The sequence below is a fragment of the Lactuca virosa genome, chromosome 7, assembly GCF_052849685.1.
Source record: "Lactuca virosa cultivar CGN04683 chromosome 7, Lactuca_virosa_CGN04683_v6, whole genome shotgun sequence".
NCBI classification, from domain to species: Eukaryota; Viridiplantae; Streptophyta; class Magnoliopsida; order Asterales; family Asteraceae; genus Lactuca; species Lactuca virosa.
In genome coordinates, this window is record NC_136432.1 from 212955171 (window position 1) to 213027259 (window position 72089).

Genomic DNA, 72089 nt, shown 5'->3' on the forward strand with positions numbered 1-72089 from the left:
AGTAATGTATGCAAACTATATTCAAAATAGTTTATTAAATGTTTGAATGTATCGGTTGTACTTTGATTATAATCACTTGTTATTCTTTATATTTTATATGTCCAAATCCATTTGTAAACTGATGTGTGTCAAAATATTAAGATAAAATGTCATATATTGCAATAACATATAATCACATAAAGATATACACCTTGCTAAACATGTTACAAGGTGAAATGAAATTGACAGCAACTTTTCGTTGAATACAGTTTCTGTTACTGTTCTTAGAAAATTTATAGAAACATCATCAAAGCTCCAAATCCAAATCCACAAATTATGAGAGTTTGGAATATGAGTCTAGTTTGTTCATAAATTTTATCATGATTTTTAGTGATCTCTAATAGAGGTCAAAATGTCCATAATCACAGGCTGGTCCAGGTTTGCCTCTGAAATGATAGGCAGTTTTGTAAAAATCACCATAAATTGTAGAAACATCATATGGAGATGTGAAAGTAGCCATTTTAAAGCTAAGAGTTTGAACTGCTTGCACCTGGAACAGTTTTGAAAACTAAAATATTTAAGTTGACCAAAACAGTCCGTGATTAAAGTCCATCTTTTCTGATGTAATCTGTTAGAAAAAGTTTAATTGTGTTCTTGATGATTTTACTTGTATTCCCCCCTTAAAACTTAAGAAAACATGTAAATGTAGGGGTATGAACTCACCTTATGTGATTTCAGTAGATGAAAGTGAGATAGAGAAAGTGTTCAACCCAAGAACACTAAGAAGATGTCTTGATGATTCGAGAATCTAACACCGAATAAGATGGAATTTGTGTAAGATATCAATGATTTGAGTAGAATGGAGTTTAATAATTATGTGAATGATGAAGATACTTACTAATTGAAGGAAGAAATCCCTGGAGAAAGCCTTGAAGTTCTTGAAGTTGAGAGAAAAGATGAGAGAATTTTGGAGAGTGTCCTTTGGTTGCTAAGTGTAGAATGAAAGAACTTTATGGAGAATGAGGAGAGAGGATCAATCCTCCAGCTCTTAGAACGTGGGAAGAGCTGGAGATTGGGTGTAAAGGTCCACTAAGGTGACAAGGAGTAGTGGGAAAGAGTGGATGATCATAGAGTGAGGTGGTGGTGGCTTGCTTTTGTCATAAAATAAGGAAAAGCAAATATTCCCTCAATAATTAGTCCAACCACCAATTCTTTTAATACATTTTTATAAAAACCCTGGAGATTTATATATTTTGGGGCCTTAGTTTATAAAATAAAGTTTTGGGTGAAAATCCCACGTTAAAATAATGAAAAACGGAGTTAAAACGAAGTCGTAGTCGAAAAACCGGTAAAAAGGGGCCGTCTTTGGGAGAGATTTGGGAGAGATTTCAAATAGAAAGAGATAGAGTGAAAACGATTTAGAGAGGTTTCGTTTGTGATTAATTTGAGTATCCGGCTTCACAACGCAAGGTTCGTAAACCCCGTTAAACCGTGTTTTAGTGTCGTACACAATCCCGATGATTGTGCAATAGTGTTTTATCGCTTTGGTTCGTTGTTTAGCACTGTTAAGGCTAAGGAAAATCAAACACATGAACTTTCCAAATGATGATTTCTCATTAAAATAGCGAATTGTATAGTGATTACATAACGTAAACCCTAACATACAAGGGTTATTGGAGTTGACCGGTTTGACTTGTTGACTTTGTTTGACTTTGACTTGACCGAAATTTGACGGTTGTCACATCATCCCCCCGTTAGAAGGAATTTCGTCCCGAAATTTTCATTTTGACTGGGATTTCAAGAGTTTGGGAAGAGATGTGGATACTTTTGTTTCATCTGATCCTCGCGTTCCCAGGTGAATTCGGGTCCTCGTTTAGCGTTCCAACGGACCTTCACGATGGGAATACGACTTTGTTTCGTTCGTTTGATTTCCCGATCCATGATTTCGACTGGTTCCTCCACGAAGTGGAGATTTTCGTTAACTTCGATTTCGTCGAGTGGTATTACGTGTGTCTCATTAGACAAACACTTCTTTAGGTTCGACACGTGAAATGTGGGATGTACTTTGTCGAGTTCCTGAGGTAATCGAAGTTTGTATGCTACTGGCCCAATCCTAGCAAGGATTTCGAATGGCCCGATGTACCTTGGATTTAGTTTCCCGCGTTTGCCGAATCGTATCATTCCTTTCCAAGGGGAAACTTTTAGTAGTACACGATCACCCACCTGGAATTCCAAGGGTTTGCGTCGTTTGTCTGCGTAACTCTTTTGCCGATCGTGAGACGCTTTCAGTCTTTCTCGAATTTGAACGATCTTTTCTGTGGTTTCCCTTATGATTTCAGGGCCAGTGAGGGTGCTATTAGAGACTTGCCCTCTAGCTAGCTGTGTATCCCCCACCTCAGCCCAACACAAGGGTGATCTGCATTTGCGACCGTAAAGAGCTTCGAATGGAGCCACTTTGATGCTAGTATGATAGCTGTTAATGTAGGAGAATTTGATAAGCGGTAGATGGGTATCCCATGCTTTACCGAAGTCTATCACACAAGCTCTTAACATGTCTTCCAACGTGTGAATGGTTCGTTCGCTCTGTCCGTCGGTTTGTGGGTGGTAGGCCGTACTCATGTCAAGCCTAGTTCCCAATGATTTTTGTAGAGACTGCCAAAACCGTGAGGTAAATCTACTATCTCTATCAGAGATAATGGATATCGGCACACCATGGAGTCGTACAATCTCTTTGATGTACGTTCTAGTCAGCTTCTCCATCTTGTCGATTTCTTTTATCGGTAGGAAGTGTGCTGATTTGGTCAATCTGTCTACGATTACCCATATGGTGTCAAGCCCGCCCGATGTCTTAGGCAGCTTGGTTATGAAGTCCATGGTTATTCGTTCCCACTTCCACTAAGGTATATCCGGCTGTTGTAATAGCCCGGATGGTTTCTGGTATTCGATTTTGACCTTGGCGCAAGTCAGACACTTGCTCACATAGGTAGCAATCTCAGCTTTCATGTTCGGCCACCAGTATAATTTCTTGAGGTCCAGATACATCTTATCCGACCCGGGATGGATGGAGTATCGAGTCTTGTGTGCTTCATTCATGACGACGTCTCGGAGTCCACCGAACTTCGGTGTCCAAATCCGGTTCATGATATAACGTGCTCCATCATCCTTGACTTCTAAGTTTTTATCCATTCCCCTTAATGTCTCTCCTGCCACCTTTTCTGGTTTCAAAGCTTCCAGTTGAGCTTCCTTGATTTGTATGGTCAGGTGGGAATGGATTGTCATTGTTAAGGATTTTACTCGGCGGCCCGAGTACTCCTTCCTGCTTAGAGCATCGGCCACTACATTGGCCTTGCCCAGATGATAACGAATTTCGCACTCGTAGTCATTCAGCAACTCTACCCATCTCCTCTGTCGCATGTTGAGCTCTTTCTGATGGAGGATATGCTGAAGACTTTTGTGATCAGTGAAGATAGTGCATTTCGTGCCGTAGAGGTAGTGTCTCCAGATCTTCAAAGCGAATACTACTGCTCCTAATTCCAGGTCGTGGGTAGTATAATTAACCTCGTGCGTCTTAAGCTGTCTTGATGTATACACGATAACTTTTCCTCTCTGCATGAGCACACATCTGAGGCCTTGATTCGAAGCATCACAGTACACTACGAAGTCTTCGGTTCCCTCTGGGAGAGACAAGATCGGTGCGCTGCATAGGGCTTGTTTTAACGTTTAGAAAGCAGTTTCTTGTTTATTTTCCCACTTGAATATCACACCTTTCTGCGTCAAGGTGGTGAGTGGTTTCGCAATCTTGGAGAAGTTTTGTATAAATCTTCGGTAGTAGCCAGCAAGCCCAAGGAATTGTCGAATTTCGGTTGGCGTCTTGGGTGCTGACCAATTCTCGATTGCCTTGATCTTGGAGGGATCCACATGTATGCCTTTCTCACTTACCACATGGCCAAGGAAATCCACTTCTCTAATCCAGAATTCACACTTAGAGAACTTAGCATAAAGCTTCTCCGCTCTTAGTGTCTCTAGCACTTGGCGTAGATGTAGGCGATGCTCTTCTTCGCTTCGCGAGTAGATCAAGATATCGTCGATGAATACGATTACAAACTTGTCTAGGTAGGGTCGACACACTCTATTCATTAGGTCCATGAATACTGCAGGTGCGTTTGTTAATCCGAAGGACATCACCACAAACTCGTAGTGCCCATAGCGAGTTCTGAATGCAGTTTTGGGGATATCTTCTTCTTGAACTCGTAGCTGATGGTAACCTGACCTTAGGTCGATCTTTGAGAAGAAATTTGCTCCTTGGAGTTGGTCGAAAAGGTCGTCGATTCGGGGTAGAGGATATCGGTTCTTGATGGTGAGTTTGTTTAGTTCCCGATAGTCGATGCACATGCGAAAGGATCCGTCCTTCTTCTTTACAAAAAGGACTGGTGCTCCCCAAGGTGAGAAGCTTGGTCTGATGAACCCTTTGCTCAAAAGCTCGTTCAACTGACTGGACAACTCTTGCATTTCTGTTGGTGCGAGGCGGTATGGAGCTCTGGCTACGGGGGTAGCTCCGGGTATTAAGTCAATTCTGAAATCGACTTGTCGTGCGAGTGGTACACCAGGAAGATCTTCTGGGAACACATCTGGGAAGTTATACACTTCGGGGATGTCTTTGATGTCTTTCACGTCTTGTTTCTTGTCTACTACGTGGGCCAAGAAGGCGTGGTACTCCTTCCGGAGATACTTTTGGGCTTTGATGCATGAGATGATTTGTAAATTCGCACTAGGTTTGTCACCATAGATGAGAAGGGTTTCGTCATTTGGTAGATTGAGGCGAACGGCCCTTTCGTAACATAGAATGTCGGCACGGTGAGGAACTAACCAATCCATCCCGATGATTACGTCGAAGCTTTTTATGGTGACCGGCATCAGGTCAATTTTAAATGTATGGTTGTCTAGAGTGAGAGTACACTCTGAGTATATATCGCTAGTGCGTTCTACTTTCCCATTTTGCCATTTCTACTACATAAGTATCCTTTAGTGCTTGGGGATTTTATTCAAGTAATTGTTTATATTGGGGGCTCACGAAACTCCTCTCCGCTCCACTATCGAATAGTACGCATGCATAAGAGTTATTGAGGAGAAACGTACCGGTAACCACCGCGGGATCCTCAACTGCTTCCCCATGTCCTATTGCCAGAATTCTTCCTACTCCACCAGCATTAGGGGCTTGTGCTTTGGGGCAGTTTCTTTTGAAGTGACCGGCGTCTCCACTGTTGTAGCAGGTTCGGGTTGCCCCCGTACTGGCGACTTGGTTGATTGGTCGAGCCGGCACTTTACAGAAACGAGCAGTGTGCCCCTTCATGTCACAGTTGTTACAGTGCATCTCCCTACAAGCACCATTGCGGTGAAAGTTGCACTTGTTGCACTTAGGTAGGGTTCCAGCATATGGCTTCGGTGGTGCTGGAGTGGTAGCAGTAGTGGCAGCGTGGACAACAACAGTTTGTTGCTTCTTAGCGGGGTCCTGTGCTGGTTGGCTCTTCTTTTGGTTCCAGAACTTCCTTTTGTTGCTTCCCCCTTTTGATTGATCAGTGGTGGTGGTTGTAGTATTATGACCGGCTCGGTGGTCAACAAGTTGTTGTGCCAGCTCCCTGGCACTGTCAAAAGTAGTTGGCCTTGAAGCCAGGACACTACTTTGCACTTGGGGAGACAGTCCCCAAAGGTATCGCTCCACCTTTTTCTCCTCCGGAGTAACCATTGTTGGGCAGAGGAGAGCCAAGTCATTGAATCGGGTGGTGTAGGTTTCAAGGTCGAAGCCCGTCATCCTGAGGTTCCAAAGTTCTTGTTCCAGCTTTTGAATTTCACCTCTCGGGCAGTACTCCTTCATCATCAAGGTTTTTAGTTCTGCCCAGGATATGGAGCTAGCCACTTCGAGAGTAAGTGAATTAATCCGACAGTTCCACCAAGTAAGGGCCCGGCCGGTGAAAGTGAAGGCTGCGAACTTAACTTTGCTCGCTTCGGGGCAAGAGCACACTTGAAAGACTACTTCAGTCTTTTCAAACCATTGCATTAAAGTGATGACTCCCCCGCTCCCATTGAAGTTGTCGGGTTTGCCATTGGTGAAGTCTTTGTAGGAACACTCTCTTGTACGCCACGTACTGTCTCCGTGGTTAGAGTTTGTAGCACCCGATCCAGAACCACCAGCTCCGTTTGTCCCTATCTGCGATATTGCGGCCGCTACGGCTGCTGTTACTGCAGCCTGGAACATCGCAGGATCAAACTGTGGAGGCAGCGGCGGAGGAGGTGTTGCTGTGTTGCCGGAAGGTCTTGGTCTTCTCCTTGGCGGCATGGTTCTGTCATAAGTCATAAACCAATGTACTTTTAGTAAAAGTATATTTATAGGAAGAGAAATCTTTTATACATAAAGTATATTATTACGTTGTTTTCCGGTATGTTTACGATACATACGATTTTATACTTTTAATTGACCCAATACATTGGGTTATGAGGTAAAATGAAAGTATAAAATATTTTATTTGAGTTTCCTTGTTTCCAAGTATATGACTGTTTGTAAAAGTTTTACATATACTAATTTAGTCGGGACATAATTAATATATTATATTTTAAAATGATCTTTATCGGTTACTTAATTAGTTGCAAAGTGCATACCAGTCATATGTGATTAAGATATAATAGTCCTTCGAATAGATGACCCTAACTCCAAGACCACAACCAAACAAGGACAGGAAGTGAAACAAAGATACATAAATTCTAAGTCTATAGCATCTTAGTTACATATGACCTTAGCGCATCCACTTAGCAGCTATTGATCTATAAATAAAGACCTATTTAATTCTCAGATAATTTATTATAGTAACACAAAATACTCCTATAGTATTTGTAAATGTTTAGTTTTGAGTTCTTAAAGTATCCTTTTGTAGTGTGTTATTAGGTTTGTTAGATTTGTTGTCCATCCTGACCATCCCCCGGTATATGCAAGTCAATTCCCGGACAGATATAGTTGATCAGGCTATATCCTTCCCAGATTTAATCCACATATACTAAGGCATACTCAAAATGTTCAACTCTTCTTCTTTTGCTTTATGTTTTCGCTAGTTATGATACCATGCGAGCATGTAATGTATGTATGTATACTTTAATCAACAAAATCATTTATTTTCTAAGAGTATATTTATTTGAAAAATGCACAAATCAGAGACTATTAGTCCCAATTGTGTTTATAGTTTGTATATCTTATGTGGTTTGATATACTTAATTTACTATAAACTGTGCTCTGATACCAATCTGTCACACCCCCAAACCAAGGATGGCAGAAACGTCCGGGGGTGGAGGACTTCATGTATAGTATCATAACAACAATTGTAATAGTAATTGAAGCAAACACAACCAACATATATATAATTGAAAAAGTGACATCATTGTATGAATTACATGTTTACGAATCAATTACAATATGTTGACAAAATATGAAATAGTAGACGCATTAGCGCCCCATCCTCAAAAGCACTTGGTTACCTGTTTAATGATTTCCTGAGAATACAAGTTGTTTGAAAAAGTGTCAACACAAAGGTTGGTGAGTTCATAAGTTTTTGTTTGGTATTATTAAAAGCCATTCGTTTGTAAAAGTAGTATTTGTGTTAGAAAATCCAATATTTTCCTTAATGTGTAAATGTAGTCTTAAAACCCAAAGACCGAAATGTACAAGTAATTTGTCATATTTATAGTAAAACAATACAAGTTTAAATCGACATAAACTCGTTAAATTTTAATGAAGTTCCCATAAATTCCAATGTTTATTAATACTTTATGTGAGTTTATTATAACCATACTATGACCAAGGTTGCCTAAAACGACGTTCTTCAGGCGTCAGAAATGTTATGACATTTGTCACCCCAGACCTATCGGTCTAACTGTTGCATGCAGTTTAGGTGTGGGTTTGTCAAACCCAATATAGATCTATACACAACTATCACGCTCTCCCTCAAGGAGACTCTGGTTACAATACAGGACTTAATGGTAATTTGAAGTAAATGTCTCACAAAGTCATTAACGGAATTACGTGTTATGAAAACTTGGTACCGTATGGCCGTACCTTGCTTAATGAAAATATCCTTTGTATAAATGTACCCTTTTTAAATGTATGTGTTATGTAATGTATCATAAACTATACCTATTATAGTTTATCAACCAAGGGTAGTACGTAGTAATGTATGCAAACTATATTCAAAATAGTTTATTAAATGTTTGAATGTATCGGTTGTACTTTGATTATAATCACTTGTTATTCTTTATATTTTATATGTCCAAATCCATTTGTAAACTGATGTGTGTCAAAATATTAAGATAAAATGTCATATATTGCAATAACATATAATCACATAAAGATATACACCTTGCTCAACATGTTACAAGGTGAAATGAAATTGACAGCAACTTTTCGTTGAATACAGTTTCTGTTACTGTTCTTAGAAAATTTATAGAAAAATCATCAAAGCTCCAAATCCAAATCCACAAATTATGAGAGTTTGGAATATGAGTCTAGTTTGTTCATAAAGTTTATCATGATTTTTAGTGATCTCTAATAGAGGTCAAAATGTCCATAATCACAGGCTGGTCTAGGTTTGCCTCTGAAATGATAGGCAGTTTTGTAAAAATCACCATAAATTGTAGAAACATCATATGGAGATGTGCAAGTAGCCATTTTAAAGCTAAGAGTTTGAACTGCTTGCACCTGGAACAGTTTTGAAAACTAAAATATTTAAGTTGACCAAAACAGTCCGTGATTAAAGTCCATCTTTTCTGATGTAATCTGTTAGAAAAAGTTTAATTGTGTTCTTGATGATTTTACTTGTATTCCCCCCTTAAAACTTAAGAAAACATGTAAATGTAGGGGTATGAACTCACCTTATGTGATTTCAGTAGATGAAAGTGAGATAGAGAAAGTGTTCAACCCAAGAACACTAAGAAGATGTCTTGATGATTCGAGAATCTAACACCGAATAAGATGGAATTTGTGTAAGATATCAATGATTTGAGTAGAATGGAGTTTAATAATTATGTGAATGATGAAGATACTTACTAATTGAAGGAAGAAATCCCTGGAGAAAGCCTTGAAGTTCTTGAAGTTGAGAGAAAAGATGAGAGAATTTTGGAGAGTGTCCTTTGGTTGCTAAGTGTAGAATGAAAGAACTTTATGGAGAATGAGGAGAGAGGATCAATCCTCCAGCTCTTAGAACGTGGGAAGAGCTGGAGATTGGGTGTAAAGGTCCACTAAGGTGACAAGGAGTAGTGGGAAAGAGTGGATGATCATAGAGTGAGGTGGTGGTGGCTTGCTTTTGTCATAAAATAAGGAAAAGCAAATATTCCCTCAATAATTAGTCCAACCACCAATTCTTTTAATACATTTTTATAAAAACCCTGTAGATTTATATATTTTGGGGCCTTAGTTTATAAAATAAAGTTTTGGGTGAAAATCCCACGTTAAAATAATGAAAAACGGAGTTAAAACGAAGTCGTAGTCGAAAAACCGGTAAAAAGGGGCCGTCTTTGGGAGAGATTTGGGAGAGATTTCAAATAGAAAGAGATAGAGTGAAAACGATTTAGAGAGGTTTCGTTTGTGATTAATTTGAGTGTCCGGCTTCACAACGCAAGGTTCGTAAACCCCGTTAAACCGTTTTAGTGTCGTACACAATCCCGATGATTGTGCAATAGTGTTTTATCACTTTGGTTCGTTGTTTAGCACTGTTAAGGCTAAGGAAAATCAAACACATGAACTTTCCAAATGATGATTTCTCATTAAAATAGCGAATTGTATAGTGATTACATAACGTAAACCCTAACATACAAAGGTTATTGGAGTTGACCGGTTTGACTTGTTGACTTTGTTTGACTTTGACTTGACCGAAATTTGACGGTTGTCACATTCACCACTATGTTTCGTGATGAGTACGTTCCCCCTGTGGAGAGGGAATGAATGGCTCATGAGTTTTTGACCCTTAAGCATGGTACTGATTCTGTTACTGTGATTACCCGGAAGTTTCATGAGAGGGCGATGTTTTGCCCTGAGCAGGTGTCTACCGAGCAGACACGCATGAGCCGATATCTGAGCGTTCTGAGGAGAGATATTCGGGAGTTCGTGGCGAACTTGACATACCGGACATTTGCCGAACTTCAGGCAAATGCTCGGAAGAGGGAGATTGAGCTAGAGACTCAGGCCAGGGAGGAGGCGGAGTCTCAGGGGAGGGATCGGCGGCCGGCACAGTCTCAGCCGGCAGCCAAGCGGGCAAAGCCCGCTGATTCGAGATCTGGGGGTCCGAAGGGCCGCGCTTGTGGGAAGTACGGCAAGAGCCACGAGGGAGTGTGCAGAGCTGGGGTGTGTTACAAGTGCGGAAAGGAGGGGCATTATGCGAGGGATTGACCCAAGGGATTCACGGTTTGCTTTCATTGAAACCAGACCGGCCATCAGAAGGCCGAGTGCCCACAGCTACTGCAGGGATCAGCGCAGGGATCTGCACCTACTGCTCGAGCTACTGAGATCCGGCCAGCGAAGGCCGAGGCACCAAAGGCTCGCGGGAGAGCCTTCCAGTTGACAGCGGAGGAGGTCCGCACAACGCCCGATGTCGTGGCTGGTATGTATTCTTTCATTTATCTATGCTGAGTATGAGATATTGTGCTTATATTATGATATGCGTAGGTACTTTTCTTGTGAGTTTTGTACCTGCTTTGGTGTTATTTGACTCGGGTGCGAGTCGGTCATTTGTGTCGTTAGCGTTTAGTCAGCACCTTAGTATCCAGCGGGGGGCGTTGAGTCGACCTCTACGAGTTTCCATAGATGACGAGAGAGAGGTGTATGCCACTGATGTGATTCGAGGATGTGTACTCGAGATCTTCGACGTTGAGTTTCCGATTGATTTGGTCCCGATTGCGATGGGAGAGGTGTGTGTAATAGTTGGCATGGATTGGTTGAGCCGTTTTGGGGCTGTTATAGACTGCGAGCGATAGTTGGTGACGATACGAGACCCTAGTGGGGGAGTTCTTACGGTGTACGGCGAGGGTACCCATTCAGGGTCAGCATTCTGTTCGGCTGCTAGAGCGAGGCAGAGTCTACAGTAGGGCTGTAGTGGGTTTGTGGCCTACGTGATGGACACACGAGTAGCAGCGGAGAGGCCTAGTTCTGTTGATGATGTGCCGATAGTGCGAGAGTTCCCGGACGTTTTTCCAGAAGAGTTCCCGGGTGTGCCTCCCGAGAGGCAGGTGGAGTTTCGCATCGATTTGGTTCCGGGAGCGGCGCCTACCGCCAAGGCGCCCTATCGCCTTGCGCCACCTGAGATGCAGGAGTTATCCTCACAGCTTCAGGAGCTGTTGGGGAAATGATTCATTAGGCCGAGTAGCTCACCGTGGGGAGCGCCGATCCTTTTTGTCAAGAAAAAGGATGGTTCACACCGGATGTGCATTGATTACCGGGAGTTGAACAAGTTAACGGTCAAGAACTGTTACCCGCTACCGAGGATCGATGATTTGTTCGATTAGTTGCAGGGAGCGTCTTGGTTTTCCAAGATCGATCTGAGGTCGGGATATCATCAGATGAGAGTGCGTGATGAGGATATCCAGAAGACGGCGTTCAGGACTCGTTATGGGCACTACGAGTTCGTGGTGATGCCTTTTGGGCTCACCAATGCACCGGCGGCGTTCATGGATCTCATGAACAGGGTGTGCAGACCGATGTTGGATCGTTCAGTGATCGTGTTCATTGATGATATATTGGTGTATTCGAGATCCAGAGATCAGCATGAGGAGCATTTGAGGGAGGTCCTCGGAGTTCTGAGATCGGAGAGGCTTTACGCCAAATTCTCCAAGTGTGATTTCTGGTTACGAGAGGTCCAGTTCCTGGGGCATCTCGTTAACCAGAATGGGATATTGGTCGATCCGGCCAAGATTGAGGCTGTGATGAGCTGGGAGGTGCCGAGATCCCCCACCGAGATCAGGAGTTTTCTGGGGTTGGCCGGTTATTATAGGAGATTTATTAAAGATTTCTCCAAGATTGTTGTTCCTCTCACCAGGTTGACCCGGAAGGGCGTGGCTTTCAGTTGGGGCCCAGAGCAGCAGGCCTCATTCGAAACACTTCGCCAGAGATTATGCGAAGCCCTAGTGTTAGCCCTTCCGGGGGGGATGGAGGATTTTGTGGTGTATTGTGACACATCGATATCGGGGTTGGGTGCAGTGCTTATGCAGAGGGGTCGTGTGATAGCATATGCATCGAGGCAGCTGAAGCCTGATGAGACGAGGTATCCCACCCACGATCTAGAGTTGGGGGCGGTAGTGTTCGCCCTCAAGATCTGTCGTCACTATATGTATGGGGTTCGGTGTACCATATACACGGACCACAAGAGCTTGAAGTATTTGATGGATCAGCCCAACCTGAATATGCGCCAGAGGAGATGGTTGGATGTGGTAAAGGATTACGATTGTGAGATCATGTACCACCCGGGTAAAGCTAATGTTGTAGCTGATGCCCTGAGCCGTAAGGCAGAGAGTGCCCCGATTCGAGACATTTGTATGCGGTTGACGGTGATGACTCCGGTGTTGGACACCATTCGGGAGGCCCAGGCAGAGGCTGTGAGACCGGAGAACCTCAAGAGAGAGCGGGTGATTGGGCTGGTATCTGAGTTCGTCACCGATAGCCGAGGGCTTATGACCTTTCAGGGTCGGATTTGGGTGCCATATGCAGGCAGGACACGTACCACCTTGATGGAGGAGGCGCACAGATCGAGGTTCTCGATTCATCCCGGGGCCACTAAGATGTATTTGGATCTAAAGAAAGATTATTGGTGGCCCTGTATGAAGAGGGATGTAGCATGGTTTGTTGAGAGGTGCTTGACCTGTCCCAGGGTTAAGGCCGAGCACCAGCGTCCGCATGGCAAGTTGCAGCCACTTGAGGTTCCCCAATGGAAGTGGGAACAAATTTCTATGGATTTCATCACCAAATTGCCAAGGACCGCGAGGGGTGTCGATGCAATTTGGGTGATCGTCGACCGGCTGATGAAGAGTGCGCATTTTCTTGCTATTAGTGAGAGCTCTTCTGCTGAGAGGCTGGCAGAATTGTATGTGAGAGAGGTGGTATCGCGGCATGGAGTACCGATCTCGATCGTGTCGGATCGAGATGTGCGTTTCACTTCCAGGTTCTGGAAGAAATTCCATGAGGAGTTGGGTACGAGGCTGCATTTCAGTACCGCATACCACCCACAGACGGACGGTCAGAGCGAGCGGACGATTCAGACGCTCGAGGACATGCTTACGGCATGTGTGTTGGACTTCGGAGGAATTTAGGACACATACCTACCATTGGCTGAGTTTTCCTATAACAACAGCCACCATTCGAGTATTGGTATGCCTCCCTTTGAGTTGTTGTATGGGAGGAGGTGTCGGACTCCCATTTGCTGGGGAGAGGTAGGACAGCGCGTAATGGGCAACACTGAGATAGTGCTTCAGACGACCGAGCAGATACAGCAGGTTAGACAAAGGTTGTTGACAGCTCAGAGCCGCCAGAAGAGTTATGCAGATAGGCGACGATCCGAGCTGGAGTTGCAGGTGGGAGACTTCGTACTCCTGAAGGTGTCTCCTTGGAAAGGAGTGATTCGATGCAGGAAGAGGGGTAAGCTGGGGCCCCGGTACATTGGGCCGTTCAGGGTGACTGCGAGGGTGGGCAGGGTAGCGTATCGGTTGGAGCTACCTGCGGAGTTGAGCCAGATTCATGATACCTTCCACGTGTCTCAGTTGAGGAAGTGTATAGCCGACGAGTCGGCGGTGGTGCCGCTGGAGGATATTCAGGTGGATGCGAGCCTAAATTATGCTGAGAGGCCAATCGCGATCCGGGATCGGAAGATCAAGGTTCTGAGGAACAAGGAGGTGCCCCTGGTTCAAGTCCAGTGGCAGCATCGGAAAGGGTCCGAGCTGACTTGGGAGCCGGAGTTGGAGATGCGGGAGCAGCATCCAGAGTTGTTTGCGGAGCAAGACTTCGAGGACGAAGTCTGATTCTAGTGGGGGATAATTGTAACATCCGGATTTCCAGGTATTATGTTTGATCATGTTTTCTTTTTGTAAAAGAGAGGGACTCGGCGAGTCGACGCTTGGACTCGTCGAGTAGGATCGCGTTTGCTGACTGGATTAATGAGCAGACTCGACGAGTCGGAAAGGGGGGACTCGACGAGTCCACGCTGTAGGTTAAAACCCTAAATCCTCGGGCCTGAGCCCTATTTAAAGGACCTTATAGCCCTCTTGTGCGGCTACCTGTCCTGAGAGAGTGCCCCTTGAGAGCTTGAGTGAGTTGAGAGAGTGATAAGGCCATATTGATCGATTTTGGTGTGATTTAGCAAAGGAGAAGTTGTTTCCAGCAAGAGGAGGTCAAGGGAGCTGTGGATCTAGGGTTTTCAAGTTCAGATCTACACTATTGAGGTATCAAATTGAACTTCCTTCCTGTTTTGGGTTAAGATCTATGATCTAGGGTTTTCTATAACCTTTTAGGGCTTGAAAAGTTGAGTTTATGGTCCCTTGCTGTGTTAGACCTCGGATTTGGACCCATAGAGGTCCAGAGAGCCTTCCCCATTCTGTTTTATGTTGGTTTATGGAGGAAAGGAGACTAGGTTGCCATTTTAGAAGCTATTTCACCAAGGAAAGCCTTGGGTGCTTTGCATGTGAGTCAAGTTTCGACCTTTACGTGGTTATTGGTCGTGGAGAAGTCAGATCTATAGTTTAGAGAAGCAAATCGGACCTCAGAAGGTCATTTGAGAGTTGTTATGGGAGCAACTCGCCGAGTCCATAAGTGGACTCGACGAGTCGAGTCGAGGTTGCCCCGCGATTCGTTGCAGAGTAACCTGGCGAGTAGAGGAGGGACTCGACGTGCCAAGTGAGGCTTGGAAGGATTCAGGGGACCCGCATGGACTCGTCGAGTCGCCCATGTGCACTCGACGAGTCGGGTCAAAGTCTGACCGTTGACTTTCGTTGACTTTTAGGGTTTTGGTCAACATTTGGACTTTTGGGTCAAGGATGGGTAAAATGATCTTCTACCCTTCTGAGGGATTGTAGAAGGGGATTTAATCTAGCCTTTAAGAGCCATTATTTATTTGAGGATATTGTGTATGTGATTAGGCGGGGGGCTAGATCAGTATATTCGTGTGAGAGATCATCCGAGCTATCCGAGGTGAGTCTTCTCACTATACATTACCTAGAGTGGTATCTATGTGTAGACCGGAGGGTCTTGTGTGCTATGTGTATGTATGAGATTATGTGCATTGTGATATATGTATGCTATGTGTTGTATGAACCGGACCGAAGGGTCCAACGATATAGACCGGACCGAAGGGTCCAACGATATAGACCAGACCGAAGGGTCCAACGAGCTATGACCGGACCAGAGGGTCCAACGAGCTACGGGACTGGAGGGTTCCGCTGAGACACATCGACCGGAGGGTCGCACTGTAGCCTTGAGTGGCGTATGTGTTGTATGTGGTATTTTGGGGAACTCACTAAGCATTTATGCTTACCGTGTTGTGTGTTATGTGTTTCAGGTACCAGTGAGGATCGCGGGAAGGCGTCGACATGATCAGTACACACTCATAGAGATTATGTTGAGATTCTGGGAATTGTTTTGTGATGATGACATTGGATACATTATGTTTAAATATTGTTTTATGATTAAAAGTACGATTTAAAAATGAAAAATTGTTTTGGAAATTTATGTTGTTACAAGTTAGGTTAGAGTTTGTGACGCGAATTTGAGTTAAACTACCACTTATACTAGAAAATTTAGATTTTAATCCATTTAGTTCTTTTTCATAGTTTGTGATGGGAATTTGTAAGGAAACAAGAATAGATTGTACCTTCTTGATCAACTCATCACATTCGTTGATCTGCTCACTAACAGGTTTCGCTGCAAAACACATGTCTTCTCGCTCCTTTGCTTCATCCAGTCCCCCATCAGTGGCATAGCCTCTCATTTGTGACACCCCAGAAGTCACCATTAGACACTTTCTTGCAACGTCCTCTTCTTTCACCAACAAAGTCCTGCCATGAGTGGGCTTCCTCACTTCTTCATCTTCTGAATCAGTGGACCACACTTCAACTCCTCCGAACTCATCGTCAATAATATTTCCCTATACAATAAGAGCATTCATAGTGTTATTAGATCCAGATTTCTTCTTCTTGATTTCTTCCAATCGTCGTGTGAGGTTCGCTTCCTCGTCCTCATCTTCATTCTTTTCTGACATCTTTCTCAGCATACAATCTTTGGCGAAGTGATTTTTCCCTCCGCAGTAGTGACAATTAATGCCCGAGTCACCACCAAGTTTTACTTCCTTCTTTGGTTCTTCAGTCTGAGAAACACTCTTCAGTTCCTCCTTTGCTTTCTCGGCACTGTAGCTACCTTCCCAGTTTCGGTTCTTATTTGTTGGGAACCTTCTTTTGATGAACTTCTTAGGATTTGACACCATCAAAGCATACTCTTCACTTGTTAGATCATAATCAGAAAGATCCAAATCTTCTTCTTCTTCAGTAGCATTCTTTCCTTTGGAGATTAGGGCCAAGGAACCCATGCCAGAGACCACATTCGTTTCTTTAGTCACGGCACTCTCACGTGACTTTAATATTCCCACCAGTTTTGCTAGGGAATAAGTCTTGAATTGTTCATGTGCCTTCACAGTAGACACCACAGCCATCCATTCGGGTCTAAGGCCATTCATGAATGTCACCTTCTGTTCAATGACTTTCCTTTTAATCCCATGCTTTATCATCTTACTAAGGAGATGATTGAAGCGACCGAAGGCTTGAATAAGCTTCTCTTCCGGCTTCTGCTTGAAGTCACCAAATTCTGAGAGCAACAATGTTTGGATTGAATGCTCAAGATCTTCATCCATAGAATACAATTCCTTCAACCTGTCCCATATTTCTTTTTCCGTTGTGCATGAGCTTACTAATCGAAACGTGCCCGATTGTAAAGAAAACCTAATCATTCTTAAAGCTTTGATGTTGTACTGAAACTTTTCCTTCTCATCTTGGGGAATATCTTTCACATCACTGACGAGTTGATTGTACTCCTTTTGAGTTGTAACAATTCTTGAAGTGCTTGAGTGAGCGAATGGACCTACAGTAATCGCCTCCCAGATCAAGTATCCATTGTCTTCTGAGCCAATCACGTAGTCTTCAAAGTGATGCGTCTAGACCTCATAATCCTGAGTGTACAGTATAGGAATCCTTGTCGTCGATCCTATGCTGTTGGAGATATTGATTGGGTTGGACTGAGAATCATCCATGGACATGACGATATTTGTTCAAAAACCTGCTTAAGATCAGACTTGTAAATAACGTTAGGGTAAGATCGAATATTTAAAGTACTACGTCAATAGCAAATGACGGCTCTAACAATATCAATCAAAGTGGAAAACCCTAAGATCTTCTTCAACAGAAGAGATGTGTATGAATTACACAGTCTCCTGCTCTGATACCAATTGATGAGTTGAAAAACTCTTAGATCGATTAGATCTTCAACAGGCTAAACAATAAAAGCAAGCAAACACAATAAACACGATATAGAATCAAGTAATGCTTAATGATTCAAATGTAGTCACGCCTCAGCAGAGCTCGATGAAGAACTTCCACTGTAGAGGCGAGCTAGGGTTTGTAGTACAATGATAATAATAATAATAAAAGCGCTACTAACAAAGGATGCATGCATGCACCTTAAATACTAAACCCTAATAGAACAAATACGGTTGGACAGGCCCAAACCGGATAACAAAACTGGGCTAAGGACCGAGCCCAAGGACGCAACACTACTAGACCCAAAAGGGGGTATAAGGTTGTTGCCTATAAAACGGCAGCTTAATCGGTGTCCACTCTCACCCACCGCTTCCTTGACTGGTGGAGGGTCGTTAGCCGAACGGGTAGGACAATGACTTTAATCCTCATTAAAAGTACAATGAATGTAAAGTAACTAAATGTTTTATAAATTCCCAATCTTAGTTACTTTAGGAAAATGTGAATAAGGTGCTAACCCATGAAATTACACTTTGCACTTTTCTTAAGTCGTTACTGGAGCGTGTGTGGTTAACCGGCACACTAACCTGGACTTAACAAGGTAGGCAAAGGGTGGCTTAAGGTTTATCATAGGTCGGTGAAGCGCGTGTGGTTAACCGGCACATCAATTGAGTGATAAACATTATGAGTACCAAGTAATTTGCATGGTTACTTCACACCTTGTTTTGTGATCCTCGGCATCCCAGTCACAAAACTTGAAGGGCACACTCGAGATTGAAACATGTCATTGAAAAGTTCAATGACTCTCAAAGAATCTAGGAGTTTCAAAACCAATTAAAACCTAATAATTTATTTCGTTTTTCATGGTGGAAATTGGTGAATCGTCATTCACCTACGTTCAAATATTTATAGCTTGGATTACGGCATCCCTCTTCTAAGTTATAAAATATTATGTTGGGTCCTAGCCTTAATATTACATTTGGGTGTCTTATTAAGGACTATCTTTATATCTAATCTAAACTTGTCTTTCTTCTTTTCAGATGTATTCCAACAATGCTGCTTATGGCTCAAACCCTACCGGCTCCTTCTCTCTGATGAACCTTTGTGGGAGAGTCATCTTCGATGGATCTAACTTTATGGATTAGATAAGGAACATCAGGATGGTCACTCGGTATGAGGACAAAGAATATATCCTCGACAAAGAGCTTAAGGAACTTAATGAGTCATCTGCTACTCCTGAGGAGATCGTTGAATACCAGGCACATGAGAGAGATGCCACAAAAGTGAAATGTATCATGTTGGCCACAATGACAGCTGAGCTCCAAAAGTCCTATGAGGACTATTTGTTGGGTTATGAGCATTCTAACACTCCTAAGTGTACATGCAGCCCTAAATACCTTGGATCTATGTTTTCTCTATTATACATACAATTATGAACATCCAAGGTATTATCCTAATCTAGCATACAAAATAATAAATATAACAAGATAGAATACGTACCTCTTTGATGTAGAATGTCTTCATGAAGCTTGAGTGCCTAGTGCCCCAAGTGTGACACCTCAAATGGTTCACACAACACCAAATACACTTGGAATAACTTGAGAGAAACTTGAACACTCCTTGAAATCGTCTAGCCCTCACACTCACACATTAGTGCACGATTTCTTGAGCCATGGGATTCTTTTATATGGTGGCTATTAGGGTTACACCATGTAACTCATAACTTTACCCATTCCTTATGCTCCATGGATTTTAACCTCCATGGAGTATCCATGCGTCACCCCATGGACTTACTCCAACATAAGGAATCTTGGATCACAAGCCCACATATATAAGAATGAATGATTTACACAATCAACCCATATATTTAATTAGTCTCCTTTTGATCACTTAATTAATTCCAAATTAATTCTTGATCAATACTAATTAAATAACCTTATTAATATATTAGAACTTATAATATATTAACCAACCTTAAGTGTTATTTCTCTCATTATAGTCTATCCAAATGCATGATGCCATGCAACCCAAATGGACCATGCCGGGTCGGGTCAAGTCTTACCAATTATAGTTATGGACTTAGACATTAATCCAACAGTCTCCCACTTGGATAAGTCTAAAACTATTATTGCGTATGACTTCAGGAACCGATCAGCAATCGTAGCTCTCAAAAGCTTCTGTCGAACTCTGACCTTGTCGATGAACTCTGACCTTTATCAATGACTTGTCCATTAGATAAGGGATCATATATTCCTCCATTCTAGATATCATATGGACTGAGACATGGATTATCAATCATTCTCTCTGTCCATTTGTTGTTTCCCGATTTCCGATTCATGATGACTGACTGATTGAACAAATCAAATCAGTCCTGGCTTGGCCAAGCACTCACATGTATCATCTTTAAATCATCGAGGGGCCCACATATATCGCTTTTATCCCGAAGGTAAAAGGAATGGATAAACTTCGACTCATATGGCTTGTTCTACTACTTGTTGAATCATACACAAAGGCACGTTTTATAACATCGAGTTACCAATGCGTTTTCGTGCAATCAATGTATAACCAACTCATAGTAACAACTCATATCTCTAGGTTTGAAGAATATAAGATATTATCGTCTCATGATCACTCGTGATAAAATCCATTAAAGTGATTCAAATGAGCGCGGGTTGAATCCAATACTCAGAACTTATGAGCACTCATGAGTGTTGTAGCACCACTTTGTCCACCAACTTGGACCTCTACAAACCAACCCATGACAGTCTTGATTCATATCTACTTCCAACATATGACCAACTGTGGATGGTTTGAATAACTTAATCATTCAGGAAGAGCGACTTAGTTATTCTGGAAGTCAAAACATGCAAAGTGAAACACAAGAATAAATGAATCAAATATGGTATCAAACCCTATGAATATAAATAAACACTTTTATTTATCACCATACTGATTACTCATTATTCATTGTTTCGGTTTTATCAACTTTATACTTGAATTTAAAACAATAGTTGTCCCATGCTCCAAGCATGTACACTATGTTTTCTAAACACTAGTCATGCCATACACCAAGTATACATACTATGTTTGTCTATGATCTTTACTTTGTAAAATAGATCAATTGAACATCACTCCAATGATCCTCTTTTCACAGTCCCAAATCCTTACTGCAAATGCAAGAATTCCAAATTCATGCCATTTACTGAAATCTGTTAGATTCTAAACTTATATGCATTGATCCTCTTAATGATTATGCACGAAGTCAGAAAGACTTGACAACAATCATTACAGAGCATTCCAAAGGAGATCAGCTCCTTGGAAACATCCTTCTTTCATTAAGTTTCCTAATCTTACACATATTGAATAATTTCTAACTTTGAAACATTTCCATATTCCATTTTGACTATCACTTCTGAACAAGAGTTGCCTCCTTACAGATTATGTCAATATGGTCCTTCCTGAATTAACATTATACTTCCAACTGTCCTTGAGCAACCAATCTTTGGAAAACCTTAGGTTGTCCTCGACAATTGCTTAATCATTTTAGTCATATCCAATTCTAGACCTTTTCCCTTCATAGTGCCCCAGACATTTGGAAAACTTTAGAAAGGATGAATATAGCACATGTAATCGATCCTATATCCGAAGCATATGGGACACGATTCATGATGTCTCACATAAAGACTAAACCAGTCTTTTGCTATAATATTTCCATTTCAATTTGCCAAGTTCTCAAAATTCAGATTATGAAAAGGGATGCCGTAATCATAATCGAATTTTAGAACGCAAATAATGGACCCATATATAGAATTTCCTTATGTTGAGCCATTCCAACATGAAATTCATATATATATATATATATATATATATATATATATATATATATCCTTGATTAAATATGATTAAAATCTCAATCTAAGCTTTTTAGAATTGAAATGAAGTATAATTTCCTCTCCCTTAATTATAGCAAAACAACTTTTTCAACCCCTGCAACCTCAAGAATTGAAACTTTTGTTTTCTATAATTAACATTGCTAACTTGCAACCTTTGTCATAATTATCATGCTCCCACTAACATGATGATTATTAGCATAACACTTATGCTCCCACTAGCTTTGACATGTACTCAGAAATCAGCTGACTTTCTTACCAAAGTTCAGATTTGTGATACTAGATTGTTTTGATAAAACTTTATCAAAATCATACACCTCTCTTAGATAGCTCACATGTGTGTCTAAACAATTTTAGAACTATGAAAAGGGATGTCGTAATCATAGTCTCAATTGTTTAGACCTTTGCCACTTCTCACAAGTCCATGTTAGTGTGCCGGTAAACCACACACGCTCCACTAACGACTTTGAGAATGCAAATATCACAATTGCTATCTAGCTAAAATCTACTTAGTGAAATTGTTTCCTCACCATCATTTTCATGAATCGGAGAGAAACCTTATGACACTTAGATTTAATAGTGTATGTGTTCTTATCCATGTGAATTTGTCAAAACCATAATCACAAGACAAGGTTAGTGACAAATCCAAACTCATATTGATTAAACTTGTGCAATCTTAAATTCTTGCCATTTGGCAGCTCAGGTGCCTGCCATTGCTTCCAAGTAGTTGTGCAACCAATTGAGAACTCTCAGAACTCCTATGCAAAGCCAACTTGAATAGGCACAAAAATTTCAACACGATAGGTTATAAACCTCAAGTCGTGTGCTAGTGAAGGACTTTAGGTTTTATTCTTGATTAAGTCTTGAAACTTTCAAGAGCTTTAAGACTCCCACTGTCCTCTTGACATATAAGACTCCCTCGTCAAATATTCAAGAGATAGTGCGGATTCTTTATCAAGACTAACACTTTACACAATTGGCCTAAGTTGGTCTCTGTTTTATCCAAAACATCACAACTTACCAATTTCAAATGTACAAGAGTAGATAACCTTTTACTCTTACATTTGACTAGTGTTAACAAACCCGCTTTAAGATATGTCATTCAAGTTACAATCTTGGAGTATGACTCTAAGAATTGTTTTGGAACGAAGTATGACTCATCTTTTTGATTTAACCATTTCAACAATTCATGACTCCTCTTCTTGACTTTAGAGGACCAATTGTGATATGGTATCTTAATCATTAAGATGATCATAAACATGATACTAAAGTACTCTCCCATCTTTTCAGATTTGAGAAACTTTTATCTTTCTGCCATACTTTGATTCTTCTTATTCGTTCTGCCTCACATTGAAACTTCTCCAATGCTACAGACTTATACTTAAACTTATAAGTATAACCATATTTACTGAACTTAAGTAAATCATGACGAATAGTCTTCTTGATCTTTTGTGGTGGACTTGACCAGTGCACAAGAATGTGTACTCGATCCCTTAGTCCTTTCCTTATTCACATAAGGAATTAGTCTTAATTTTCCAAGCTGAAAGTTCTCATTCATCATACTATACAACTTGCATGATTCCAAGTTTCGGTCCAATTGAACCTTGGGTGATGAGAATCTTTCCTTATTTGGTAATATTAGACACTACCACAACCGAAAGAATCAAATCCATTTTTCCAATATTGCTATCAATGGAATCTTATAAGCAACAACTTTTCACAAATGCCATTGTAAGGATACTTAAAATAAATAAAATCAAAACCTTTTTCTTTTATTTTAAAACTTTGCGGAAAAACTTATCCTTACAATCCATATGAAAACCTTGTTGTTATCTATTCATAAGCAATATAAATATCATAACTCTTAAGTAATAGCCCAAAATTCTGATCACCGAACCATGCGATTGAAATCCATCTTCGCGATCAGAATCAGCATGTACTTAATAGAGTTAGACAATTGACTTTACCTGAAGTAGAGCCAAACTTATTGACTTTAACATCCTTAGGTAAATTTGGCAGCTTCGTAACCAATGCCCCTTCCTTTGGCAATAGTTACCTATGGATCCTTGATAATGGGACTATCTCAGACTTCGCCTCTCTCTTTACCATTGGGTCAACAGAGTTGACTATGGCCGATCCCTTTCCATTGGGAAGAGAGAGCTTTACTGGATATCCAATGGCATCATTGTCAATGTCCATAGCGTTTTAGGAAGTTGATCTTAGCAAATAGATAAGATCATTAAGGGTCTTGTCTTAGTCTGTTTCATAGGATTCCCAAAAGAACTCACTATGTGACTTAGAAAGTAGTTGAGCCACCAACTTTCTCAAGACTTTGACACCCAACTCTCCCGGCTTGTCAATATGTGACTACATCTCCAAGATGTGATCACACCTAGACCTTGCCTTGCCAATAGGGCTTGAGTGACCTTAAACTTTTTAGGAACTTGTGGGTTAGAGAGAATAATTGGAGGAGGTGAAAGAAGTATGATATCCATGGGACATCATCTTCATTTAGGAAAGCTTGTTTCAAGAGATTTGGGAAGATCATAAATGTCTAGACCAGACATCTTTTTGGGAGATATTCAAGATAGTTGATTTAAAGTCCTTAATATGACACCCAATATGAAATATTAAGGCTAGGACCCAACAAACTATTTTATAACTTAGAAGAGGGATGTCGTAATCCAAGCTATAAAATATTTGAAGGTAGGTGAATGACGATTCACCAATTTCCACCATGAAAAACGAAATAATTTATTAGGTTTTAATTGGATTTGAAAGTCCTAGATCTTTGAGATTCATTGAACTGTTCAAAGGCATGTTTTAATCTCGAGTGTGCCCTTCAGGTTTTGTGACTGGGATGCCGAGGATCACAAAACAAGGTGTGAGTAACCATGCAAATATACTTGGTACCCTTAATATTTACCCCTTAATCAGTGTGCCGGTTAACCACACACGCTCCACCGATACTATGATAAATATTAAGTTACCCTTTGCCTACCTTGTTAAGTCCAGGTTAGTGTGCCGGTTAACCACACACGCTCCACTAACGACTTAAGCAAAGTGCAAAGTGTAATTTCATGGGTTAGCACCAAATTCACATTTTCCTAAGTAACTAAGATTGGGTATTAATAAGAGTTTAGTTACTTAGTATTTATCATTAATAGTTTTAATGAAAGGAGAATTATAGTCCTTGTCCTACCCGTTCGGCTAACGACCCTCCACCAGTCAAGGAAGCGGTGGGTGAGAGTGGACACCCATTAAACTGCCATTTTATAGGCAGTAACCTTATACCCCCCTTATAGACCGGCTTCGTGAATGAGGCCTACTAACGGTAAGACTGACTTTACTCTTATACATATATATAAATATTATTAACTTATAATATTATAAAGTATAAGGGTTGAATTTTAACTTTTAAAATTCTAAGGGCTAACTTGGAATTAAAGTATTCATAAGTGAAAATTTTTCAAATTTCAAAACTTGAGGGCAAGTTTTGAAACTATTCAAAACTAATTAATTCCACAACTTATGAGTTTAAAGTAGTTTTAATTAAAAAAAAAAAAAAAAAAAAAAAAAAAAAAAACTCTTCAAGTTCCATAACTTGAGGACAAGTTATGGAAGACTTTAAACTAATTAATAAAAAAAAATAACTTTTTTTTATTGTAACTTATGGAACTAATTAAGGTTACACTTTTTTTTTAATTTAATGAAGAGACTCTTGAACCTCCATAACTTGAGGACAAGTTATGGAGTCATAAAACCATTTAATTAGAACTAGACTCTTCATTTTGTAACCTTTGCCAACTTTTATGAGTTTTATGATTCTTAAATGTGACTTTTCATATAACTTGAGGACAAGTTACAAAAACACACTTTGGAATCAACTCTTAGATTAAAATGGATTGAAAACAACTATTTCACACAACTTTTCTATTAATCTAAGAACCTCATAAGAACAAGATAATTCAAATCATCAATCTTCAAGAAATTAGCATGAACATACAAACTAATACAAATCTTGAAATTATGACAATTATCTTAGAAATTGGATTAGCATGAACATTACCACATCAAAAACAAGTTTATAAGTCCAAAAACATCTTAGGGTAATGTTCCTAGTCCAATTCCAGCCAAAACAATCGAATATATGCATCCAAATCGATTTTTCAGCTACTTTTGCAAGTATATAACAAGAAAACAAGTCTAGGCTCTGATACCACTGTTGGGTTATGAGCATTCTAACACTCCTAAGTGTACATGCAACCCTAAATACCTTGGATCTATATTTTCTCTATTATACATACAATTATGAACATCCAAGGTATTATCCTAATCTAGCATACAAAATAATAAATATAACAAGATAGAATACATACCTCTTTGATGTAGAATGTCTTCATGAAGCTTGAGTGCCTAGTGCCCCAAGTGTGACACCTCAAATGGTTTACACAACACCAAATACACTTGGAATAACTTGAGAGAAACTTGAACACTCCTTGAAATCGTCTAGCCCTCACACTCACACATTAGTGCACGATTTCTTGAGCCATGAGATTCTTTTATATGGTGGCTATTAGGGTTACACCATGTAACTCATAACTTTACCCATTCCTTATGCTCCATGGATTTTAACCTCCATGGAGTATCCATGGGTCACCCCATGGACTTAGTCCAACATAAGGAATCTTGGATCACAAGCCCACATATATAAGAATGAATGATTTACACAATCAACCCATATATTTAATTAGTCTCCTTTTGATCACTTAATTAATTCCAAATTAATTCTTGATCAATACTAATTAAATAACATTATTAATATATTAGAACTTATAATATATTAACCAACCTTAAGTGTTATTTCTCTCATTATAGTCTATCCAAATGCATGATGCCATGCAACCCAAATGGACCATGCCGGGTCGGGTCAAGTCTTACCAATTATAGTTATGGACTTAGACATTAATCCAACACTATTACCCTTTTGAGATGCACCAGGACTTGATGGACCGCTACCATCAGAGTGCTCGTTAAGAGCGGTATGAAATCATCTCCTCCATGAAAACAACACGGATGAAGGATGGTGAACCCATCACGGGACACATGCAGAAGATGCAAAGGTATGTGGACCGTTTGCTGAAACTGAATGTGAACTTCCCAGAGGAGTTAGCAATTGATATCATTTTGCACTCCTTACCTTCGTGTTATGATCAATTCCAAATAACATACCACATGAACAAGGAGGAAGTTACACTCAGCAAACTTCAAGGACTTCTGAAGACCGCCGAAAGTGGTCTTAAAGGTAAATCAGTTGTTACTACTTCAACTCCTACCAATGCCCCTGTTCTGGCTATCGGGAGAGGTAAAGGGAAGAAGAGGAAGAGCCCTTCGAAGGGTACCAAGGGGAAGTCCCTTGATGGCTCCTCTTCAAGTGGAACCAATAAAGGTTCTGTCACTCCTTCTGCCAACCCTAATGAGGCCGAATGCTTCTATTGCCATGAAAAGGCACACTGGAAGCGAAACTGCCCAAAGTACTTGCAAGATGTTAAGGATGGGAAAGTGAAACCCAACCATGCAGGTATTTACACTATATTGTCTAATAACTCACCCTATTCTAATTCTTGGGTCCTTGATATAGGTTATGGTATTCACATATGTTCTGATTTGCAGGGACTAAGAAGAAGTGAGAATGTGGAGCATGGGAAGATAAACTTGATTATGGGGAATAGGAAAGTTACACCTGTCACCAAGATTAGAGTTTATTCTTTGTTTCTAAGTAGTGGGTTGACATTAGATTTGAATAAATGTACTTACTAGTCGGAAATGGTGAGAAATATTATTTCCTTTCATGGTTTATACAAACAAGGTTTTACCTTTTCGTTTGATAATGAATGTGGTGGTATTAATGCTTTCTATAATAATGTTCTTTATTTTAAAGCATTACCTTGTGATGGTGTGTATGAAACTGTGTCAGTTGTAGATAACCTAGGAAATAATGTGTTGTGTATCGATTCTTCCACTAGCTTGGATAAAGCATCATTATGACATTGTCGTCTTGGACATGTAAGCAAGAAACGCACATGCCAACTCTAAAAGGATGGAGTCTTGGAGTCATTTGACCTAAAGTCAGATGATAGCTGTGAATCTTGTTTGCTTGGGAAAATGACAAAGTCACCCTTCACTGGTACTTGTGCTAAGGGTGAGGGTTTGTTGGACCTCATACATACTGATGTGTGTGGACCCTTCAGAACCGCCACAAGGGATGCTAATCGCTTCTATGTGACTTTTACTGATGATTATAGTAGATATGGATATGTCTACTTAATCAAGCATAAGTCAGAAACCTTTGAAAAGTTCAAGGAGTTTAAACAGGAAGTGGAGAATCAGTTGGGCAGGAACATTAAGATGCTTCGATCCGATCGAGGTGGTGAGTATCCTAGTACAGAGTTCCTTGACTATCTTAAGGAATGTGGGATTGTCTCACAATTGACACCTCCCAGAACACCACAGCTTAATGGTGTGGCTGAGAGGCGCAATCGAACCTTGTTAGATATGGTTCGTTCCATGATGAGTCGAGCTTCGCTAGTAATCTCATTTTGGGGGTATGCCTTAGAGACTGCCACCCACATCCTTAATCTAGTCCCTACAAAGAAGGTTGCCAAAACACCTCACGAGATGTGGACTAGAAAAGTTCCCAATATAGATCACATCAAGATCTAAGGTTGCGAGGCTTTCGTGAGGCGTGAGACTCACGATAAGCTCGAACCTCGAAGTGATAGGTGTATTTTCATCGGCTACCCATAGAGATCCTTTGGTTACCTCTTCTATAGACCCAGTGATAATGTGGTCTTTGTAGCAAGGAGATGAGTCTTTCAAGAGAGAGAGTTCATAAGCAAGGAAAAAGTGGGAGGAAAATTGACCTTGAAGAAATTCAAGAGTCAAGTGGTGAAGGAACCTCAAACCCTAGCAATCAACCTGAGGAGGAAACTCTTGTTGATCCGACAGATGAGTCCGTACCACTAAGGCGTTCCACGAGAGTTAGGAATGCACCTGAGCATTACTATGGTTTCCATATTACTGCGGAAGGTGATACAATTATTAGTGATAACACACTGGTAAGTCTGGATGAACCTAGCAGCTACACGGAAGCCATGACAGGCCCTGAGATTGCTAAATGGAAAGAGGCTATGGACATCGAGATACAGTCCATGTATGACAATCAAGTTTGGAACTTGGTTGACAATGTACCAGGTTGTAAGACATTCGTGTGCAAATGGATCTTCAAGAAGAAGACCAACATGGATGGTAATGTACACACCTATAAGGCGCGACTGGTTGCAAAGGGATTTTCTCAAACTCCGGGAGTTGATTATGATGAGACCTTTTCACCAGTAGAAAAGATTAAGTCTATTAGGGTTATGTTAGCCATTGCTGTATTTCATGATTATGAAATATGGCAAATGGATGTCAAAACCGCTTTCCTTAATGGAAAGTTGGCTGAGGATGTTTACATGAGTCAACCAGAGGGTTTTGTCAGTACAGAGTACCCTAATAGAGTGTGTAAGCTTGAGAAATCCATCTATGGATTGAAACAAGCACCTCGCAGATGGAATCTTTGTTTCGATGACAAAGTCAAAGAGTTTGGTTTTTCGAGGAGCGAAGATGAATCTTGTGTATATGTCAAGGCTAGTGGGAGTATAGTTAGATTTTTGGTATTGTATGTGGATGACATACTACTCATAGGAAATGACATCCCAACTCTGCAGGAAGTGAAGTCCTGGCTTGGGAAGTGTTTCGCTATGAAGGAGCTTGGAGAAGCTGCCTATATCCTAGGGATAAGGATTTTGAGAGACATGAGTAAAAGACTAATTGGACTTAGTCAGAGCACCTATGTGGATAAAGTGTTGAAAAGGTTCAACATACAAAACTCCAAGAAAGGTGAGTTACCGATCCAGAGTAACGCCAGACTGAGTAAGACTCAGAGCCCGAGTACAGAGGCTGAGATAACGGAGATGAGTCAAGTTCTATATGCTTCCACTGTAGGCTCGATCATGTATGCTATGACTTGTACTCGTCCTGATGTGGACTTTGCATTGAGCATGGTCAGCAGATATTAAGGGAATCTTGGCAAGGATCACTGGACTGCGGTAAAGAACATTCTCAAGTACCTACGGAGGACTAAGGATTGGGTCCTTACCCTCGGTGGGAGTGATGACTTGAGAGTAGTAGGGTATAGTGATGCTAGCTTTCAGACTGATAGGATAATTTCTGTTCTCAGTCAGGCTGGGTCTTTACCTTAAACGGAGGAGCAATTTCTTGGAAAAGTTCCAAGCAGGAGACAGTGGCTGATTCAACTTGCGAATCAGAGTATATAGCGGCAAGCGAGGCAGCAAAGGAGGCTATATGGCTAAAGAACTTCATTGGAGATCTTGGAGTTGTTCCAGCTATAAAGGAGCCTATGGAGAATTTCTGTGACAACAATAGTGTGGTTGCCTTAGCCAAGGAACCGAGAGATCATGGCAGCTCCAGACACATTGATAGAAAATATCACTTCATCAGACATCGAATAGAAGAAGGACTCCTCGTGATCTCTCTTAATTTCGTTGATTCGTGCGTTGCGTTCTTGATTTTTGTTCATTTTGATTCAATGAATTAAATTCGTTTCAAACCCCATTGATGATCCAATAATTTTTTTGTTTAGATCAAGCCCAAAATTATGAGTCATTATTGTTCATGATCTATTTTGAAGTTTAATTTCCATTGAAAAAGGCCAAATCCAAATCAAGATTTCTTTACTGCTCTTCATTCAATTCATAAGCCCAATCATCAATGCAATACTGTTCATAATCGGCACATTCATATTTGTTTTAATCCGATATCTGTTTAATTGAGCCCAAAGATTCATCAAAATCAGTTTGATATACATATCAATGTGTCGTTCTTTTTACCATGCGCATTGATTGATTGTACATCTGTTAAACATACGCAGTATCCGACTTCTTGTATATTGGTTTATTCTGGTCGTTCTTGAAAATCGATTAATCTCATTTTTTATTCGGCGATGATGTTATTTGATTGGAATTTGTTCCTGAATCTCGACTTGTGAATCGAGTTTATGTGATTTGATCTGTTACAAAACCGATTTTGTTCTTGTTGAAGTGTAGAAACCGTCATATCAGTTCTTTGATTATGATGAATATTGACCAAGAACACTTCAATAGGACGAAGAACAGTTGGTTGAACTTGTTTTGATCTGAAATTGGGCATTGGAATCTTCGATTTCATGTTTCTTGCATTTTTATTTCGAAAAGTCAATTTTAGAAAAAGTCAAACTCGATTTCTATTAGTTGATTCGTTGAATTGGAAGTTGAAATCAGTTGATACAAGTTGAACAGAGGCTGTGAATGTCGAAATCGGGTTTAATTTGGGTTTAATTTTGGAATTGATTGGGAGTGTGTTCTTGATGATGAACACTGTGAGGAACACAAGTTTGTTCTTGTTTTCATCTTGAACGAAATTTGAAAATCGAATGTTTTGAAGTTAAATTAGTTTTGTAAAAAGGAATGATTAAATGGATAAAGTTCGATGACTATACTCCTAATGTGATGTCGATTTGATGAAAGTGAAGTCTTGGGTTTCACAGTCGATGAATTGAAGTCAAACTTGTGTTCAAATACTGTATTTTTGTTCGCATAAGGGTCGATTTAGGATCGACTGGGTTTAATAACAAGGTTCGTTATCCTGATGACAAACTATTGGATTCGTTGATTGAGTGTTTGTTCAAAAGTCGACATGCTAGATGTTGATGTTTGCTTCAATGGTTTTGGAACGAAAAGAACTTGGATTTGGAACGAATCATGAATGGTCGACAAAATGGGTTTGATTTGGAAAAAGGGCTGATGCTTTTAATTTCGATGTTGGTTTGGTGATTTGGAGTCAACTGGATATCTGATTTTGTATGATGAGAACGAATGTTGTGAATTCGTTATTGGGAAGTTGATTATTAACGAAGCGATGGACGATTTGTGTTGATTTGGGTATGATTTCGAAAATTGGAGTCTAGATTCTTTATTTGAACGTGATATCAAGGGATGAAGAATTGGATGTCGATGAATTTGGAACAGGGACGTAAAGTCGAAAATTTTGAGTCAAGAATCGAATGTTATCGTTTGCTGTTAATGTCGATGATTTGGAAAGCATTGTTAATGAAATGTCGATTACGCTACTGAATGATTAAGATGTTACTGTTCACGGTTAAGCATTCCAGATGCTTCGTTTTCGTTAAAATGGTGCTGGAAATTTTTTGTTAAAAATGGTGCTGTGGAAGACTTCGTTACCTGATTAACGAAGGTGCTGTTTGTTTTTCCGAAGTGAAACTGTCTGAAGTCTGCGGACCACCTCTGCTGCCCTCTGCAGCAGAAGAGGTGGACCAAAGTGCTGCAGACTGTAATGAGAAGCATGTTTGTTTTTTTAACGTCTGCAGACTGCTGTAAATATTAAAAAATTTAAAATAAAGTAATTTAATAAACCGAAAATAGTTTTTTAATACCAAATATTTAATAATTGTAGCTATTGCTAAAAATATAAAATTAAAACATCTTTTCAAATAGATAAATGAAAATCATGAAGGGCAAATAGTAGGTATTGCTAAAAATGATGTTATCGAGATTTCATAGTTATATATAGTTATATACATCTAAATATAAATATATATTAAGTTTGGGTACAAACGTCCACATGGATCTACCCGATTGGTTATGGGTGACCCAAACAAAGCCCTAAAATACAAGCATCAATAATTCATCATTCTCCTAATCCCCTCTGTATTCTTGCTGGCAAACAACACTCTCTTCTCCATCTATTTCTATCTCTATATCTTCGATTCCCTTAAACCCTACACAAAAACATCCAAACACCTAGCAATTCCACGTGTTATATTAAATCAAACGGATTGCCTATGGGTTTGGTACCCAAAGGTGTCATCGTTCAAACTGTATCCAAGGTAATTTAATATTCCAATCCAATCACCTAACATGCCGGAGGGAGAGGAAAAGGTGCCGGTGGGGGCTGCGCCGATGGGGGCTGGGCTGAAAGCAGCAGCGAGGTCGACGGGAGGTGGGAGACGAGAGCTTCTCTTGCGATCGATTTCCTGGAAAGAATGGGGGGAGGTCGGCCGCTTTTTTTTAGGTTTAGGTTAGAAGAGGGTAGAAGCAATTTTCAAGTGTTGTCCCAAGCAGAGGACGGGAAGAGGTTTTTAATTTTAAAGTCTGCGAAAAAACAAACAGCTGCGGGAATGAAAGTGTTGCGCGTGTGCTGCGCCGCGCAGCACAAAGAGGTTTGAAGAGGTTTTAAATAAAAAACAAACAACACCGGAGTGAAGAAGAAGGGTTCGTTGTCTCTGTAACGAATTGGGAAAAAGGAAAAAACATAGAAATTTTCGACATTAGTCCTTATTGTTTCGAAAGTTTGTCATCTTTTACAAATAATTTTTCGACAGTTTGATGCAATAAGGCAGAAATTTCACATTTGGTCCTTTCTGTTTCGAAAGATTGACAGTTTACACCCACATTCGACATAAGGACCTAATTTCGACAGTTTTGGTGAAAAGACGCAGAAATTTCGAAATCAGTCATTGAAGTTTCGAAAGTTTGACAGTTTTTGCCCAAATTCGAAAATGGACTGATTTTGTTGAGAAATTGAAGAATATGCATTTCAGGCCCCTGTAGTTAATGCGAATTGTCGCTTTCTACCCAGTTTCGAAAAAGGGGGAGAGTTTCGCATTTTTGGCTGTTTTGGGCACGTCGGGTCACTGCAGAATTTTGAAATTGCAATTTCTACCCATTTTTGAGAAATTTTGTCAAAGGCGGTCCGTGAACAAAGCTAAAAATTGAAGATTTTTTTGGTTTTCCGGATTGAAGCAATAAGTTTATGCCACATGTTAAGGGGGAGTTTTGACACGAAAAATTCCGAATAGAGCACGTTCTCTTTCCTTGATGGTTTTATAATCAAATTTCGATTATAAAAAGGGGGGAAATTTATATGGAAATTCGAAGTTGAATTTTTCATATTACGCGAACTTGAAGACCGAAGTGACCTTGAATTTTTGAAGTTTATGAAATGATGCGATTGGAGATTCGGAAGCGATTTTGGTTCGAGATGGGTTTGGACTTATTGAAGATTTTTGGGGTATGTTTTTATGCTCAACTTTAGGGTGATTATTTGGAGTTTGAGAAGATCTTGATCATTCGTTGATGCTCGCTTCGTATGGTCTCACATCCTAGAACTCAAATTGAAGAATCATGGAAGAATTGAAGATTTGAAGTTCATCTCAATATGTGTCACGCTTGAGGCTCAGATTGCGTAGTTGGTCAATTGTGGAAGATTTGAAGTGGGTCATCCATTCCTAACTTTGAGGGGGAGAATGTTGGGTGCAAAGTTATCCATGTATGACTTTGTAAATGGGTTGACTTTTGTAGACCCACTTGCATGTGGTGCATTAGTCTTATGACATGAGATAGAGAGTGAGAGAGAGACATGTAAACACCTCTATATAAGGTGGGTTCATACCACTTATGGAGGTGTGCTTGAGAGATGTAACATTGAGTATGTGTGTGTGTGTTAATTATGTAGATTTAGATCTAGATCCTTTTTTGTGTAACACCATACATAATCTAATGCATCTCTTAACCACCTAAATCACCATGTTCGTTGTGTGTTCTTTAATTCCGCATGCCAAACCAATGTTCATAATTCACTACAGAAGTAGATATGAATCAAGACTGTCATGAGTTGGCTTGTAGATGTCTAAGATGTTGGACATAGCAAAAGTTGCTACAACACTCATGAGTGCTCATAAGTTCTGAGTATTGGATTCAACCCACGCCCACTTATATCACTTCATGGAATTTATCTCGAGTGAGCGTGAGACGGTAATATCATATAAGTCTATAAACCTAGAGATATGAGTTGTTGACTATGAGTTGGTTATACATTGATTGTATGAAAACGCATTGGTAACTTGATGTTATAAAACGTGCCTTTGTGTATGATTCAGCAAGTAGTAGAACAAGCATACGAGTCGAAGTTTATCTGTTCCTTCTTGGACTAGAAGCGATATCTGGGTCCCTCGATGATTTTGTCTTGACCCATGTACCGGGCCCGGTCAGAACTAAATTTGATGTGTTCAATTAAGTTCTATGTCAAACAAATCGGAAATCGGGAAACAAACTGCTGGACAATAAGTAAGACATTGTTCCATGTAGTTGTCTGGCTGATATCTAGAACATAGGAATATATGATCCCTTATCTACAATGGCGCTTCATAGTTCATCAGAGTTTTAAGAGCTACGATTTTCGGTCGGTTCCTGAAGTCATAATTACAACTATAGTTATTAGACTTATCCAAGTGGGAGACCGTTGGATAAGGTGTCTAAGTCCATAACTATATTTGAGATGTACTTGACCCGACCCGACATGGTCCATTTGGGTTGCACTTCACCTGAACAATTTATATGGATAATCTTTTGAGAATAGTATAAGTTATGATTTGTTAATATATTATAAGTTCTAATATATTAATATGAAATCATATTATTTAATTAGTATTGATCTAAAATTAATTTAGAATTAATTTGGTGATCAAAAGTGTGACTAATTAAATATGGACTCTTGTATTTATATAGTGTGGGCTAATGCTTATTTAGAATTGGGCTAGGCTTGCATGGTAAGTCCATGGATAGTCCATGGAGCTTTAACCCATGGATCTCATGGAAATGAAAGGTCATGGGTATTAGGGTTTACATGGATGTAACCCTAATCCACCACACTATATAAAGGAGTCCTTGGCACTTGAAATTGCACTAGTTTTGTGTGAGAACTAAGGGTGGCCGATTTCTAGAAGTGTTCTACTATTCTCTCAAGTTTCTAAAGTGTGTGGTGATTTGTGACTTCCATTTGAGGCATCCACATTATTGGTGCTAGGCTCTCAAACTCCAAGCAATCAACCACTACTAAAAGGTATGTAATTCTACTAGTGTTTTATGATTCAAGTACCACATAACATGCTAGTTAGGAAGCAAACCTTGGAAAAATTATTATTTGCATGTATCTTAGAGAAAACATAGATCCAAGGTTTCTAGGGTTGCATGTACACCATAGGAGTGTTAGAATGCTCAAAATCCTTCAGTTTTAACTAAAAAGGACAAACAACAAATCAAACTCTATTCAATGGAGAAATATAACTTGTTATGCAAGAAATTGAATTCAGATGAAAATCTGAATTCTAAGAATATGTCTGAATTTGATGAAAGCGAAATGAGTGAAATATCAGTTGAAAAAGAAGTTGATTGTTCATCTTTTGTTAATAATAATGGCAAACAAAAAGAAATTTAATTTTTTAAGATTCCATTTACGTGTGAACAATTTGTTCAAAATGATGGCATGAAAAAATTAAAAACTCAAGCAACTGTTTTTCCAAGAAGTCAAAAAACTCGAAATCAAGTTTTTTGTGAAAAAGGTACTAGACAAAACTCAAACATCATAATTAATGTCAATGGTCAACCTTGACAATGCAAAAGGTTGTGAAGGATTCTATTGGTCCAAACCAATCGATAATGGTATCGAAACGAAAGGCTTGTCTGAATTGACTTTGTGGAAAGTCAATGGGAAATATGTTTCAAAAAAAGTGAACGTCGTGAAATCTTCACAAAATGAAGCTGGTCCAAGTGGCACAAAAGATGTTCCAACTGAAATTCAAAAAGAGATTGGAATGAAAAGCAATTCCAAAAATATGAAATCTAAAAAATTTGTTAAGAAATTGAAAGCAAAAAGAAGAGCAATGAATGCAAGATATAAAAAGAATTTGATTAAATGAAAACAATTGTGGAAGAAAAAGGAAATTGATAATAATGATTCTCAATCTAAAATCAATAATCAAAAGTTTGTTGGTGTGAAAAGATCTTCTAATCAAAATGTTAATTCAACCAATTTTTCAAAGAGTAAAACCACGCCATTAACAAAAACAAAGAATATTCAAAAGCAAATTTTGAATAAACATGATGTTAATGTTGAAGCATATAAATCAAAATTGAAAGAAGAAGAAGAAAACTTTTTGGAAAAGATGGCAAAACAAAGAAAAGAATTTTCTAATCGAAAATCTTCTTTTGTTGAAATAAATATTTGTGATAAGAAAACTCAAGTTTTCAAAATAAAAAGGGGGTGAATAATACTTTTATCAGAAAATCGTTTTGGATTGATAAAATAAATATTTTTCCTGCTTTCTCTTCTAAATCAAATTTCTCATCTGGGCTCAGATGGTTTGAGTTCCTAAATTTGTTTAATTTTGTAGGTGATTTGTGACGAGCAGTTTGATTCCGAATGGTATATTGATAGTGGTTGTTCTTGTTATATGACTTGAAGGAAATCATAACTAAGAGTATATCGTACTTTGAAGGATGGACGAAGAGTGAAGTATGGGAATAATGCAACTGGAGAAATCAAAGGATACAGAATGATAACAAATGGCAAACTCACGATTCGAAAGGTAGTCTATGTAGAAGGATTACAACACAATCTAATCAGTGTTTCTCAACTTGTTGTAGGTACAGATCTTAAAGTTTCTTTTGATGAAGAAGGTTATGAAATAATACATAAAGAATGAAAGCAATTTTTTTTGAAGTAAAAATGAAAATGAGAAATGTTTCCACTCAACTTGAATCCTATTCATGGAAAACCTTAGGTGGGTCTGCTTGCGAAAGCATCATCAGATGATAGTTGGTTGTGACATAGGAGACTTTCACATCTCAAATTCAAAGACATTAATAAGCTTGTTCTCAGAGATCTGGTTAGAGGTTTACCTTTACTCAAATATGATAAAAAAATTTTTTTTGTTGATTGCGAACTCGGAAAGCAAATCAGAAAAAGTCATTCTTAGATAATGACTACCAAGATAATCGAGCCACTAGAATTAATACATATAGATCTTTGTGGTCCATATTCGATTGAAAGCATTGGCGGTAACAAATATATTTTAGTTATTGTTGATGATTTTTCTCGTTTTACCTGAGTATTCTTTCTTAAACAGAAATCAGAAATTATAAAGAAGATGATTGATTTTATCAAACAAATTGAGCTTCAATTGCGAAAGCCTGTTTGGAAGATACGAAGTGACAATGGAACAAAATTCAAGAATCATGTCTTTGATGAATTCTTAACTAACAAAGGAATCACTCACAAGTTTTCTTCTCCGCACACTCCACAATAGAATGGTGTAGTAGAAAGGCTAAATCGGTCACTATGTGAAGCTGCGAGAACCATGTTATCTTTTGCAAAATTACCATTATATTTTTGGGCTGATGCAATTGCAACTACTTATTTTACTCAAAATTGTTCTTACATCAATAAACACTTTTTGATTACTTCTTATGAAATCTTGAATAATAGAAAGCCTAACATGAAATTATTTCATATTTTTGGTTCTAGGTGTTTCATATTTTTGGAGCATAAAGAAGATTTTTGGTTTGAAATTCGGAAAGTCTGAAGTGGTTGGGGATTTTATAAACATTCATTTCAAAGTTTTTCTTGGTAACAATAATGAAGTTGATGAGTTTACTTTGGATGATCTTCCAATGATGAATTCTTTTGACTGGATTTCAATTCTTAACATCATTTCAAGGGATCCTGTCAAGTATGAACCTATTTGCTCGCATGTGAAGATATTGATAAAGGCATAAATCATTGAAATTTCAAAGATGGATATAGAGATTTCATCTGTTCTGAATAGAAGGCCTATCATGAAACCAATGGATCCTCCTGAAAATCTTGATTCTATGAAGGCTAGATTCATTGAAAACAAAAACTAGGGAGTGGTGTTCAAGTAAAAGAAAATAAGTTTCTGAAGAAGTGCATGTTTTACTTGATTGATAAGCATTTGTATTCTTCTATGGCTTTGAATCAAATCTTATCAAATGCTGAGAAGTTCAAGAAAAATTATTCTGATGATGTGAGATGCGTTTCAGATCTGATCAAGTGGTGGATTGGAGTTCATTATGTTTTATTAAAGACAATGCCAAAAGTGCTTGATTCTGCAAAGAAACGGGAAGTAAAGACAACTAAAGAAATTGACACAAAAGGAGATATTGTAGAGTTTGTAGTCTATGTTGTGTCAACTTGTATCGGTCTTGTTCGTAATTTCTTTACTTTGTGTGAGTCAAGTTTCGATCTCGCACATTTTTTGTTACCTTAAGTTCGCAGCTTGGCTGTTGACTTGAGATGCCTTTCTTATATTCTTGTGATGCCTATATAAAGGAATATTAGATAGAGAACGGGTAAGAGTTTTGCATATAAAATAGTTCTTTACTGTCGTATCGAATTGTTCTAACTTGCTCGTTAATGAAATTGCAATCTTATTTACATCGTTTATTCTTGTGAATCTTATCTTTGTTTGAATTGTGAATCTAAATGTTCCTTCAATCCTCAAGTGAAACAGTAGAGGCTCGCTACCCCTTGTGTGGAATATGTTGGATGGCCCCTAGTGCCTAATTTATTGTGGGTGTAAGGACGGCTAGGAAATTTCGTCTGTCGTGCGTTCTTCACACCCGACCATCATTACCTTGTTGTCGGAGGTGAGTACAAAAGTTGGTTGTTTGTCATAAGTACTACATATCCGGCGTTTTTTGTGAGCTGGACTTTGAGATTGGCAAGGGATTGGGAGTAGTTGCTTGCATTGCATCTTATTTATTGTGATTGATCTTGTTTTCTCCCTTTGTTATTATGAGACATATTGTCTCTTTTTGGAAACTTAAATGTTTTATGGAAACCTTTTGGACATGTAAGACCCTTATATAATTTTGGATTATAAATCCAATTCCTATTATTTCTTTTGGATGTATTGGAAACATTGAATTTGAAAATGTGGATTTCTATCTTGTTTTAGCTCACTTGAGTGTTTAATAGTTTGCCTATTGTATTATGTTCTGATTATTGAGAGGTGCTACTCTGGGTACACCCACTTGATATTATTTACTTGACAGTAAAGTTTATTTGAGAATTTTCATAAATGACAATGTACTTTGTCTTATGTAGTATTTTACCCCCAAGTTGACCTTTGACTTTAATTTGTTGATTTTGAGAAGGTACGAGTTTGTACATTAAAGTATGAACATGATGTTCATTCATAGACCGCCCATAATGTCTAACCTTGGGATCGTACTCAGTAGGCTCCCTATAGCCTAACCCACTTGTTGATAAATTGTTGTAGGTTAGTAGATATTATCAAAAGCTTAGGAGACTCATAAGCTTTGGATATTTAGAAGACCTTTGGTTTGTAATATCTTTTTAAACATTTGTTTGAAATCTGTTGTAGCACTCTCACACGATTTGTTGTATTAAACCACTAAATGTTTTGGAAATTTTAATTGGGATCGATATCCAAGTTTAAACTCTGTAAAGTATTTGAATTAATCTTTGGAAATTGTTTTTCCGCAAACTAAAACTCTGAAGTTATTTTGAAAGATTTTAGTAAAGGCTAATTTAAATAGGCCCATGCAATGGGTGTTACAGTGACACTGAAGCAGATTCTCGCTTCTTGTGTTTGATCGTTACAAGATCGCATACCACAAACGCAGGTGGATGTTGGATATGGAGGAGGAATAAGATGACATCTGAAGGTGAAGAGGGAGAGGATGGAAAAGATGTAATCGGCGGTGAAGTACTTTTGTGCAATTGCAGGTGAGAGATTAGAATGAGAACGAGAATGAGGAGGGTACCGATGGGGAGTGGGGGTGGGTGGCATAATTTTTTTTTAATTTTAAATTAAAAAAGTATTAAAATAAATATAAAAATGATAAAATGAAATTATAAGGGCAAAACCTTTTGGACTATATCCATAATTTTTTCAATACCATAGGGACCAATTTTACAGTTTTGTCTAAGAATAAATGTCATAAAAATATAACGTTTGGGTCTGGGATTGCAATTGTCAAATCATCTTCCATTAAAGTTGCACCCAATCCCCCTCAAAGCATTAGCCTCAAGTTAAAAACTAGTATTCGAGCTGAAGTTAGATCCACTTTTAAGCTTTTAAATGAAAGTGTATTTCTTCATTCCTCGAAAAGTATTTAAGCAATTTTGCTAATGGCTTTGCAATCTTGCCATAACGTTTGATGAATTTCTTGTAGTACCCAGTAATCCCCAAGAAACTCCGTAAACCGCATGGTGTTCATTCGGGCCGGCCCAAAGGGAGTTCAAAGTGTGCCTTTGAACAGTGTCCGCTAAAATCTAAAATCTAGGTCCTTTTTTTGCATTGTGTATTATTTTTTGGCCTAAATCATATTATTAGGTTAGGAATGCAGCCATTAGGCGAGAGTAATCAGGAACGACACAAGATGATGAACATGAATAAGAAACGACGGAAAACATGAATCATACTTTTTTTCGAGAGAAGTGAACATCGCTTTGGTTCCTACATTCTCACTGATTACTGATGGCTAGTGAATTGTCTAAACTTCATGGCAGTAACAATCTCCTTACTTCCTTCTTCATAAGTTTTGAGTTCTTACTTCTTTGTTCTTACCCCCTTCTTCATTCCTCAAAAATTAGTGAATAAAAAACAATTAACGTTTACTTCAAAAATCAGTAAACCATAATTCAAAAATTATAAGGAATTCATATTCCTCATAATTTCTGTATAAGAAGTAAATAAGTTTTTTTTTCTTTTATTCTTTCTCGAATTCATAAGCTTTGAGGTTTCAAAAATCAGAGCCAATCAAAATTTTAGAAGAAAGCAATCCTCTTAAGGTTTCGAAAATATGTAGGTATATTCAAAAAAATTTATTATAACTTTTTGATGAAAAGCAAATTAGATTATTTCTTTTCTGGGAATCTGGTATGCATATTTTTTATCAGAATTTTTTTTTATCAAAAGCGAATTAGAGTATTTTTTTTTCTGAGAATGTAATATAACTTTTGATTTCTGATTTTTTTCTTTGTAATCTGATTTTTACTTTCTGATTTGTGAGAATTTAATAATGACATAATGTAATCTGATTTTTAAAGTTCTTTTAGAATACAAATGTGTTATACTTTACAACTTGAGTTTCAGAATCTAAAACCAAGAAGAAAATCTACAGAGTGATCGCAACCGTTGAAATCAACATTTTGGATAAAGTTATTTATAAATGTATTATTGAAAAGTTTATTTCAACGGATATCCGACATGTTTTCAAGTAGAAACAATATATATATATATATATATATATATATATATATATATATTATTTTGTATGAAAATCTTAATTTATGTATTTAGGGTCGGCCTTGAGATTTTTGAGGCTCTGTAGCCCTAAAATTTGAAAGATCTAAAATTTTAAGCAAAATAATTTGCAAAATACAGAAATTAAGATTTTCATACAAAATAATATATATATATATATATATATATATATATATATATATATATATATATATATATATATATATATATATATATATATATATATATATATATATATATATATATATATATAGAGGTAAGTTCAATTGAGAAAATAAAAAAGGTTGAGAATGCGGGAATCATTCTCAGCCACTCATTTAATCTAAGCATAAAAAGACACGGTGGCAAACTTGTAAATATGATAATAACCTTCAATCTCAAATACATAACATCGATTTCTTTGTTGAATACTCTGAATTGGAATTTCCCAGATTCGCAAACGAATTCAGTTGGAATCGGAATTTCTTCGCTGTTCATGCAATTGGAATCGAAGTTCTGGACTCACAATCACAGCCGACATTGAAGGACTCGGAATCGATACTCACAGGTTCCCAATCGGATTTTCGTAAATCAAAATCAAAATGTAAAATCGATCAGACATAGGATGTCGCATTTGAAGTCGGAAGCTTTTGAAATTGGAACATATATTCTAATCGGAACAGTTCGCGTCTTGATTATCAGTATTACAAAGAAATCTGGAATCGGGATTTCAAGGTTTCGAAATTGAAATCGGAATTTTTGTTGGAATGAAATCAAAATCGGAATTGCACGCTTCAAAGTCGAAATCGGAAGTATATGATGATTTGGAATTGATAACTTGAATTGGAAGTATCATGTTTTTAACATTTTTAAAAAAGTTAACTGGTATGCACTCCAACTGTTTGATGAAATGCATAAATTACCACGTTATATTCACATATGAATGTGTTTTCTCACCTGAATCAGTATATGATTATTAAAAACACAAAACAAATATGCAAGTCTGTATGTTATTCATATGTGAATAACATATAAAAATTATATATATTTGTGAAAACACCTTGTAATATTTATATGTGAATATACTGTGTAATATTCATCAGTGAATGACATATAAAAATTATATATATTTGTGAAAACACCTTGTAATATTCATATGTGAATATAATGTGTAATATTCACAAGTGAATATACTATGTAATATTCACATGTGATATACCATGTAATACTATGTAATATTCACATATGAAAATATCATCTAATATTCATAAGTGAATATACCATCTAATATTCACAAGTGAATATATTATGTAATATTCACAAGTGAATGCATCGTCTAATATTTAAATATGAATATACTATGTTTATTATATGCTATATTCATATACGAATGATACTTAAATTGTAAAAAAAATTAATCATACTTTTTATTCATAAGTGAATAACGAATGTACTGTAGTAAAAATCTGATTCATTTTTATTCACTTATGAATAACGATAGCTGATAATATAAAAAAAATAAATTTTGTATTTTATCTTAAAACTATATCAATATAGATGTCTATTTGTAGAGAATAAAAAATCATGAATTTTGGTATATTTAAAATCATTTTTCGATAAAAATAACTTCCTAAAAATTAAAAAAAAAAACGAAAAAACTACGTTTTTGTATATATTAAAGTAATGATTAGCATAGTTTAAGAAAACATGTTTTGTTGGAAAACAAATGTCTATTCCTTTCCCATTTCCGCTGGTACGACGGAGGCTTTTGCGGCAAAAATAAATGAGTGTCTGAGAATGATTCCCCCATTCTCAACCTTTTTTTTTCTCAATTGAACCCTCCTCTCTCTCTCTCTCTCTCTCTATATATATATATATATATATATATATATATATATATATATATATATATATATATATATATATATTATTTTGTATGAAAATCTTAATTTATGTATTTTGCAAATTATTTTGCTTAAAATTTTAGATCTTTCAAATTTTAGGGCTACAGAGCCTCAAAAATCTCAAGGCCGACCCTAAACATATTTACATAGAAAAAAATTGTAGCATTTCTAAAAAAAACTTCGGGTCCACACTTGGTTCATTTATTTGAACCGTTTAATTAATCGAGTTAAAACTTACAAAACAAACGGCTAATTATTGGTTGCGCAAGGGTTATATTGACATATTTAGTCAATTTTTACAAAGTCTAGATCTAAGCAGTACTTGCATGATAACTTTTTCCCCTTTATCTTGGTATGGCATGTTATTGTAAGTGTGTCACAATCAATTATTATTTAAGCATTCGATCTCGTTTTTATGAGAATTGCGTTGCATGAAGTAAGTTTGCATGTTTTATAAAAACGTAATTTTGTTAGAAAATGGGGTATAGAAAGGCTTGGAATTCTGAGAATTGTGTTAAACACTTTCAGATTAAAGCATTTGGGTGGTACTCTCAATACTCTTTAATCGGATAAGACTCAGAGAGACAAGAACTTAGAATGTTTTGAAGATAGTTTCGTATGTACCAGAAATGAGACCAAAACCGACTTTATGATCTTTGTCTGAAAACTGTCTTATGACAGTTTCAAACTGTCATAAACTATAAAAACTGTCATAAAATCGACCCAGCCATGGGCTCTGCCCCTTGGACCCCGCCAGGGGCTGCCGCTTGGACCCCGCTCCCAGGGGCGCTGCTCCCGGACCCCTGTTCGTTTAGGGGCTTCGCCCCTAAATGACAGTGTACTTTGAAACTTGATCAAACGTAAACAAGTGTGTACTCCACGCCTTCATTACTTGTTTAATATTTATTAAGATCTCTTTTGGTCAACAAAGTAATCCCGTTACACTTAAATAATATTGATGATAACAAATCACCAACAAATTTCAGTTCGGTTTGTTTTTTCATTCATACAAAAAGACAAAATGTTAAAAGTATTTTCTTGGTGTACATTACATAGTTATGTAATGCAATTATATATATTATATTGAAAACATGAAGCGGTACCCTTGATATTAGGGAGTTATGCACAACATGGGTGCATGTGTAACGAAAATAGGGCAAGTTAAAACCAATCAATCCGGCCAAGCCCATGTCATCATCAATCCTATTCCTTAGGAATCCAATGTCCTAAAATATATGTGGATTTCATGCATTCCCACATGCAAGATTCTTGCCAATTTCTTTTTGTTTTGGCTCGCTCCTCAATTTCCCAATCAATTAAATATTTTGGGGTGTGAGGTTTCGTATGGGAATGTACTACTTGCATACTCATGTCTACATCAATTATCATCATGATGGTCGACCATAGTCGATAATGTCAGGTTTCAGTCATCTCGACACACAATACAAATGCATATCAATGGTTAACTAACCGAAAGAATGTTAGGCGAAATCTTTCAACACAATATCATGTATATATGAATTTCCTTTTGAGAATAGTTTAAATAACAAATAGCTCTGTATAGAAGCTCACAAATCCAATATTATTTGAGGCAATAACTAGTTTTCGTAATCTTGATTATTGTTTCTTAGGGTATATATATGTTCAATTTTGTAATGATTTGTCCAAGAAAATGAAGCATAGTTTTTTGGATAAAATTATAAATCAAGGCCCTACTAGAAAAGAGTCATTAGACTCGTTATATTCTTCTTTTCCAAGTAACGGACCTTTCAAATCTTTAAACATTATTTACTTGGTGCCATGTTTCTTCTGTTTTCCAAAAATTGGAAATTGTTTTTTTTTTTTTTTCTAAAAACATAATTATATATTTCACATTTTTTTTTGAAAAGGCAAATAGAATAATATATAATAGAAAAGCTAAAAGTCACTTAGCAAGGAGCTAAGGAAATACACAACAAGCATAAACAAAATAAAGAAGATTATAGGACAGGGATAGGAGCACAATTCCAATCTGTTCGGGAACCGCAACCCTCACCACTTCTATGTTTGTACCATATATATGAGAGGGTGATCACTTTGTCATCAACTTTTACAGCTGATTCCTTTATGTTCTTAAAGACTGTCTCATTGTGAGCCCGCCATATGTTCCAAAGAAAACAGAAGAACATAGAGTTGAGTATTTGCCTTTTCCTTGGACAATTCCCCCATGAAGTAGCATGGTCCAAGAATTCAATCACACTGGTAAACTGCTTGTCCGACAACCCGATCCATTTGAAAAGTCACTCCCGTTTTACATAGAGCGAAAAATTGTAGCTTCAAGCCACTCATTCCATATTGTATTCTTTATAAAGAAAATCACGTGGTGCATAAAATTTTGATTAATATTGTGTTCTTTTAAGAAAGATCGAATATAAAAGTTGAAGAAGGTGACATGTTTAATTGACATTCAATAAATTAAAACTCTAACATTTTGAGATGTAATATGAGCTTCAATGAATATGGCGTTCAATCGTCAATATTGAACTCTTTAACTAGAAAAATGAAAGATTTTAATTATTCAATATGTTGTAAGGAAAAGGCAATGTGTTTATAAGTATATTTCATTTAATTTTGTAGATTTCAATGCATGTCAGGAAAATTTTGATGTAGTTGCATAGAGAATAGAATGACGATGTGAGTAGCAATCCATTCAACCCTAAGGAGTTGAATAAATAGTGAAAATTCTAGTTTAGAGTATTCATGGATATTATTGCTAAGCTTCTTTCAGGTCACCTAAAAGCATAAACTCGTTTGGGATGAAAAATCTATAAATAAAAAAACTCTAATAGGAAAGAAGAATTTTCATTGTTTTTTGAAAAAAAAAATACTAAAAAAAAAAATCATTCCAAGCACCAACAATAAGGCTAAGTGGTATGGTCACCACAAACTCATTAGAAAAATGTTGTCAGTTATGCATCACGTCATCTCCACTATATGTCCACTATGTTGTCACTTATTTAAGTGTTGTCATTTATTTATCTTGTTATTTATTTTTTTATTTTTTTGACATTAGATTAAATAAAAAAACTTCACTTTAAACTTAAATAAACACTTTATTAATAAAATTACATTAAAACCCTGTATTATAAATTGAAAAACCACTAATATAAGAAAATGAGACTTAGGGGCCTTTTATGTCAAAAACCAAAATTTGGGCATGGGATTCTTTTGAGTTGGAGTACAGCCGATACATTTTCTTTCTTATTTCATTGAACCCAACAAACCCTAAAACATTTCCCCATTTGCTGCCTTACATGCGCTGACCAAGAAGGACCAGAAGAACTCGCAGGAGAAGGGAAGAAAAAAAAGCATCGCCCAATTAAAAGATAAGGAGAAATATCCTCCTCAATCTTCCCCTGTATAAAAGTGATTTTGCATATATATTCTATACTGATATAATTGCTTATGTATATTTGTTTGTTATTTAGTTTCCTAAGTTTAGTGGAATCTCCTTAATTGCAAATATCCTCTGTAATATATGTGTAATATACGTTGGGCTGTTCTTGTCTATTTAAAAGCCATCTCCCCTGTTAATGAAGGAATCATCTTACTCTCAACCCTTTCATGGTATCAGAGCTTTATTGATCCTCCTTTATACTCTCAAACACTTTTCATCAACCATGACCAACAACAATGATGCTACCATTCCCAACAACAACGAACCTACAAAACCCTTCACCATAATCAACTTCAACAACACAATCAAGCTCACACCAAGCAATTACATTCCATGGAAATCTCAAACTCAAGCAACCCTAATTGGCTACGATCTATATAAATTTGTAGATGGTACTCATCCACCACCCTATCCTAAAATCACAACCAATTCTACTACAACCGAAAATCCAGCCTATTCAACATGGGTGCGCCAAGATAAACTCATTTTTGGTGCTCTTCTTGGAACTCTCTCAGCCACTGTTGTACCTCTTGTATCCCACTCCTCAACTTCTGCTGAAATTTGGTGCATCCTTGCATCAACATATGCCAACCCATCTCGTGGTCATATCTTACAAATCAAAAACAATCTCAATCGACTCACAAAACTCTCCACCGAAAGTATCACTGAGTACATGCAATCCATCAAAACCCTCACCGACCAACTATCTGTCATGGGGAAACCCATGGACCATGAAGACATTATCGCCAAAGTTTTGAGAGGTCTGGACTATGAAGCATACAAACCGGTCATTGATGCTACTAATGGGCGAGATACAACCATCTCCTTTGAAGAACTCCATGAAAAACTCATCACACATGAACTTACCATTAACCAAAACAACATCACTCCTTACCCCGCTTCTGTCCATGCTGCCTACAAAACCCACAATCCACGCAATCATAACCAACCTCGCATACCATATACACCTGGAATTCTTCCAACTCCTACAAATATGTCAAACTGGGCTTCAAAACCCTTCCTTGGAAAGTGTCAGTTTTGTCGCATCCCAGGTCATGTTGTCTCACAATGTCACACTTTCAAACGTACTTATCCTCAAGTTGTTTTCCCTACTACACCTATACCATCATCAGGTCGACCTCATGCTCCTCAAGCACATGTTGCCATAGTTACTACACCACCCTCGTCCTCGTGGCTTCTCGACAGTGGTGCCACTCATCATGTTACCAATGATCTTGCAAACCTATCTCTTCATGCACCATATGATGGATCTGATGAACTAATCATTGGGGATGGATCTGCTCTTCCCATTTCTCACACTGGTTCCTTCTCTATCTCTACTTCAACTCATACCTTTATATTCACAAATGTTTTATATGTTCCATCTATCTCTCGAAACATTCTCTATCTCACAATTGTGTCATGATAACTCTACATCTGTTGAATTCTTACCCTCTACTTTCCTTATTAAGGCACTTTCAACGGGGCAAACTCTTCTCACGGGACAGCCTAAAGGTGGAGTTTATGACTGGAAAACGCCTTCTCCAATACTTTTCTCAAGCTTTGCTAAATCATGTCGTGACTGGCATCATCGCCTTGGTAACCCATCTATCGCTATTATCAAGCATCTCAATTCACAATTTCCATTACAAAATTTATGCTTACCTCAATCAAGTTGTAATTCTTGCAATATTAATAAAAGCCATAAGCTACCATTTTCTCAATCTAGTCTAGTCACACATTCACCTTTAGAATTAATAATTTCTGATGTGTGGACAGCTCCAGTACAGTCTTATGACAACTTTAAGTACTATGTCATCTTTGTTGATCACTACACTAAATACATATGGTTTTACCCTTCACAACGAAAATCCGATACACAATCAATATTTATTCGCTTCAAAGCATTAGTAGAAAAATTCTTTAATAAACCCATACTCCAATTGTTTTCGGATAATGGTGGAGAATACCTTAAACTCGACCCCACTCTTCACTCTACTGGAATATCTCACCTCACCTCCCCACCACACACACCAGAACATAATGGTTATGCAGAACGACGACACCGTCACATTGTAGAAACAGGCCTTACACTTCTTGTAACGCCCCATTCCTGGTATGTAATTTAAATATTGGATTTCCTTTCTTAAGGGTTACTCGACGAGTCAGTAGCCCCGACTCGTCGAGTACAAGCGGGAATGCACGTGGACTTAGTGGGGCGACTCGACGAGTCCATTCCCGACTCGGCGAGTCTGCCAGTCTGGATGAAACCCTAATTCTTAGGGTTTGTACCCTATTTAAACGTCCTTATAGCCCCCATCCCAGCCCCCAACACCTCTAGAACGTTCCCCCTCGAAACCCTAACCCTCCATTGGTGATTTTGAGCGATTCCATCCTATTTTGAGTGATTTTGTGCTTTCTGGAAGTGGTAGAGAAGAAGGAAAGAGACAAGGTTCAAAGGAGAAGAAGTAGATCCAGAAGCTAGCCCTCTTTTGCTACAATTTCTGGTAATCAAGCTTAACACTTGACTTATAGTTCTATAGATCTCCTTTTGTCACTTTTATGGAAGTTTTTGGGTCCAACAAGCTTAATCCTTAAGACCTGGTCATCGCAAGTCGATTCACCTTCAGATCTAGGTTCTGGAATCGAGTACATGGCATGAGAATGCAAGCTTTATGGCCATGATAGCCCATGCACCCCTTTAGACCTCATTTTTGGGTCCTTTAAGCATATACTTCCATGCATGCACGTAAAGTTCGTAACTTTACGTGCTAGACCGATCTTAGAAGCCCAAATCTACCTTTTGGATGAGTGCTGTACGTCAGAAATCGAAATATAAGGCATGGACATTATCAACTCGGCGACTCGTTCTTGGGACTCGGCGAGTCCAGAGTATTGAGTCCCCTTTCTGTGTGGTTCAAAGGAACCCCAGTCGAGTGTTAACAAGTTTAGACAAGTACTGAGGAGTATTTTGATGTATTAAGATATGGCCATAATCTAGGAATCATGGGACTCGATGAGTGCAAGAACACACTCGGCGAGTCTAAGGCCATCTCCTTACCCGCAAGAACAGACTCAACGAGTTGTTCATACAACTCGGCGAGTCGTAGACTGGACGTGTTCATATGATGAAGGATAACTCAACGAGTTGTTCATACAACTCGGCGAGTCGGATGAAGGATGACTCGACGTCATTATAGAAGGAGAACTCGTCGAGTCTTTGCTAAACTCGACGAGTAGAGTCGGGTCGGGGAATAGAAGAAAGGATAAGGACTCTGCGAGTTGGTGGCCCAACTCGGCGAGTCAGGCCAACTGGAAGTTGACTTTGACCAGGATGTTGACTTGGACCAGGGGTAAAATAGTCACTTTACCCTCAGATTAGTAATCAGTGTTTTGACTAAGTGTCTTCGTGGGAATTATAGCCGGGGAGTTACCAGAGCAGCTGTCAGACGTTTCCCACTCAGCACTCCAGCAGTCAACCCTACGAGGTGAGTTTCCTTCCAGTAGGAACGGGTCTACGGCCACAATGCCGGCCCGTGTAGATATCAGTAGTTCCGGACTGCGGTCCGATGCCGGGGCGGTCCCGAGAAGTAGTTCAGTATGCTTGATGTCTTTGTGATTCAGGCATGTCTATGTGTTATGAGTTCCGGACTGCGGTCCGATGCAGTATGCAGTATATGTGTTTATGCTATATGTTATGATTATGTTATGTATGTTTAGTTAGTTTCAGACTTCGGTCCGATGCAGTGGGGGAGGCCCTAGTTAGTTCCGGACTTCGGTCCGACGCAGTGGGCAAGGCCCTAGTCAGTTCCGGACATCGGTTCGATGCAGTGAGCAAGGCCCAGTATGTGTTTTATATCTTATTGTATGGTATGTGGTAGTTTGGGGGAGCTCACTAAGCTTCGTGCTTACAGTTTCAGTTTTGGTTTCAGGTACTTCAGCTAGTGTGACATCCCCTAATTTCTCGGCCAGAAAAGACTGATTTAATTTATGCTTTTTAAAATGAAATCAGAGAAATCTTTTTAAAAGATGTTGCGGAATTGGTCCCCAATACAAAATATGATAAAAGTTTGTCAAAACCTTTCTTTAAGAATTATATAATTTCATTTCATATCAAAACCTCGGTATGTCATGTTCCGATACAGATCAAAAGCATAAACAAGACATTATAAGCCTTTCAACAGTTATTTACAACTACCGGCCTATAATCCAAAAATCTCTCATCGTCCTCCGACTATGCTCGGGGTCCACTACCTGTAACATAAAAAGCTGAGTGGGTCAGGCTTGGGAGCCTGGTGAGCATATAGGGTTTTCAACCCACAGTAATAATAAACTTATTAAGTTCATCAATCAACAATAACCCTGATTACACGTTCCCGTTATCCTCACTTTACGTCCCTAAACACTTATCACAAGGGACCTAGCCTAAAGAATATCATCGGGATGGACACTACTGCTAAGGGGTTTCCTCAGCCATACATGTCCTAAAGGCAACCATGAGGGGGATGGAGTACAGCGAATGAACACCCAAGTTCATTAACACCTACAGGTTGCGGGCCTGCTAGCGTTCCACTGGACTGTCTAGAAAAGTCTGTGGTCGTCATCCAAACTCCGCTAGATGACTGGATCACAATCACATCGAGGCCTCTCATCACTTTATTTCATCACACACCAACTATCTACCCATGTTTTACCCAACATATTTGTAGATAAAAATACATATACAGTTTAAAACTTGTATAAAACATCTATTCAACAGTCACCTCAATTAAACAATTAATATAATTACACGTAGCACGTATTTTATAGAAAATACTTTATATCTAGGTGTAAGATGAAGGTGACTATACACTCACATGATTTGATGAAAATCGGGCAGCAATTCGTTTCCTAAAACGATCGTTTCTAATAAAACCGGGAGTTTTATTGAAAAACCGGGCTCTGCAAAGGTCGGGCTTCGAAACCGAAAAGATAAATTTTCCGGGCTTCTCGGGCTCTTCGTGATGTATTCCGGGGGTTATAATCGATATCGGGGCTTTGGGGGATGTTAATATGAAGGAAATATGAAGAAAAGGGCTAAAAGTGGCAAATTTCCAAATGTATCCGAGAAGGCTCGCAAGCCCTTTATTTATAGGGGTCCGAAGTCGGCTAAGGAAGAGAGGAGTCAGCAGGCGAGGACACGCGGTAGCAGCTGGGCGAGGGTGCGCAGGTGGCTCGCACGTGCGAGGGTCTCGGTGTCGGCCTCTGATTGGACCGAGGTCTAGTCTGAGGCTCGGAGTCGTGGCGCCTGATGCGAAGCTCGGACGCGTCATAGAAGGGTACGAGGCAGCTCCTGATTGGCCGAGCCTTCGGTCTGAGGAGAATATGACATGCGTCGACAGGTGGCCTCAGATTACTCAGCAGTTCGGACACGTGGCACACATGCAGCGAAGGTGACGTGGGCGAAGCCACCTATGCGAAATTTCTCGATTTTCGCGCCAAAACTTCTAAAATCCATAACTTTCGCATACGAGCTCCGTTTTTGATGTTCTTTATATGCACGCATAGGTAAAATTACGCTCTACAACTTTTGTTTAGACTTCGTCGGCTAATTTTGACTTTAATTTTTATATTGTTATTTGTAACAAACCGGGACAGGAAATCCGTTAAAAATTCATAACTTCTTCATCCGACGTTCGTTTTCGTCTGTCTTTTTACCGTTGTGCTACTATTGACGAGACCTTCGATTCTCGTTTAGGTCGTGTCGGCTAAAAATCACTCGATCTAAAATTCGAGTTTCTAGTTGTCTACTGCTAAGCTGAAACTTCGAAAAATCATAACTTCCTCATACGAAGTCAGATTTGGGCGTTCTTTTTATACCTACTCTCGGTTTAACGAACACTACGAGTTTCGTTTAGATCACTAAGGCTAAAAAGTAGTTTATCAAAAACTCACTTTTTACGACATTCAGCACCGTGCCGGTTTTGTCGCGAAACTCCGACAGGTCATAACTTCTTCGTTATAACTCGGATTTCGGCATTCTTTATATATCTGTAATCCTTGTCACGCCCACTACAAGTTTCATAATAGATATCGGCTTTATCTAGTATTTAATTTTGACGCTCATTTTTATTCTTAATTAATTAAACCCTAATAATTAATCATAAAACACATAATTCACATAATATTCACATAATTCCTTTTCATTTCTTCTAAATGAGTTACAAAGGTTAACCTAGACTATAATGTCAACATTAATGCCTAGCCTAGAAACACGGGCGTTACAGCTAGCAAGGGAAAGGGCTCGGGATGATGGCATGGCACTCACCACAGTTTTAGCCTAGGAGTTAGACTCTGATATTTTTGACATGATTTGACATCAGTTGTGAGATGAGACATATTTTATGACATTTTGAGACACAAGACTTATGGTTTTCTTATATGATATTTGGATACACTATGGTTTTAGTAATGTTTTCAAACGAAATTTTTGGCTTGTATTTTTGGGATGTTCCAAGTTGGTATCAAAGCCTTGGTTTGAGGGATTCAGACACACTTTCGGGTGTGTCTGAACTCAAACTAAGGAAATGGTATAAGGTTTTCAAAAGAAAAACATTTTCGAAAGAAAATTTTTGAACAAGAAACTTAAGAAGAAAAGAGTTTTTGAAATAGATAAAAGGGTGTGGTGCATGCGATCAGCTGAGCTCAAGTAAGTACTCCCAAATTACCAATACAAGTTTATGATTATCAGTCTCAGTAGAACAGCATGCTAGTTAGGAATAAGGATCTAGGAAGGATGCCTTATGTGCCTATTATATTAGCTTTATGAGAATTGCATGCTAGTTAGGACTAAGGATCTAGGAAGGATGCCTTATGTGCCTGTTATATGTATCTCAGCTCTATGAATTGCATGCTAGTACAGATTAGTCCGTATGATAGCTTGATCAGTATATGCTTGATTATATGCACTCGATGCTCGAATGCTGCTGGCTTTGTGCTTTTAGGAGTTCTAGTTATCTTTTACTAACTAGTAAACGAATATGTTAAGTTACATATTGCAAGGACTAAATAATTTCAGAAGGTTATGTCTAGCCCTATTTCGCAGCTCTTGTTTGAATCCAACCGTTGTAGGGTAAGATCTCTCATTCAAAGAATTATCTAGTCTGAGCAATATGTAATAGTGTTCGCAAGCTAGTTAGGGGAAGAAAGCAGGAACTTCTTATGCAACTGATGGCGGAGAGCAAGTTGGTGATTACCCTAGGGCAAGCCTAGGATGAGAGTAGCAGAGAGCAGTAGCAGTAGAAGGGACTTGGTGGAGTCGAGGCAGTACTTGAGGAAAGTACAGATAGATGTGGAAGGTAGTATGGGCCCGTACTACTGAAAGCAGAGGATCCGTACTCGAATCAAGGAAGGATGAGATGAGACCGGGGAACTTGTGGTGCATGTAACCCCTCCAGTTATATTAGTATTCTGATATCTGTTATGATGTATTTTCAGAATGGTGGTTTTACGATCCAGACCAGCAGTCGGCAATTCAGGAGCCGGGGAGGGATCAGGCTCGGGCTCTAGAGCCGGGCAGCTAGATGAGCAGACTAGGGAGTTCCTCTCCTTAGAGGTTACTCGCGTTATACTTGAGCAGACTCCAGTGATCTTCGGTACGGTCAAGGAGGGTATTCTAGAGCTTCTGGACGAGAAGCTGAGCGCCTTTCGCACTGAGGTGGCGGCCATGATGGGGTCGCGCACGCTCACCTTCAGGGAGTTCAGAGCATGTGGAGCTCCCGATTATCATGGGGCTCGGGACCCCATTTCCAGTACTAGGTGGTTGGCGGACGTCGCCAACGCGTTCCGCACTAGCAGATGTCCCGAGGGGGACAAGGTCAGATTAGCGTCCTGTCTTCTGAAGGACAGGGCACGTGATTGGTGGGAGGAGGTCGGACATGCCATTGGGGATGACGCAGCCCTTGATGCGATGACCTGGGTTGATTTCACGACCAGGTTCAGAGCCGAGTTTGCACCTGTTATTGAGGTGCAGCAGCTTGCTAGGGAGTTTCAGGATCTCCAGCAGACGACGGAGACAGTGGCGGAGATTACCGCCAAGTTCAGGGAGAGGGCTCTTCTCGTTCCTCAGTACGCGACAGATAAGGAAATGAAGAAGGCACGATACCATGAGATGTTGAGGAGTGATATCAGACAGTTTGTGAGCCGGTCCAGCTGTAAAACGCTGGACGACATGATTGCGAGGGCTCGTGAGAGGGAGATTGATTTAGAGATGGAGAGGAAGAGGAAGCCAGAGGTGGTATTTGGCACAGGGAGTTCGGGCAAAAAGCTCAAGGTATCGGATCACAGATCTAGGGGACATCAGAGCGACAGTCGGTGTGGCAAGTGTGGGAGGTTGCACGATGGGGTGTGCAAGGCAGGGAGTTCCGGCTGCTACAAGTGCGGTCGGACTGGGCACATGAGCAAGGATTGTATAGCTACTACTACTATGACTACTACCTCAGCATATGATCTGATTTGCTTTCAGCACAATCAGAGGGGCCATAAGAGGTCCCAGTGTCCTAGCTTAGCAGCAGCAGGGAAGGTGGCGGCACCTGCCCCTGCTACATTGAGGATTACAGACGGCCGTCAGGGTCGGGCTGAGATGCCAGTGGCGAAGAGTAGAGCGTTCCAGATGACAGCAAAGGAGGCACGAGCGACTCCTGACGTGGTGACAGGTATGAATTTTCCTCTCATCTTTGTTCTAGTATTGATTGTTTCTTATGGTTATGTGTTTGTGTACAGGGTCGTTCTTAGTGAACGACATCTCAGCTACAGTATTGTTTGACTCGGGGGCTACCCGATCATTTGTCTCGCTTGCGCTTAGCAAGCGGTTTAGCGGAGCTCCAGGGGAGCTGGAGTGCCCACTTGAGGTTGGGATAGCTGATGACAGGACCGTCAGGGTCGCGAGAGTACATAGGGGGTGTTCGCTGCGGTTATTTGACGAGCAGTTCTCAGTGGATTTGGTTCCTATTCCCCTCCGAGGGAATAAGGTTATAGTGGGTATGGATTGGCTGAGCCCCAATGGGTCAGTGATTGATTGTGAGCTATAGTTGGTGAGGGTCCGAACACCCAGTGGGGGAGAGTTAGTGATTCAGGGCGAGAGGCCACAACGCGGACCGATTCTTTGTTCAGCAGCGAGAGCGAGGCGCTACTTCCAGCAGGGATGTGCGGGGTACGTCGCCTATGTTATGGATGCCCGGGAGAAGGGTAAGGCGACAGTTGTCGATGTACCGATAGTACGGGAGTACCCAGATGTATTTCCAGAGGTTTTTCCTGGAATACCTCCGGAGAGACAGGTTGAGTTCAGGATTGACCTGGTTCCTGGTGCGGCTCCGATAGCCAAGGCACCGTATCGGCTGGCTCCTCCCGAGATGCAAGAGTTGTCTATGCAGCTGCAGGAGCTGCTAGACAAAGGATTTATCAGGCCGAGCAGTTCACCATGGGGAGCCCCGATCCTGTTCGTGAGGAAGAAGGACGGGTCGCACCGTATGTGCATAGATTACCGGGAGTTGAACAAGGTAAAGGTGAAGAACCGTTACCCACTTCCGAGGATAGATGATCTGTTTGACCAGCTTCAGGGAGCATCTTGGTTTTCCAAGATTGATTTACGCTCCGGATATCACCAGATGCGGGTCAGGGATGAGGATGTGCAGAAGACCGCTTTTAGGACCCGGTATGGTCATTATGAGTTCGTGGTGATGCCGTTTGGGCTCACCAACGCTCCAGCCGCGTTCATGGACCTCATGAACCGCGTGTGCAGGCCGATGCTGCATCGGTCCGTGATAGTGTTCATTGATGATATCCTGGTGTATTCCAAGACTCGGGAGTAGCATGAGGAGCACTTGAGGGAGGTGCTTGAGACCTTGAGGAGGGAGAGACTTTTCGCAAAGTTCTCCAAGTGCGAGTTCTGGTTGTGCGAGGTGCAGTTCCTAGGGCACCTTGTCAACCAGAACGGTATATTGGTAGATCCGGCCAAGGTTGAGGCCGTGATGCAGTGGGAGGTCCCGAGGTCTCCATCCGAGATTCGGAGCTTCCTAGGTTTGGAAGGGTATTACAGGAGATTTATCCAGGATTTATCAAAGATAGCAGTTCCACTCACCCGACTGACCAAGAAGTTGGTAGTGTTTCGCTGGGTTCCTGAGCAGCAGGCAGCCTTTGAGACGCTCAGGCAGCGACTGTGCGAGGCACCGATTCTTACCTTGCCAGAAGGAGTGGATGACTTTGTAGTCTACTGTGACGCTTCGATCACAGGTTTGGGAGCAGTGTTGATGCAGCGAGGGCATGTGATAGCTTATGCCTCTAGACAGTTGAAGCCTCACGAGGCTAACTATCCGACACACGATCTAGAGCTGGGGGCAGTGGTGTTCGCCCTCAAGATTTGGCGACATTACCTATATGGGGTCCGTTGTACCATCTACACTGATCACAAGAGTTTGAGGTACCTCATGGATCAGCCGAATCTGAACATGAGGCAGCGTCGGTGGTTAGACGTGGTAAAGGATTACGATTGTGAGATCCTCTACCACCCGAGCAAGGCCAACGTGGTGGCCGACGCCCTGAGCCGCAAGGCGGTAACAGCTCTGATTCGAGATATCTGCTTGAGGATGACGGTAGTTACTCCACTGTTGGAGAAGATTAGGGAGGCGCAGGTCGAGGGCCTGAAGGAGGAGCGCCTGAAGGAGGAGCGCCTGAAGTGCGAGAGGATAGTTGGCCGAGTGGCTTCGTTTGATTATGACAGTCGGGGATTGTTGACCCTGCATGGGAGGGTCTGGGTACCGTACTGAGGAGGAGTACGACAAGTGCTGATGGATGAGGCCCATAAGTCTCGGTTCTCCATCCACCCAGGGGCGACGAAGATGTACAGGGACCTTCGCCCGAATTATTGGTGGCCCTGCATGAAGCGAGACGTCGCATAGTACGTTGAGAGGTGCCTGACCTAAAGGAAGGTCAAGGTGGAGCACCAGAGGCCACACGGCAAGATGCAGCCGTTGGATATTCCTGTGTTCAAATGGGAGGATATCACTATGGATTTTATTACAAAGCTTCCCAGGACCACATGTGGGGTTGATTCGATATGGGTCATCGTGGATCGGTTGGCCAAGAGCGCTCACTTTATACCGATCCAGGAGAGTATCTCGGCCGAGAAGTTGGCCGAGATTTACGTACGAGAGGTAGTGACACGTCATGGAGTGCCTGTCTCAGTGGTGTCAGACCGAGATGTCTGGTTTACTTCCAGATTTTGGAAGCGGTTCCACGACGATATGGGTACCCGTCTCTATTTCAGCACCGCTTTCCACCCTCAAAGGCACGGGTAGAGCGAGAGGACGATTCAGAATCTCGAGGACATGCTTCGGTCATGTGTGCTAGACTTCGGTGGCAGTTGGGATACGTATCTTCCGTTAGCGGAGTTTTCGTATAACAACAGCTACCACTCCAGTATAGACCGACCTCCCTTCGAGATGCTCTACGGGAGGAAGTGTAGGACCCCAATCTGTTAGGGCGAGGTCGGTCAGCGAGTCATGGGGAGTACAGAGGTGGTACTCAAGACTACAGAGCGGATTCAGCAAGTCCGGAGCAGGCTCCAGACTGCTCAGAGTCGGCAGAAGAGTTACGCCGACAAGCGGCGTTCAGACTTGGAGTTTCAGGTGGGCGATATGGTCCTCCTGAAGGTGTCACCCTGGAAGGGTGTTATCAGATTTCGGAAGCGGGGCAAGCTGGGCCATAGGTTCATTGGTCCATTTAGGGTTTTGGCCCGGGTGGTTCGGGTTGCTTATCGACTAGACCTTCCAGCAGAGCTCAGCCAGATCCACAACACTTTCCATGTTTCTCAGTTGCAGAAGTGCTTGGCGGATGAGTCAGCAGTTGTACCATTGGAGGATATTCAGGTTGATGATAGCCTGAATTACATCGAGAGACCCATTGCGGTCTTGGATCGGAAAACGAAGACCTTGAGGAACAAGGTGGTCCAGCTAGTGAAGGTATAGTGGCAGCACCGGAAAGGTTCGGAGTGAACATGGGAGCCTGAGGAGGAGATGAGGGAGCACTACCCAGAGTTATTTCCAGAGACAGCAGACTTCGAGGACGAAGTCTAAGATAAGTGGGGGAGAATTGTAACGCCCCATTCCTGGTATGTAATTTAAATATTGGATTTCCTTTCTTAAGGGTTACTCGACGAGTCAGTAGCCCCGACTCGTCGAGTAGAAGCGGGAATGCACGTAGACTTAGTGGGGCGACTCGACGAGTCCATTCCCGACTCGACGAGTCTTCCAGTCAGGATGAAACCCTAATTCTTAGGTTGTACCCTATTTAAACGTCCTTATAGCCCCCATCCCAGCCCCCAGCACCTCTAGAACGTTCCCCCTCGAAACCCTAACCCTCCATTGGTGATTTTGAGTGATTCCATCCTATTTTGAGTGATTTTGTGCTTTCTTGAAGTGGTAGAGAAGAAGGAAAGAGACAAGGTTCAAAGGAGAAGAAGTGGATCCATAAGCTAGCCCTCTTTTGCTATACTTTCTGGTAATCAAGCTTAACACTTGACTTATAGTTCTATAGATCTCCTTTTGTCACTTTTATGGAAGTTTTTGGGTCCAACAAGCTTAATCCTTAAGACCTGGTCATCCCAAGTCGATTCACCTTCAGATCTAGGTTCTGGAATCGAGTACATGGCATGAGAATGCAAGATTTATGGCCATGATAGCCCATGCACCCCTTTAGACCTCATTTTTGGGTCCTTTAAGCATATACTTCCATGCATGCACGTAAAGTTCGTAACTTTACGTGCTAGACCAATCTTAGAAGCCCAGATCTACCTTTTGGATGAGTGTTGTACATCAGAAATCGAAATATAAGGCATGGACATTATCAACTCGGCGAGTCGTTCTTGGGACTCGACGAGTCCAGAGTATTGAGTCCCCTTTCTGTGTGGTTCAAAGGAACCCCAGTCGAGTGTTAACAAGTTCAGACAAGTCCTGAGGAGTGTTTCGATGTATTAAGATATGGCCATAATCTAGGAATCATGGGACTCGACGAGTGCAAGAACACACTCGGCGAGTCCAAGGCCATCTCCTTACCCGCAAGAACAGACTCGACGAGTTGCTCATACAACTCGGCGAGTCGTATACTGGACGTGTTCATATGATGAAGTAGAACTCGACGAGTTGTTCATACAACTCGGCGAGTTGGATGAAGGATGACTCGAAGTCATTATAGAAGGAGAACTCATCGAGTCTTTGCTAAACTCGACGAGTAGAGTCGGGTCGGGGAATAGAAGAAAGGATAAGGACTCGGCTAGTTGGTGGCCCAACTCTGCAAGTCAGGCCAACTGGAAGTTGACTTTGACCAGGATGTTGACTTGGACTAGGGGTAAAATAGTCACTTTACCCTAAGATTAGTAATCAGTGTTTTGACTAAGTGTCTTCATGGGAATTGTAGTCGGGGAGTTACCAGAGCAGCTGCCAGACGTTTCCTACTCAGCACTCCAGCAGTCAGCTCTACGAGGTGAGTTTCCTTCCAGTAGGAACGGGTCTACGGCCACAATGCCGACCCGTGTAGATATCAGTAGTTCCGGACTGCGGTCCGATGCCGGGGCGGTCCCGAGAAGTAGTTCAGTATGCTTGATGTCTTTGTGATTCAGGCATGTCTATGTGTTATGAGTTCCGGACTGCGGTCCGATGCAGTATGCAATATATGTTATGATTATGTTATGTATGTTTAGTTAGTTTCGGACTTCGGTCCGATGCAGTGGGCGAGGCCCTAGTTAGTTCCGGACTTCGGTCCGATGCAGTGGGCGAGGCCCTAGTTAGTTCCGGACTTCGGTCCGACGCAGTGGGCAAGGCCCTAGTCAGTTCCGGACTTCGGTTCGATGCAGTGGGCAAGGCCCAGTATGTGTTTTATATGTTATTGTATGGTATGTGGTAGTTTGGGGGAGCTCACTAAGCTTCGTGCTTACAGTTTCAATTTTGGTTTCAGGTACTTCAGCTAGCAAGGGAAAGGGCTCTGGATGATGGCATGGCACCCACCACAGTTTTATCCTGGGAGTTAGACTCTGATATTTTTGACATGATTTGAAATCAGTTGTGAGATGAGACATATTTTATGACATTTTGAGACACACGACTTATGGTTTTCTTATATGATATTTGGATACTATGGTTTTAGCAATGTTTTCAAACGAAATTTTTGGCTTGTATTTTTGGGATGTTCCACTTCTCTCTCATGCCTGTATTCCAACCACCCATTGGAGTAGCGATCGAAGAAAAGCCTTGGATAAATCAGCGATAATATCCGGTTAATCCTAAAAAGCTTCGAATCTCCGTAGGACTTTTTGGTTGTTCCCACTTCATTACAGCTTCAATCTTTGCTGGGTCAACCATTATTCCTTCTTGGTTAACCACATGACCTAAAAATTGGACTTCTTGAGTCCAAAATTCACATTTAGAGAACTTTGCATACAGCTTCTCCTTTTTCAGAACTTCTAGCACTTCGCGCAGATGCTTTTCATGCTCCTGCTTGCTTTTCGAATAGATCAAGATATCATCTATGAATACTATCACGGATTTATCAAGGTATGGTTTACAAACCTTGTTCATCAAATCCATGAAAGCTGCTGGGGCATTGGTTAATCCGAACGACATAACCAAAAATTCATAGTGTCCATATCTTGTTCTGAACGCAATCTTCTCGATATCCTGCTCTTTCATCTTTAGTTGATGGTATCCGGACCTAAGATCGATCTTCGAGAAATAGCTCGAACCTTGCAACTGGTCGAACAGGTCATCGATCCTCGGCAACGGGTACTTGTTCTTTATTGTTGCTTTATTTATCTCTCTGTAATCGATGTACATTCTCATGCTCCCATCTTTCTTCTTTACAAATAACACAGGGGCTCCCCAGGGTGATGAACTAGGTCGAATGAAACCTTTGTCCAATAACTCCTGAAGTTGTGTCATAAGTTCTTTCATCTCTGTTGGTGCTAATCGATACGGTGCTTTTGCTATCGGCGTCGTTCATGGTAACAAGTCGATACGAAATTCTACTTGTCGATCAGGGGGAAATCCGGGAAGATCTTCTGGAAAGACTTTCGGATAATCACACACCACCGGAATATCCTGCACCTCCTTCTTTTCCTTCTTAGCATCGATCACGAACGCTAGATATGATGTACATCCCTTGGCCAAACACTTTTTGGCTTTCATTAGGGAAATGATTCCAGAGTTTACTCTGCGTTTGTCTCCGTACACCATAAACGACTTTTTCCCTGGCGGGTTTACTTTTACTATCTTCTTCCTACACAATATTTCGGCATCATTGGCGCTAAGCCAATCCATTCCTAAAACTATGTCGAAACCATTTAACTCGATAGGCAATAATTCCTCGTGGAACTTATTCCCATCCAAGTCAATGAGGGTTTTTTTCATACGATGGCTAACAGGTACAAACTTGCCACTAGCAATCTCGACTATTATAGCATTAATTAGTCTATCTACAGGTAAAGCTAGTTTTCTACCAAATTCATGTGAAATAAAGGAGTAATTGGCTCCAGAATCAAACAAAATTTGGGCAGGCAATTCGTTTACGAGAAAGGTACCTGAAGCGACATCGTCTTCTTCTTTCGCAGCTTCGAGTGTCATCTGAAAGGCTCCCGCGTTCGGCTTTGGTGGAAGATTGGGTTTTGCTGCATCCTTCTTCATCGGGCAATCCGTCAAAATATGCCCTTCTTCATGGCGCCCAAAACAAACGTTCTTATCGAAGGTGCATTCATTGGCATAATGCCCTGGCTTTCCACACTTGTAACAAGTGACTTCCACGCTGCACTTCCCAGCATGTTTCTTCTTGCACTTGTCACACCACTTGGCTTCGGCTCCTCCTCCGAATTTTCTCGAACCAGTCTTCGAGAACTTGTTCTTTTTATTGGAACCTGAAGTTCCTTCAAACTTTCTCTTTTCGCCAACTTCAACCTTGCTGGCGGCTCTCCCCTTAATCATATCTTCAACAGACTTGGCAGCCCAGATAGCTGCCTCCAAAGTAAGTGCCTGACGTACTGGCACCACATACTCCCATGGAAGTCCCTTTGCGTACCTGTCAATTTTCGCCAACTCATCTGGGACAATACGCAAAGCAAACTCCATTTTGTCTGTGAAGTTATTCGTATATTCGTCAACGGTCATACTCCCCTTCTTCAACATTAGAAATTGGTTTTCTAACTCAAGTACGTTTTGGGCCGAGCAGTACTTGCGCTTGAAGTGCACCAAGAACTCTGCCCAAGTCAGTTGCAGTGGCTCATTAGGGCTTAGGGTTTTCCCCAAAGTGTTCCACCAACGAGCAACACTACCCCTGAACTGACGCACTGTAAAGGTGGTTTGTAACTTGCCTTGGCAATCACAAGTCATGAAAGCCAATTCCATTTCCGAGATCCAGTCCATTACTCCGATAGGATCTTCTTTTCCAGTGAAGGTCGATGGCTTGCAAGTCATAAAGTCCTTATACTTGCACCCATTTCTCTCCACTCTAACCTCGTGGTTATTTCTCCCAACCACAAGCGGTTCACTATGACCAACCGATCTATTGTTGTTTCCTTCTTCAGATCGATCGTCATTCAATTCACGTCGTTCAACAGGAACTGAAGGTTCACCCCTATGTTCAGGAACATTTGCTTCAATTCCTCCCTCAGTTCAGCCATCATGGTCTGAATCATAGTTCGTACTCCAGCCATGGTGATGGGTTCGGGTGCAGCTCCTACTATTGGCACCTGTTCCACCACTTGAGGTTGAGGTTGTTGGTTTCTGTTTGCATTTCCTGCTCCACTTCGAGTTCTTGCCATTACAATCTATATACCGAATAAGGCGAATTTAGGTCTTTATCCTTGTTAGACATTTCAATTCCCTTATCACTACGAAACGTTTACATGTTAGTTCTAATCTCGTAATCATACGCTTAGAATCCTACACACATAAGGTTTCCAGATCCGGTCGGCAACAGACCATAGATCCGAACAAATAATGGCATATATGGCAAACATATAGCATTTAGCACATAAAAGCATTTTAGGCACCTTTCCTAAAATAAACTAGTGCTTGTGTCTAAAATATGGTAGACACTCATCTCACAATCATCACTTAGCATTCTAAGTTTAAGTCTAGAAATTCTACAATTTCTTAGTTCGCTTAAACTAATGCTCTGATACCAACTGTGACATCCCCTAATTTCTCGGCCAGAAAAGACCGATTTAATTTATGCTTTTTAAAATAAAGTCAGAGAAATCCTTTTAAAAGATGTTGCGGAATTGGTCCCCAAAACAAAACATGATAAAACTTTATCAAAACCTTTCTTTAAGAAATATATAATTTCATTTCATATCAAAACCTCGGGATGTCATGTTCCGATACAGATCAAAAGCATAAACAAGACATTATAAGCCTTACAACAGTTATTTACAACTACTGGCCTATAATCAAAAATCTCTCATCGTCCTCCGACTATGCTCGGGGTCCACTACCTGTAACATAAAAAGCTGAGTGGGTCAGGCTTGGGAGCCTGGTGAGCATATAGGGTTTTCAACCTATAGTAATAATAAACTTATTAAGTTCACCAATCAACAATAACCCTGATTACCCATTCCCGTTGTCCTCACTTTACGTCCCTAAACACCTATCACAAGGGACCTAGCCTAAGGAATATCATCGGGATGGACACTACTGCTAAGGGGAATCCTCAGCCATACATGTCCTAAAGGCAACCATGAGGAGGGATGGAGTACACCAATGAACATTTAGTTCATCAACACCTACAAGTTGCGAACCTGCTAGTGTGCCACTAGACTGTCTAGAAAGGTCTGTGGTCGTCATCTATACTCCGCTAGACGACTTCAACAACAACAATAACAACAACACCGATGCCTCTCATCATTTTAACACCCATCGACTATTTCGTCTACCCATGTTCTACCCAACATATTTGTAGATAAAGTACATATATACAGTTTAAAACTTGTATAAAACATCTATTCATCAGTCACCTCAAATAAACAATTAATATATTTACACATAACACGTATTTTAAGGTAAATACTTCATATCTATGTGTAAAGTGAAAGTAACTACACACTCACTTGTTTTGAAGAAAATCGGGCAGCAATTCGTTTCCTAAAACGATCGTTTCTAATAAAACCGGGAGTTTTATTGAGAAACCGGGCTCTACGAAGGTCGGGCTTCGAAACCGAAAACATAAATTTTCCGGGCTTCTCGGGCACTTCGTGGCGTATTCCGGGGGTTATAAATGATACCGGGGCTTTGGGGGATGTTAAAATGAAAGAATTATGAAGAAAGGGGCTAAAATGGACAATTTCTTAAAAATATCCGAGAAGGCTCGCAACCTTCTATTTATAGGGGGAGGCTTCTGATCAGACGGTTGAGAAGCTCCCAGGTGGCAGCAGATCCGAAGGCTCGCAGGTGGCTCGCACATGGGCTGCGCATGCGAGGGGCTCGCTGTCATCTTCTAAGTGGACCGAGGTCTAGGGTCCGAGGTAGGGGGTTCGTGGCTCACTGCGAGGCTCGGACACGTGATAAAGGGCACGTGTCGGACACCCATTGGAGCACTTCGGATGACTCAGCAAAATTTCGGACACGTGGCATGTTCTAAGCGAGGGTGATGTGGCCGAAGTCCCCCTATGCGAATTTTCTCGGTTTTTGTGCAAAAACTTCTAAAATCCATAACTTTCGCATACGAGCTCCGTTTTTTACGTTCTTTATATGCACGCGTAGGTAAAATTACGCTCTACAACTTTCGTTTAGACTTCGTGGGCTAATTTTGATTTAATGTTTATATTATTATTTTTAACAGACCGGGACAGGAAATCCGTTAAAAATTCATAACTTCTTCATCTGACGTCCGTTTTCGTCTGTCTTTTTACCGTTGTGCTACTATTGACGAGACCTTCGATTCTCGTTTAGGTCATGTCGGCTAAAAATCACTCGATCTAAAATTCGAGTATTTAGTTGTCTACTGCTAAGCTGAAACTTCGAAAAATCATAACTTCCTCATACGAAGTCAGATTTGGGCGTTCTTTTTATACCTACTCTCGGTTTAACGAACACTACGAGTTTCGTTTAGATCACTAAGGCTAAAAAGTAGTTTATCAAAAACTCACTTTTTACGACATTCAGCACCGTGCCGGTTTTGTCGTGAAACTTCGACAGGTCATAACTTCTTCGTTATAACTCGGATTTTAGTATTCTTTATATATCCATAATCCTTGTCACGACCACTACAACTTTCTTAATTGATATCGGCTTTATCTAATATTTATTTTCGACGCTCATTTTTATTCTTAATTAATTAACTCCTAGTAATTAAGCATAAAACACATAAAACACATAATATTCACATAATTCCTTTTCATTTCTTCAAAATGAGTTACAAAGGTTAACCTAGACTATCATATCAATATTAATGTCTAGCCTAGAAACACAGGCATTACATGCAGCTCCTTAAACCCTAAAATTTAGGGTTTACTCCCTATATAAAGAACATAAACCCTGTTGCTTCAGCCTCCCTTCACCCATATCCAGCCACTACGAAAACACTAGCTCTCTATTGTGTGCCTTTATGTTCTAGAAGCCATTTGAGAGTGTTTGTGTGTTGTGTTAGTGAGAAAGGACGAAAGAAGCTTGAAGAAGAAGCAAGGATCCACCAAGAGCTTGTAGATCCAGAGGATTGGCATCATTTTTGACTCTTTTGAGGTATCAAGTTCCATACTTGTCCAATGTATGCTTAGATTTGTTTTTGGGGGTGTTTAAGGTCACTTTTGGACCTTATTGTTGAGGCTTCTTCCATCTTTGCGATTTCAGAGCCAAAGAGCTGTCCTTTTGGGCTCTTGAAGGCACCTAAGGTCATAAAAATCAGACCTTGATGGTTAAGCCACAACCATGCAAGTGTTTGATGTCCATTGAGCTTGTTAAAGGACCAAAATCATGTATTGAGAGCCAACCATGCATGCAAGCACATAAAGTTTATGACTTTATGGGTTAGGAGGTCTTAGGGGGCCTGGATCTACAGTTTGGAGGTAAGGGCTTACTGGATTAAGTCATGAATGAAGCCCCAAGGAAACTGGCCAGTACGTAGGGCGTACTCCCTGGTACGCCACGCGTATTGGGTCAACTCCCCGTTTTGGTCAAGGTCAGCATACGCTGGTCTCCTGACCGAAACCTGTTTTCGGTCCAGTTGGGTATATATAGGCTTGTCAGGTGTCAGTGGAATGTTGTTGATCAGAGTTGTTTACTGTGCGGTTTTCGGTCCCTGAGTTGTATCCGGCATTTCCAAGTGTGAATTGTATGCAAGCTCAGTTTTATTCCATCTTCTACTCCATTTCTTCTTTGTTTTCTTATGCTTGATTGATCATTGGTGAAGATCCTTCCATCAAGGACCTTATAATTGGTATCAGAGCTCAAACCGGTGTCAATCAAGCTTGTTCATCAGTTCTCGATTTTCTCAGCCGTGTTCTTCACATTTTCGGTATCTAGAAGCTCATTGTTTGCTCGAGTTTTGAAGATCAGATCACAATTTGCATCGTGTGGAATCAGATTTGCATAGATATCCAGCTTTCTGTTGAAATTGATTTGTTTTCGGTTGGATCTTCATAAACCGAAAACCAATCTTCAATTGATTTTTGTCAAGTTTAGTGTGTCTGGAAGCTGTGTTTGAGGTTTCAGTGTGTGGAAATCAAAAATCGAATCAGAAAACCAAGTTTTTCAGTGCAAATTGTTAGTTTTCGGTTCAACCTTCAGAAACCGAAAACTGTTCTTCAACCGAAATCCCTTGCATCTTCAGAAACAGAAAACTGTTCTTCAACCGAAATCCCTTGCATCTTCAGAAACAGAAAACTGTTCTTCAACCGAAATCCCTTGCATCTTTAGAAACCGAAAACTGTTCTTCAACTGAAATCCCTTGCATCTTCATAAACCGAAAACCCTCCTTATCATCATAAACCGAAAACCTCCTTATCATCATAAACCGAAAACCCCCTTATCATCATAAACCGAAAACCCCTTTTATCTTGTTTCTCCTTTCAACTGAATTCCTTGTTTTCGGTCATCACCACTCAACCGAAAACCCTATTTACTTGACCCTTTTGTTTGTTTTTCAAGTTAATTTTTATTAAAAATTTTAAAAAAAACAAAAACAACAAAAATCAAAAACAAAAATGGAATCTCAAAGTATGTCAGCTCATCACGAATTAGATGCCATTATGGGAACCACTTCTCGAATTCCACGACTTTTATCTGCAGAAGGATTTCCAGAATGGAAATATCGGATCGAGAAGTATATCAAAATGAAGGATTTCAAGATATGGCGAAGTATTTTGAGAGGTCCAATCCGCATCACAACAACGTTGGAAGATGACACAATAATGGATAAGCAAGTTGAGAATTACACTGATGATGATTTCGAGAGAGTCGAGGAGCAGGAAAAGGCTCTTGCCACACTTACCATGGCATTATCTCCGGAAATTGCTTAAGGTTTCCATGAGTACACATCAGCAAAGGCCTTATGGGAAGCACTGATCGAAGTATACGAAGGGAATGAAGACATGAAACAGAGTCGCCAAGACATGCTGCGACAGAAGTTTAACATGTTTAACCATGTCTTGGGAGAATCACTTGAGAATCAGTTGCAGAGGTTTATCACACTTACCACAGAAATGAGCTCTGCTGGTGTGATGGTTACAAGATCGGAGATCAACAAGAAGTTGCTGAATTCTCTACCAAAATCTTGGGATATGAATGTCTCAGTGATTAAAAAGACCAAAGATTTGAACCGTTTGAGTTTGGCGGAAATAATGGCGATCATTAAGGCTTGCGATCTCGATGATAAGCAAAGGGATATTAATCATGTTAATTCATACTCCTCAGTAAATCTTGGGATGCAAACCACCAACAACACTGATTTCTCAAGCTTTTCTACTCCTCAAGCTCCTCAAGTTCATGTTCCTCAAGTTCAACCCTATGTGACTCATCAGCCCACCTCATACGTTATACCTTTAATGCAACACATTCAAGTTCCTCAACCTCAAACTTTAGCTCAACAAGTTGGTTCTAGTGTTGGTTCATCCACAGCTGCACCCATTCAATCTCATGGAATCAGTTCTCAAGCTTCATCTTTAAAAGAGAAGGAAGAAAATCTGGCCCTCGCCACTGGTTTGGTAAACTGATACAACGCTTTTGTGGCCGGAGAGCTTTCCCCACAACTATCTTTTGCTGACCTAGACCAGATCCATCCAGAGGATGTGGAGGAGATGGACATTACCTGGCAAATGGCCATGGCTGTTTTTAGGGCAAAGCAGTTCTCCAAGAAAACCGGAAAGAACAATTGGAGTGTGAATTCAGACAAGAAAGTGGGGTTCAACAAAGGGAAGCTGAGATGCTACAATTGTCATGAGCCTGGACACTTTGCAAGAGAATGTCCAAAGCCAGATCGAAGAGAGAATTCTGAGCGAACGATGGTGCCGGTGAACTATGTCAACAGAGGATCATCTTCAAGCAATCAGACTGCTAACTTGGCGATGGTGGCCCAATCCTTTGATTGGGAAGATCAAATTCAGGCTCTGAATATTTCAGGACCTAAAAATGCTCATCTTGCTCAAATCAAGGATTGTGTGAAGGAAGAAGCGGAGAAAGACCCTGAAGAAGAGATGATGAATCTTCAGTTTGCGTTCATGGTGCAAACTACTCCTGAGCCAGCCAAACCCGAGGTCAGTGAATTAGGTTGCTCTCAATCTTGCATTAAGACTATTAAATTCTTACGTGAACAAATTGAATTAATCAAGAGAGAGAACGAGGACCTTAAATATGAGGGTTACACACTTAGGAAAAATCAAAAGCCTTTAAAAACACAATTAGAGAATAAAACAAAGGACTTTAAGAAACTGCAAGAGGATTAAAGCAACAAATGCGAGAACTATGATCATCTCAAAAGAAAATTTGCTGCTGTAACCGCTGAACTTGACGCATTGAAAAACCGATTTGAAAATGCTGAATTTAATTTTAAAAAATTCGATGGGTCAAGTGAAGTAGTTGCAAAAATGATCGAGAAACAAATGCAGTGGAAGGAGATTACTTGTGGTAACCAGATAAAAGTAGGATTAGGTTTTGAGAGTGTCCCTCCTCCATTCAATCATACCTATACTGCCATTCCTCTATCTCAAGAAGAGATTGACAGAGAACCTTTCATGGTTTATGGAAAGCCTGCTTCTGAACAAGCAACATGCTCTAATGATAAAATTTTGGATACTAACATTTCTACCTCAAGTGCAGATATGTTAGTAGTTCAGGGGGAGCAAGAAGCTGAAAAGTCTGAGTCGAATAATTCTGTGTCTAAATTTGGTGTTGAATTTTGTGATGAGTCTGTTTTAAACTCTAAAACTGATGTTTTTGTCTCTGGTGGTGTGATATTTCATAATGATAAAATTGAAAACAATGATGTTGTTTCTGATAAAGTTGCTAAATCTGATTCGAGTGCTTCTACATCTTCCACGTTTGCTACACAATCTAGTGCTTGTTCTTGCAAATGTGAAAATGCTAGAAAAGATAATAAAAACCAGAAATTTGACAAGAGTAGTACCCAATCCAATGATAATAAACAAATTTGTTTCAACTGTGGTACTGCTGGTCATATTGCCAGAAATTGTCTAAACCGGACGTTTGTGCATCACATGTCAAAAAGGGGAGAGAATGAGTCTAGAGGACGATCTGTAATTAGAAAATCCTCCAGAACTCGCTCTCGAGATGATGACTGGAAAACAAATCAAAACTAGAAAATGGCAGATTTTCAAAAGAACAAACAGGTTTTCAATAAATTCACAAATAGTTTGCCAAAATCGACTCAAGCTAAGCCAAAGTCGATTTCGTCAAAGAGTAGGTCTGGATCTTCAAACTCTTCGAGTAGAAAATCCACCGACTCGAAGCAAACTCAAAAGAAAGTTGTTTCAAAACCTAAATATCAATGGATGCCAAAATTAAAATCTGATCAGTCATCATCATCCTCTGTATCTGTTGAAAAAGAGAAATCAAATGAGAAATCTGTGAAAGTTAAGGGTCAACCCAGGACTGTAATGACATGGGTCCCCAAATCTAAATGATTCCGCTCATCGTGCAGGGACAGTTGCAGAGGAATGTCGTCAGACCATGGTATGTCGACAACGGCTGCTCCCGGAACATGACTGGAGATATCTCCCAACTGCACGACATTCAGACATTTAATGGGGGATATGTCTCCTTTGCGGGCGGAGAAGGCAGAAAGATCATGCAGAAAGGAACGGTGACCAATGGAGTGCTCAGTTTTGAGAATGTCAACTATGCTCCTGAGCTGAAGCACAGTCTGCTGAGTGTCTCTCAAATCTACGACAAGGGTTTCTCGACACACTTCACCGATAAAGAATGTCTAATCTTAAAGCCTGACATTGTTATCCCAGAGGAGTGGATTCTCGTAAAACCAAAGCGGGATGGGAATGCCTACATTATCGACTTGAACAGCAATGTACCCGATGAAGTCACTTGTCTCTTTTCCAAAGTCGCAGAACAAAACGCAATATTGTGGCATCGTCGACTTGGCCATGCAAATGTAAAGAATCTGAACCGTCTTGCCAAGAACGAAATGGTCTGCAGTCTTCCTGTCAGAGATTTTATTACTTTTGAAAAATGTGTTTCCTGTGCTCAAGGCAAACATCATCGGAAACCACATCTGCCAAAGCAGGTCAACTCCATCAGTCAGGTGCTCCAATTGTTGCATATGGATTTGTTTGGTCTGGTCAACGTCCTCAGCATCAACCGAAATTCGTATTGTCTAGTTGTGATAGACGATTTCTCTCGTTTCACGTGGGTCTTCTTTCTGTCCAACAAAGTTGGGATCGCTGACCTCATCAAGAAGTTCATTGTAATGATCGAGAACCAAACCAATAACCGAGTGAAAGCGCTTCGTACAGACAATGGAACAGAATTTAAGAATGTTGTTCTTGATCAAATCTGCGCTGAGAAGGTTATTGTGCGTCAGTATAGTTCTGTTCGGACACCACAACAAAATGGTGTTGC